General features: G+C 42.1%; 2 protein-coding genes across 2 annotated transcripts; both read left to right on the top strand.

The window, feature by feature from the left end:
- The first annotated feature begins 16,855 nt into the window (after window positions 1–16,855).
- Window positions 16,856–45,557, top strand: CHRNB4 (cholinergic receptor nicotinic beta 4 subunit). Its single transcript, XM_030577874.1, has 6 exons — window positions 16,856–16,910; window positions 25,456–25,601; window positions 38,700–38,744; window positions 38,860–38,969; window positions 41,479–42,451; window positions 45,417–45,557. Exons 1-6 carry the CDS (start codon window positions 16,856–16,858, stop codon window positions 45,555–45,557), a joined length of 1,470 nt encoding a protein of 489 aa, XP_030433734.1.
- An 11,386-nt stretch (window positions 45,558–56,943) lies between these two features.
- On the top strand, window positions 56,944–70,236 carry CHRNA3 (cholinergic receptor nicotinic alpha 3 subunit). Its single transcript, XM_030578897.1, has 6 exons — window positions 56,944–57,028; window positions 58,997–59,136; window positions 59,229–59,273; window positions 62,008–62,117; window positions 63,501–64,512; window positions 67,212–70,236. The coding sequence occupies exons 1-6, from the start codon at window positions 56,977–56,979 to the stop codon at window positions 67,338–67,340; spliced, it is 1,488 nt and encodes a 495-aa protein (XP_030434757.1). The 5' UTR covers window positions 56,944–56,976; the 3' UTR covers window positions 67,341–70,236.
- The last annotated feature ends 1,853 nt before the right edge of the window (window positions 70,237–72,089 follow it).

The following is a 72,089-nucleotide window of genomic DNA, read 5'->3' as shown; positions in this document are numbered from 1 at the left end:
GCAGCCCACCGCCGAGAAATGGAAAAGCACCAAAAAGAAATGGAAAAGCACCAAAAAGAAATGGAAAAGCACCAAAAAGAAATGGAAAAACAACAAAAAGAAATGGAAAAACAACAAAAAGAGAATGAAGAGAAGGAAAAACAGAGAAAACATGAACTGGAGATGGCAAAAGCTGGGCTGCATGTGCCAGCCAACCCTAACAACCCGGCGCCAATTATTGCTCCCCAGCACAGGAAATTTCCCACCTACAAGGCAGGTGATGACACCGAGGCCTTCTTGGAAAATTTTGAAAGAGCCTGTCTTGGGTACAGCATCCCCGAAGACCAGTACATGGTAGAATTAAGGCCATACCTCAGTGGACCTTTAGCAGAGGTGGCAGCTGAAATGCCCAAGCCGCAAATGAATGACTATAAACTTTTTCAAACCAAGGCCAGATACAGGATGGGGATAACCCCAGATCATGCCCGTCGGCGCTTCAGAACCCAAAAATGGAAACCAGAGGTGTCATTTCCCAAACACGCCTACTACATTGCAAAAAACTATGAGGCCTGGTTAACAGGAAACAACATTCAAACCTTGGAAGAAGTGAACCTCCTCATACAAATGGAGCAGTTCTTGGATGGTGTTCCTGAAGACATCACACGGTACATACAAGATAGAAATCCCAAAACTATCGCTGAGGCGGGGGAGATTGGAGCCAAATGGATGGAACTGGCAGAAAGCAAAAAAGCTACTGTCAAGGGGAACGATTACCCCAGGGGGCACACAGACCATAAACCCTACAACCGAGGACAGCCAAAGACCCTCCATACCACCCAAGTAAAGCCACAGATACCCTACTCTTCAACCTCACCAGTCTCCAGTAACTCACCTCGGCCCAGTGAACCATCAGATGGAAGATGCTTTAAGTGTAATGAACCGGGACATATCAAGGCCAACTGTCCCAAGAACACCATGCGAGTGCAATTCATTACACCACCATCACACCAAAGATCCCCAGGCCCGGATGCCTCTCAAATACCCTTGGAGCGAAGGGAAAATTTGAGAGTGGGCGGAAAGAAGGTTACTGCGTGGAGAGACACGGGGGCACAAGTGTCAGCTATCCACCAATCCTTCGTTGACCCCAAATTCATCAACCCAAAGGCCAAAGTTACAATTTACCCCTTCATGTCACAAGCTGTAGACTTGCCTACAGCTCAACTGCCTGTCCAGTACAAAGGCTGGTCAGGAATGTGGACTTTTGCAGTCTATGACAATTATCCTTTCCCCATGCTACTGGGGGAAGACTTGGCCAACCAGGTGAGGCGGGCCAAGAGAGTGGGAATGGTTACCCGTAGCCAAACCAGGCAAGCTTCCAGACCCATTCCTGTTCCTGAGCCGTCCACAGAAGCCCCGTCTGTGTTACCAGAGACCCAGACAGAGGCAGTGGACCCGGATTCCATGCCTACCACTGAAACAGCCACAGCATCTCCAGTCCCAGGCCCGGAACTGGAACAGCAACCAGCACCAGCAAGTGCAACCACATCTTCAAACTCAACGCCAGAGGGCGCCAGCGAGCCAGAACTGGCAGAAGCAAAAAACAGCCATACCCAAAAGGCTCAGCCAGAGCCTGAAATACCCTCAGGTGCACCAGCGGAGAGCGGTTCACCAGCAACGGAAACAACCCCATCACCTACATCGCTTCCAGAGGGACCAAGCCCAAGTCCACAGTCTGAGGAAGAACTGGTGACCCCAGCCTCAAGGGAACAGTTCCAGGCTGAGCAGGAAGCAGATGACAGCCTTCAGAAAGCGTGGGCGGCGGCACGGAGCACCCCACCGCCTCTCAGCTCTTCTAATCGATCCCGGTTTGTTATAGACCAAGGACTTTTATACAAGGAAATTCTTTCTGGTGGACACCGGGAAGAATGGCAGCCGCAAAAACAGTTGGTGGTTCCAACTAAGTACCGGGGGAAGCTCTTAAGCTTAGCCCATGATCATCCCAGTGGCCATGCTGGGGTGAACCGAACCAAGGACCGGTTGGGGAAGTCCTTCCACTGGGAGGGGATGGGCAAGGACGTTGCCAAGTATGTCCGGTCTTGTGAGGTATGCCAAAGAGTGGGAAAGCCTCAAGACCAGGTCAAGGCCCCTCTCCAGCCACTCCCCATAATTGAGGTCCCATTTCAGCGAGTAGCTGTGGATATTCTGGGCCCTTTCCCAAAAAAGACGCCCAGAGGAAAGCAGTACGTACTGACTTTAGTGGACTTTGCTACCCGATGGCCAGAAGCAGTAGCTCTAGGCAACACCAGGGCTAACACTGTGTGCCTGGCCCTAACAGACATCTTTGCCAGGGTAGGTTGGCCCTCTGACATCCTTACAGATTCAGGGTCTAATTTCCTGGCAGGGACCATGGAAAAACTGTGGGAAACTCATGGGGTGAATCACTTGGTTGCCACCCCGTACCACCATCAAACCAATGGCCTGGTGGAAAGGTTCAATGGAACTTTGGGGGCCATGATAAGAAAATTCATCAACGAATTCTCCAATAATTGGGACCTAGTGTTGCAGCAGTTGCTGTTTGCCTACAGGGCTGTACCACATCCCAGTTTAGGGTTTTCACCATTTGAACTTGTGTATGGTCACGAGGTTAAGGGGCCATTACAGTTGGTGAAGCAGCAATGGGAGGGGTTTACGCCTTCTCCAGGAACTAACATTCTGGACTTTGTAAGCAACCTACAAAGCACCCTCCGACACTCTTTAGCCCTTGCTAGAGAGAACCTAAAGGATGCTCAAGAAGAGCAAAAGGCCTGGTATGACAGACATGCCAGAGAACGTTCCTTCAAGGTAGGAGACCAGGTTATGGTCTTGAAGGCGCAACAGGCCCATAAGATGGAAGCATCATGGGAAGGGCCATTCACGGTCCAAGAGCGCCTGGGAGCTGTAAACTACCTCATAGCATTTCCCAATTCCTCACTAAAGCCTGAAGTGTACCATGTTAATTCTCTCAAGCCTTTCTATTCCAGAGACTTACAGGTTTGTCAGTTTACAGTCCAGGGAGATGATGCTGAGTGGCCTGACGGTGTCTACTACGACGGGAAAAAAGACGGTGGCGTGGAAGAGGTGAACCTCTCAACCACCCTGGAACGTCTGCAGCGGCAACAAATCAAGGAGCTGTGCACTAGCTTCGCCCCATTGTTCTCAGCCACCCCAGGACGGACTGAACGGGCATACCACTCCATTGATACAGGTAATGCTCACCCAATCAGAACCCCACCCTACCGGGTGTCTCCTCATGCCCAAGCTGCTATAGAACGGGAGATCCAGAACATGCTACAGATGGGTATAATCCGCTCATCTACCAGTGCATGGGCATCTCCAGTGGTTCTGGTACCCAAACCAGATGGGGAAATACGCTTTTGCGTGGACTACCGTAAGCTAAATGCGGTAACTCGTCCGGACAACTATCCAATGCCACGCACTGATGAGCTATTGGAGAAGTTGGGACGTGCCCAGTTCATCTCTACAATAGACTTAACCAAGGGGTACTGGCAAGTACCGCTAGATGAACCCGCCAAGGAGAGGTCAGCATTCGTCACCCATGCGGGGGTGTATGAATTCAATGTCCTTCCTTTCGGCCTTCGAAATGCGCCCGCCACCTTCCAGAGGCTGGTAGATGGTCTACTAGCTGGACTGGGAGAATTCGCAGTTGCCTACCTCGATGATGTGGCCATTTTTTCAGACTCCTGGCCAGAACACCTACTACACCTGGAAAAGGTCTTTGAGCGCATCAGGCAGGCAGGACTAACTGTTAAGGCCAAAAAGTGTCAAATAGGCCAAAACAGAGTGACTTACCTGGGGCACCAGGTGGGTCGAGGAACCATAAACCCCCTACAGGCCAAGGTGCATGCTATCCAAAAGTGGCCTGTCCCAAGGTCAAAAAAACAGGTCCAATCCTTCTTAGGCTTGGCCGGATACTACAGGCGATTTGTACCACACTACAGCCAAATCGCTGCCCCATTGACCGACCTAACCAAAAAGACCCAGCCAAATGCCGTTAAGTGGACTAATGAGTGTCAAAAAGCCTTTACCCAGCTTAAGGCAACGCTCATGTCTGACCCTGTACTCAGGGCCCCGGACTTTGACAAGCCATTCCTAGTAACCACGGATGCATCTAAGCGTGGTATAGGAGCAGTACTCATGCAGGAAGCAACAGATCACAACTTCCATCCTGTCGTGTTCCTCAGCAAGAAACTGTCTGAGAGGGAAAGTCACTGGTCAGTCAGTGAAAAGGAATGCTATGCCATTGTGTACGCCCTGGAAAAGCTACGCCCATATGTTTGGGGACGGCGGTTCCAACTACAAACTGACCATGCTGCACTAAAGTGGCTTCATACTGCCAAGGGGAACAACAAGAAACTTCTTCGGTGGAGTTTAGCTCTCCAAAATTTTGATTTTGAAATTCAACACATCACAGGAGCTTCTAACAAAGTTGCTGATGCACTCTCCCGTGAGAGTTTCCCAGAATCCAGTAGTTAAAAAGTGTTCTTAAAATGTAAAAGTCTGTTAGTTATATACTTAGTAGTATATGTAAAGGTGCATGTGTTGTATTAATCTGTTTATTTTCAAGTTCTAGAAGGAAATTGCCGCCAGTGAGCTTCCCCACTGTCTGCAATTTGAGGGGCGTGTCATAAACAGATAGCTAAGGGTTAATGTCTCTTTCACCTGAAACACCTGACCAGAGAACCAATCAGGAAACCGGATTTTTTCAACCTTGGGTGGAGGGAAGTGTGTCTCTGAGTCTTTTGTCTGTCTGCCTGTTTCCTCTGAGCTTTGGAGAAGTAGTTCTATTTTCTAGTCTTCTGTTTCTAAGTGTAAGGACAAAGAGATCAGATAGTAAGTTCTATGGTTTCTTTTCTTTGGTATTTGCATGAATATAAGTGCTGGAAATGTTTTGATTTGTATTCTTTTTGAATAAGGCTGTTTATTCAATATTCTTTTAAGCAATTGACCCTGTGTTGTATCATCTTAATACAGAGAGAACATTTGTATTTTTTCTTTCTTTTTTATATAAAGTTTTCTTTTAAGACCTGTTGGAGTTTTTCTTTACTTCAGGGAAATTAAGTCTGTACTCACCAGGGAGTTGGTGGGAGGAAGAAATCAAGGGGAGAGCTGTGTGTTGGATTGCTAGCCTGATTTTGCATTTCCTCTGGGTGAAGAGGAAAGTGCTTTTGTTCCAGGATTGGGAACGGAGAGGGGGACTCACTCTGCGTAGTTTCACAGAGCTTGTGTCTGTGTATCTCTCCAGGAGCACCTGGAGGGGGGAAGGGAATCAGGATTATTTCCCTTTGTTGTGAGACTCAAGGGATTTGGGTCTTGTGGTCCCCAGGGAAGGTTTTTCAGGGGGACCAGAGTGCCCCAAAACACTCTAATTTTTTGGGTGGTGGCAGCAGTACCAGGTCCAAGCTGGTAACTAAGCTTGGAGGTTTTCATGCTAACCCCCAAATTTTGGACGCTAAGGTCCAGAATCTGGGAATAAGGTTATGTCACACCCCCTGTAGTTACTGTCCTTTGTTCTAGTTTCCTTCAAGTATCCTGGGGCATGGAGAGGCTCTCTCTTTAGACAGCGGAACACAAAATGAAGGGGTCTCTCTTGGGTTTAAATAGACTTTCTCTTCTGGGTGGAGACCCCCCCTCTTCACTCCTCTGCAAATTCAGCTCCGAGATGGAGTTCTGGAGTCACCTGGGCAAGGCACATATCCATGCATGACTCACAATCTTTACAGGCGGAAGCCATTGTCCACATGGTATCTTGAATGTCTCCAGGAAGACTTCTTTTGTGGATTGGAGCATTCCAAGATGCATTGTTCCTCAAGTGCTTCCTGATCAGGTACTTAACCTTGCAAATTCCTTCCTAAAGAAGCTGACCAAATGCCTCACAAAGCTTACTTAGAAATCAAGCCAGTATACAGCAAATATTCTTAACTTCAAGTACAAAATGATATATGTGTACAAATAGGATGAATAGCTATAGTAGACCATAACCATTACAGAAATATGTTACATGGCACAGGCAGCACAAAACATATTCCAGTTATGTCATACTCCCATAAAGCCTTATGGGAGGTACCATCACAATCAGGTTTATAACATTCCAAAAATCTAACCAACAAAAGAATTTGTTGTTCCAGAAGAGTGAGCTGCTTTGTATATTCCCAGATTCAAACTATGACTGATTCCTAATAGACAGAATGCTTTCTGATTTAGCACAGTATCAGAGGGGTAGCCATGTTACTCTGGATCTATAAAAGCGGCAAAGAGTTCTGTGGCACCTTATAGACTAACAAATGTATTGGAGCATGAGCTTTCGTGGACATGCAACCGATGAAGTGAGTATTCACCCACGAAAGCTCATGCTCCAATACGTTTGTTAGTCTATAAGGTGCCACAGAACTCTTTGTCTCATTTAGCACACCCTTTCATGTTTCGATAGCTGGGACAAATTCAAACCAGGTGCAACTCTACTTGTCTGTGGTCTTTCACATGGCTGTCATACTCCTGTCTGTGGCAGTTCTTTAGATCATTTTTGTGAGTTTGGAGCATATCCATGATGTGATGTGTCAGGTTTCTACTCACAGGCATTACCATAATTCAGACCCACAAAATAGTGTTTTTTATCTAAACATTTGGCAGCATCAAGAAATCTACTTGCCACTGTCATTTGCAGAAGTGTGATATCATAATACCTTGCCTGAATCATAGAACTGGAAGGGACCTCGGGAGATCATCTAGTCCAGTCCCTTGCACTCAAGGCAGGACAAGTATTATTTAGACAATCCCTGACAGATGTTTGTCCAACCTGCTCTTAAAAATCCCCAATGATGGAGATTCCACAACCTCCCTAGGCAATCTGTTCCAGTGCTTAACCACCCTGACAGTTAGGAAGTTTTTCCTAATGTCCAACCTAGACTGCCCTTGAGGCAATTTAAGCCCATTGCTTCTTGTCCCATCTTCAGAGGTTAAGAAGAACAATTTTTCTCCCTCCTCCTTGTAACAATCTTTTATGTACTTGAAAACTGTTATCATGTCCCCTCTCAGTCTTCTCTAGGCTAAACAAACCCAATTTTTTCAATCTTCCCTCATAGATCATGTTTTCTAGATCTTTAATCATTTTTGTTGCTCTTCTATGGATGTTCTCCAATTTGTCCACATATTTCCTGAAATGTGGCACCCAGAAGTGGACACAATACTCCAGCTGAGGCCTAATCAGGGTGGAGTAGAGCAGAAGAATTACTTCTCGAGTCTTGCTTATAATACTGCTAATACATCCCAGAACGATATTTGCTTTTTTTGGCAACAGTGTTACATGACTAATATTTAGCTTGTGATCCACTTTGACCCCCAGATCTCTTTCTGCAGTACTCCTTCCTAGGCAGTCATTTCCTATTTTGTATATGTGCAACTGATTGTTCCTTCCTAAGTGGAGTACTTTGCATTTGTCCTATTGAATTTCATCCTATTTACTTCAGACCATTTCTCCAGGTTGTCCAGATCATTTTGAATTTTAATCCTATCCTCCAAAGCACTTGCAACCCCTCCCAGCTTGGTATCATCTGCAAACTTTATAAGTATACTCTCTATGCCATTATCTAAATCATTGATGCAGATATCGAACACAGCTGGACCCAGAACCAATCCCTGCGGGATCCCACTCTTTATGCCCTTCCAGCATGACTGTGAACCACTGATAACTACTCTCTGGGAATAATTTTCCAACCAGTTATGCACTCACCTTATAGTAGCTCCATCTAGGTTGTATTTCCCTAGTTTGTTTATGAGAAGGTCAGGCAAGACAGTATCAAAAGCCTTACTAAAGTCAAGATATACCACATCTATCACTTTCCCCCATCCACAAGGCTTGTTACCCTGTCAAAGAAAGCTATCAGGTTGGTTTGACATGATCCATTCTTGACAAATCCATGCTGACTGTTACTTATCACCCCATTATCCTCTAGGTGTTTGCAAATTGGTTTCTTAATTATTTGTTCCATTATCTTTCCACGTACAGAAGTTAAGCTCTTTAATTCCCTGGGTTGTTCTTATTTCCCTTTTTATAGATGAGCACTATATTTGCCTTTTTCCAGTCTTCTGGAGTGTCTGAGGAAAGCTTATTGTAATTACCTAAACATTTTACTCAGACACTATTTGGATTAATAATGTGATCCAAACACACTTAGAGATGTCACAAGAGGTAGAGTCATGGTGTGTGATTTTACACACAGACAAGGTCCAGCATTACAGATGAAAAATGTTGGCATCCAGTTAATGTGTCAATAGAAATTGCTACTGCTAATCAGAAAAAGTGTTTTCAGTTCCACACCATGCCAGATTACTCTGCACCAGATTCCAGAAGATAACACCAATCCTATTATTTCCTGTTAATGACCTGCATTGTATGAGGGCTTCTCTAGACTAGGGAAACTTGCAGTAGTTCAGCTATACCAATGAAGATCCACCAAGGCAAACCCCACATGTAGACACATTGCACCAATGCAAAATGCAGCTTACACCAGAGCAATTTACTCCAGTAATTTACAAAGTGAGTTGCTCAAGTGCAAGGCCCTCCGTATACTAGCACATCTTTAATAGGGATTTGCACCAGAGTAGCTACATTTGTGCAAAAAAACTTCCAGACTCAAAGAGCCTTTGTCTCAATGGTCTTTTTATAATGAGCTCATTTATATAATTTTATTCAGTCATCATCATGCTTATTGCAGGTTTGCAGATGAGTCACTTGTGAATGATTCCATTCTCCATTGGAACACGGAGCTGAGGAAAACATCCCCTGACTTTGATTAGATAAGCCATGACCCAGGTTTAATTAATTCATTAATGTTCACTCAGATGGAAGGTGCTACAGAAATGCAAATATGGATATATTTACTTTCCTATTAGACATTTTTCTGTAGCAATTTTCAGCAGTAAAGTGATAGCCATTTTGCTAGTTCAATATTTACCAAGCTGATCTGAAGTTTCTCTGCAATTCACTTTAACCACACACTAAAACCTAAATTTCAGTTCAACATTATGACTACTTGAGGGAAATGGTGGTTTTTTCACTTGGAAGCAATTTCTTTTTGCAGTGTTCTTCTTGTACCTGTACCCAGGGCTTTGGAGCAGAGCCCGGAGCAGCTACAGAGCAGTAGATTTTTGCCATGAGCTGGAGCGGAGCCAGAGCACAGCTCCAAAGCCATGCCTATACCAGGCCTTGGCTACACTTGAGAGTTACAGCACTGGTGGTGGCTTTATAGCGCTGTAACTCACTCCCCGTCCACACTGGCAAGGCACATACAGCGCTGTATCTCCCTGGCTACAGCGCTGCATGTACTCCACCTCGACGAGAGGAATAAAGAGTATAGCGCTGGTGCTATACACTCTGGTGCTAAACACTCTTTGTTTTGTTATGATGTCTCTGTTTGTTTTGTTGTGAACTCCGGGCTCCCAAAGCTGCTTATCAAAAAAACAAACACAGCTCCTGTTTGCTGTGAATGAGCTCCCTTTGGAACGCCCATAGCTAGTGTTTGCTTGAAGAGAGGGGGCTTGACGAGAGAAGCAGCACGGTGGGCGGGTGGGAGGGAGGGGGGGTCCGTTTCGGGGATGCTGCTTATCTGGTCTGTGAAGAAAAAAACAAAGAGGGCTGTTTGCTTTCAGTGACCGAGAGAGAGGTGGGGGAGGGGGTCGGAACTTGCAGCTGCTGACAGTGTCGGCTCCAAAAATCCACTCTCTCTGTCCCCCACGCTCCCTGTCACCCTCCACCCCACTCCAACTCTTTTGAAAAGCACGTTGCAGCCACTTGAATGCTGAGACAGCTGCCTATAATGCACCGCTCCCAATGCCACTGCAAATGTGGCTACGACAGTGCGCTGGTAGCTGTCAGTGTGGCCAGATTGCAGCGTCTTCCCTATTCAGCTGTACGAAGACAGGTTTAACTCCCAGAGCTGTACAGTCGCAAGTGTAGCCATACTTCCAGTCTCATTAGGGATGCCAGCTGTGCCTCAGGCTGCTTCCTCTGAGCTAGCTTCAGTATCTGTGGCTGATTCTTAAGTAATGCAAGTGGCAGCCTGAAAACACAGTGCTAAATCTGCCAAGATCACCTGCTCATTTCTTGGGAACATTGTGATCTTGAATTCCTTATGTACTCAAACTGCCCATTGAGGGTATGGCTACACTTACATTTGTGCAGCACTGGGAGTTACAGCTGTGTTCGTACAGCTGTGGTGGGCCAGCGCTGCAGTGTGGCCACACTGACAGCTACCAGCGCTGCAGTGTGGCCACATTTGCAGCATTTGCAGTGCTGTTGGGAGTGGTGCATTGTGGGCAGCTATCCCACAGAGCACCTTGTCCCATTTTGGCGCTGTGGCTTGTGGGAAGGGGACGGAAGAGTGTGGGTCTTTCTGCTTCTTGTTCCAACGCCCCGTGGTGCTTTGCTACACATTCCAAGCAGTTTGGCGGCATTGTGAGTCTGCAGCACGATTTCTGTTACAAATGGAGCCCGAGCTGCTGAGGACCTTGCTGATGAATGTTGCCAGCACATCACACATGGCAGTGGAGCTATTCCTTCAGCTCCAAAGTGACAGTGAGGAGTCAGACGATGATATTGAAACGCCTGACGCGCAAGACACTAAATTGCTTGTGGCAGTAACGGACGTGCTCAGCACCGTGGAATGGTGCCTTTGGGCTCAGGAAACGAGCACTGAGTGGTGGGATCACATTGTCCTGCAAGCCTGGGATGACGAGCAGTGGCTGCAGAACTTTCGGATGAGAAAAGCCACTTTCATGGGACTGTGTGCTGAGCTCGCCCCGACCCTGCGGCGCAGGGACACGAGATTGAGAGCTGCCCTGCCAGTGGAGAAGCGGGTGGCTATTGCAGTCTGGAAGCTGGAAACTCCAGACAGCTACCGATCAGTGGCGAACCAGTTTGGAGTGAGAAAGTCGACCGTTGGAATAGTGTTGATGCAAGTTTGCACGGCCATTAATCGCACCCTGCTAAGAAGAACTGTGACTCTGGGGAACGTGAAGGACATTGTGGATGGCTTTGCACAAATGGGTTTCCCTAACTGTGGAGGGGCAATAGATGGGATGCATATTCCTATTCTGGCACCACCCTACCTGGCATCAGAGTACATTAATCGCAAGGGGTATTTCTCTGTGGTTCTCCAAGCACTTGTGGATCACCGTGGGCGTTTCACTTACATTTACTCAGGATGGCCTGGAAATGTGCATGATGCACACATCTTTCGGAACAGTGCCCTGTTCAGGAAGCTGATGGCCGGGACTTTTTTCCCAGACCGCAAGATCACAGTAGGGGACGTCGAAATGCCCATTGTGATCCTTAGAGACCTCGCTTACCCCTTAATGCCATGGCTCATGAAACCGTATACAGGGAACCTTGACAGGAGCAAGGACCGGTTCAACTACAGGCTGAGCCGGTGCAGAATGACTGTGGAGTGTGCTTTTGGCCGTTTAAAGGCACGCTGGAGGTGTCTCTATGGGAAGCTAGATTTGGGGGAAAGCAGCATCTCCACTGTTATATCCACGTGCTGTACCCTCCACAATATTTGTGAAGGGAAGGGTGAAAGATTCAGTGAGGAATGGGCCTCCGAGGTTCGATGCCTAGAGGCTGAATTTGCACAGCCAGAGAGCAGGGCTACTAGAGAGGCCCAGCAAAGGGCTTCAAGGGTTAGGGATGCCTTAAGGGAGCAATTTGAGGCTGAAAACCAACAGTAATGTTTGGTGCCTTTGCTGTGCCCGTTTTTCCCTTGGAGTACAGTATTTATCACTTTCTGCAATAATAAAAAATGTTTTAAAAGCCATGAAATCATTTATTCAAAATACAGTACATAAAAGGGCAGGGGGGTAGGGTGGTAGACTGTACATTCAGAGGTTTGAATATGTCCTGCTTGGATTGCTGTTCAATGCCTGCTGCACTTCAGGATTTATATGCTGCATCGTGATGGGGGTTGAGTGCATAGGGTAAGGGTTGTAGTTATCAAGGCTGGTAGATGATTGTACAGGTGTTGAGGGCAGCTGGGGATGGTAAGAAACAGGCTGCTGGAGAAAGGTGTTTTGTGCACATACTGGGGAACAAGAGAGAGAACTTTGGGAGGGGTGGGGGTTACCACGGTACTGATCTGCCTGCATGGCTACGAAAGACTGCATACAGTCAGTTTGGGGAGGCAGGAGGCTTATCAGCTGCTTTGTGCTTTTTTTGGTAGCCAATTCCTTTCTCCTGCTCTGTGTTTGTCTCCACTCATACATTTTCTCTCTCCAGTCCTGCAGCCTTTTACTGTCTCTGGCGTACTGATTCATAACTGCTTTGATCAAATCTTCTTTTGATTTTCTAGGATTTTTCCTCAAGTTCTGTAACTGTCGGGCAGGCGGTGATAGTGCTGGATTATTCAAGGTCACTTAAAAAAACATAAATAGAAACATTTAATACAGAGGCTACATTGTTTATTATCACAGTGAAGGAATTTGTAGACTTTTTGTAGCATCATACCACATACCTAACATAGCACAGAGAGGTCACGGCAGTGAAGGCATAGGCATGTCTAGCAATGGGATGAGTGTTTCTGCCGTGACTTCACCTGGGAAAGGGAACTGCCAGAGGGCTGGGGTTTCTGTGCATTGGGGAAAGCAGAGGGCAGGCAGTTGGGGAGCAGCAGTGGGGAAAGCAGAGCAGAGGGCAGGCAGGTGGGGAGCAGCAGTGGGAAAAGCAGAGGGCGGCAGGCAGTTGGGGAGCAGCAGTGGGGAAAGCAGATTGCAGATAGTTGGGGACCTGCACTGAACAATCATCACTACATTTTCAACAGGATTTTCTACTGCCAGATATATCACTGCTGCGTGTTACCTGGCAAGAGAGAGAGGGTCTTCTACAGCAATGTGGATTCCGCCCTGGACCCTGTGCAGCTTGCCTGTGTGCAGCAATGGTCCCCTCACCCCTCGCGGCACAGTGGCGCGGACGAGTTAGCCTGACCAGGACAAGGACCACGGTGGCTCTCCCTATAAACTTGCGCAAGCACATTGCCCATGCTCTGGCTGCAACTTTTGAAGAGATTACCGAGGCCGATTACAGAGACGTGATAGACCAAATCAATGGGCTAGTCCACATCTAGGCATGCATGCATGCAGCCATAACCCCCGCCCTCCTCTCACAAAACATTGCCATCCTAAAAATAAAATCTGCTTACCGGGAACACGCTCCTCTGCTTCCTCTTCACCAACAAGTTCCAGCTGCTGTAACTCGCTAGCCTCCTCCTGGCTTGAGAAGAGCTCCTGGCTGCATGCCTCCTGGGACTCCGGGGTGTCTCCCTCCACCCCAGTAGCCTCACTCTCCGCTTCCTCTACACCCTCCCCCACTTCTCCCTGCTCTGAACTCTCCATCGTGCTCCTAGGATTGGCAGTGGGGTCACACCCAAGTATGGCATCCAGCTCCTTGTAAAAACGGTAGGTCGTGGGGGCAGCTCCTGAGCGGCGGTTTCCCTCACGGGCTTTGCAATAGGCACTGCGCAGCTCCTTTACTTTTACCCTGCACTGCAACGCGTCCCGTTCATGGCCCCTTGCAGCAAGGACTTTGATATCTGCCCATAGGTATCATAATTTCTACGGCTGGAGCGCAGCTGTGATTGCATAGCTTCCTCACCCCAAACACTGATGAGGTCCTGCAGCTCGGAAGTGTTCCATGCTGGGGCTCGTTTGGGGCGTAGAGGCATGGTCACTGATTGATTGATTGATTGATTGCACTCCACACCTGGCTGAGCAAACAGGAAGGGGATTTTTAAAATTCCCGGGGCATTTAAAGGGCAGGTCACCTGAGCCCAGGGCAGTGGAGTGTGAAACAATGAGCAGAGTGGCTGAAAAGGTATGCTGGGATACCTCCTAATACCCTGGAGGCCAATAAAAGCGCTGTTGGTGTCCACACTTGATGACCAGCGCTGCATCACCAGCGCTGGAATCACTACACCCGAGGCAGACCAGGTGTACAGTCAGCGCTGCAACCAGGGAGTTGCAGTACTGGCTGTGCTTTGCAAGTGTGGACACAGAGTGAGTTGCAGCGCTGTAACCCCATCACCAGCACTGCAACTCTCCAGTGTAGCCATGGCCTGAAATAAAAAGAAGTTTTGGGGGTGGAAAGAATGCAGGTCCAATCTCTGGAGTTAGGTCAATTAAATGGATAGATTTGTTCCCTCACATCTTCACTGCTTGTGCAGAACATTAGTATGTGACTCCATAATATTGGATACTAAAATGTCTGGTAGAAAGACCTTTAAACTCAGGATTTCAAGGCTTAATACACACTATTAAAGCCCCACAACATCCTGGTGGGGAATCAATGTACATATGGCTCAAATGATGCACAGAGAGTTTAAATAACTTGTCCTCAGGGTCACACAAGATGTTAATGGCAAAGTTAGGAACAAAACATAACAGAAGAAAATCTGTCTGCCTGTTCTCTGCTTTCCTTATCTGATTCCAGCTCCACCAGCTATGGGGCAGTAGCACAGTCAGTGAGAGATTAGGAATCCTTCGGCTACTCTGGACCACTCACATTCACCCTATTCTGGCCCACTCACTCTGAAGTATTCAAGCTAGCATGGCCATATCTACTTTGTTCTGATATATCCTCTGCCTTCTCATGGCTTTAGACTGTAAGCTCTTCACAACATGGGGCTGTTAATTGTTCAGCACAGATTGGTTTATGTGGTACCACAGAATGAAGTAATATAATATTCTGCTTGAACTGTCTGCAGGAAGGATATAGGTGCAAAGATGGTGCAAGATGACTCCAGGCTCCATAAATCCATTACTAATATGACTGCTGCCAAAGCAAAGAGCTATATTCAGTTGGCAGATGGAGGTCTTTCCTTTAGGGAGAAGAGGGCCAGAAGCATAGAGGATAAAAATAAAACAAACATTTGCGTTTTTCTCCAGCAGAGTGACACTTTGCTCCACTAAAACCTCAAAAGCTGAAGAGAATGGCAAGGCTGACAGCTGTCCTGAGCAGTTTCCTAAATATTACTAAAACCATGATTGCCAGATAAGATCAGAGATGTAGGAACCTCTGTGGCCATACGATTCACAGGCCTCTAACACAGCCTTTGACATGCAGAACAATAAAATATACCAGTCTGAATGCATGTTTTGATAGGTAGTGTGAAGTGGAGAGGTACAGTATGAGAAATCCATTTGGGACACATAATATGGGTTACAACTTGCACAAAGGGCTGGTCTTCTGGTGGAAATAACATCTAGAACTGTAAGGAAGAGCTTCACTGGAGGCTGCAGGAAAGGGGCAAGGACAGTGTTATATTTTGATTGCAGTAATTAGGACTAAAATGCAATCACTTGGCTTGCAGTGGCTTTTTTATCCACTCAGACATAGATAAATTCACAGCTACTCCATCCTGTCTCTCTTCTCAGTCTCTGTCTCTAAAATTCCTACAGTGTTTTTGAAGCACAAACTGCATTTACTAACTCGTGCTCAAATCAGTTAAACTTAGATACAACATACAAGGAATAAAAAGGAGGGAGAAAGTAATGAGAGTGATATAACAACTATTACATTGCACACCACATAGCGTAATGTAATCCCTGATTTGGCCTCTTGACATTCCTGTAATATAAATAACAACAGATTACCAAGGCATAGGCGAAGATCTAGATAAGAGGAAATGCATTACAAGTGACTACTTTTGGAGGATATGGACATTAACACAACAGTAATTCTTGGTACATACATAGAGTTTTTTATCCTCAAAACTCCGTATACAAACTTTAAGATATCAATAAAGAAGAGTAAAAATCAGATCATGCACAAAGTTACCTTCTATACATGTAAGAAGTTAAGCAATTAAAATAGATTAAGAGTTGCAATGATTGGGCAATACACTTGGCCTTCTGGGCAGTAATTATCATTCATTCTCTCTGTCCTTAAAGGGTAGGTGAGCTCTCTTTCCCCCGCTTCCTGATTCATGACTCTTCACTGTATATCCCACAATACATAACATTTTCTACCCTTCATATACTGATACCAGATGTGAAGTCTCCAAACAGTAACAATGACAGGCACAGAGTTCTCCAACTTCCCCTACTACCTCTCAATAGTGTCTTTGTTATTGGTACTATTATTTCTCACTGGACTGATTTAACTTCCCTTTTAAAATCCTATTAATGTTAATCACAATGAATTCGCCATGCTCCTCCTGCAACTTCCTTCGGCTTCCAGAGATCTAGCTGAAAACAGACCACATACAGTCTGGGTTTTGGAATGGAAATAGTGGAAAAGTTGATCATTCACCACCACCTTTTCCACTAATGCAAAAAGTGATCCTAATATTTGGGCCATAACTCACGTATGTGAGATTCATTAGCTGGGCTTCTGGAACACAGTTATCTCTAGCTCTTTCCGAGCCAGCTGTCCCTGCCAGCTCCAATGCATCCACTAATGAGAAAGCCATTTAAATGTTAGACAACTGCATAATTCTTGCTATTATATATTACAGACCTTGTTTATTTACTGACCGTTATAGTCCCCTCTTGCTTATTTCATATTAGCACATTCTGTTTCTTCTTTTCACATGCTTTTACCCTTGCTCTGGTTCTTTAAACAATTGCAAAGGGGGAGGGATCCCCATGCTCATGAAAACTCCACTTTGCAGATGAGATCTGCTGGGTCCTACTATCTCTCTCTCTCTCCAGCAATTTAATATCTCCCAGGCTCAGGTTTGCTTTTCTCTCTCATGCCTGTGCAACACGGACAGCTGTGCCTACCCTCAGCAGTTTCCACTGAAGAACAGTAATTCACATCCTCTTTGTTATTGCCATGAGGAATACACACAGGTTCTTTCTCTTTGTAGTGGTTTCTTTTTCTTTTAACGGTGAGTGTCTTTTTGGAGAGTTTGTAGAACAATTGTGGCATTCAGGGAAGAGGAGGGAGCAATGGGGTTATTGATTTCAAAATGTCTCTAACTTCCAGGGGGATAGTTTACCGTCTTTAGAAAGATGCATTAAATCTGTTATTTTAGTAATGTTTTTATCTTGTGTGGTATTAATGAAACCAGAATATAGCAATGGTAACTTGGATTTAACATAACTCAATAAAAGCCAAAGTCTGTAAGAAACTATGATCACGGAAGAATATTGCTGTAGATGCTGTCTGGATCATCTGTGATAGTGATGGGGATGTGTTTAGACTGACTGTGAATAGTAAGGAGAGAAGCGTGGCTTAAAATAATGTATCCCACACCTGATTCTACAATTACAAGGCAAATATTTCCTTATGCTTTCTGATTTGTTTTTTTCCCCAAAGTCCTTGTTACCTAAGTACTTGATTAACAGTATTTAAATACTGTTTCAATTAAGTTTATGTAAATATATGTTAACACATTCAATCTTATACTAAGAACATTTACTATAGCCTACCAGTATTTTTATATACAGCAATTAGCCAACACACAGCCATACACAAAAATCAGACAAGAGCATTAGTTTAGTGGTGATGGAAGATATGAAAGTCTGCTTCCCAAATGACTAACCTTCCCTTATGATCATTATTTCTGCACCCAGCATTTTCTTACTTTATTCATAAAATATAGTTTTTAAAAAAGATCTGTTTTGAAACATAATATTTGAAGAGTGAAGCCTAGTTTAGATTTAACAAAAAAAGAAATTAAGACAAGCTTTGATCCCCGTAAATATTTGCTATTGCTTTGCATTAATTTTTTATTAGAAATTAAAACAAACTTTAAAATGAGGCTGCAGTAGATGCTACTCTGTATTGGAACAACCAGCATTAATACTATACCACACTATAATGCAGCAGATTGCAACGGCAATGGATTTTACATAAATAAATAATTTTACATAGAATATTTTGAGAAGTAATAACAACAGCAGTAAATAATGTACGAGGAGACAATGGAACATTGTTATTTCTCTTCCTTGACAGTAGGAGGGAATCTGGCAAGTTATCATGGTCCGTTTAGTCATTTTGCAGGGGGAAGGTAAGAAAAACAAAAGAAGTTACTCTACACATGGAACAACATGCCATTTCTAAACATGACTCAACATTTGTTAAAAAGGTCTTAAAAGTCAGGAAAACAAAGGAAATGTGCTTTATGTTTAGTTTTGCAGTTTAGAAGGTGTTCACAGGGCACTCAGCTGTAGCTGCAACTTTACTCCTTACTTCATTCTGTTGAAATTGATCCAACACGTTTGTTGTCATGTTCTCAAAGTGACCAGCTGTTGAAGGTGGTGAGTAGCTATTTCAATCTAATTTTGCATTATTAATTACTGGATTGTGTAAAAGAGAAACTTTACACTGATGCTTTAATAAAACATATGATTTTGTTTCTTTTAGTATGAAATGCAAAATATCATGGAAGGAATTTGTCATTGCAAATGAGCTGTGGGAAACAACGTTGTAGCTGAAAGGTATACTGTAAATTACATAGCAGTTTGAGTTTTCTTTCATTGTACCATAGCATGTCCACTGCTGTTATGACAATTTACACCAGCTGCGGATCTGGCCCTAGCCGTTTTTCCCATTTCTGTTTTCAGTATGTGAAAAAAATATGTCCATCTCCTAATTAGAGCTGCTTGATTATTCTTGTTACAATCATTTGTCCAAAAGCATCTGTCTACTCAAATGCAACATTTTTGTTGGTTACTGCCATTTGGAAAACATTTTGTCAAGTAAAGAAGCACTTAAAAAAAACAAGCTTTGAAATACATTGCCACTGACATTGTGAAATATATAGGACCTTGTCCACTTGGCTACTTTGTTTTCCTTAGGTGCCATCTAATTAATATGTAGTTTGGCAAACAGAAAGTAGATTATAAAAACAGCTCCGGAACAAAAATAATTTTTAGACACTATTTGCAGACATAGTTTGATCCTGGAATCTTTAAGTCAATGCACTGGTGACATCTAGTGGCATCCTATCTGTGCATCTGAATGATGATAAATTGTCATTTAAAGCTAGACGTGAATGGATAATTCAGAAGAATCATTTATTCAAAAAGTTCCTTCTTGTTACCTTGCTTGTGACTTGCCCAGGAACAGCTGATAGTTTCTTAAATGTACTCATTATCTGAAAAGATTTGCATTAGAATTTCTCAAAATAATTCTTAGCCTGTAACTTATTTGTGAACAATTCATTGCAAATATTTGATATTCCAAATATGAGCTGTTCTGGTTGGAATCAAGTCCCATGGGATGTTTTGGTTTCCCACTTGGAAGCAGATTAGGTTTAGAATCAGATTTCCAGTGGAGAATATTCATGAACACAAATTCAAAATTCACCTTCTGCAAATATTCTGCAGTATTCATTTACCATTGGCCATTTAAGCAGATATCGCAGGGAGTAAACTCATTTGCTAGAATAATCTCAGATGGGTGTAAACACTAATATCGTGAATTAACAAAGATATAAGCACTGAAATTTGTTAGCAGAGGTCACTCAGCTCCATTTAATTCATACCAAACTGCACTCCATTTCTATCTGGCTTTCTTATGCAAAGAAGCTAGAACACTGGGTTTGTTGCTGAGACTATTTATACATTGAAATTACCTCACTGATTTTAAAATATTATCTTTGTGTTTAAACAGAAATACTCTTTTCAACCACAAGACATCACCTCTAATAAACACACAATTAAAATTAATCACTCTGGGTCTGTAGTATTTCTCACTTTCTTCACTATATAGATATTTTTACTCTACATTAGTGAGAAGATATAATAGAAAAGAAAAGAAAGCCAGCGCAGAGTTCAGCATGGATCATCACAATTCTATCTTGTTTGGCCTTTGATGAGACAGATTTGGATTTAGAAATGCCACAGCTAGTACGAATATGGTATTAAAATCGTATATGGTACTCTGGTTTTTGACTGAAAACAGAACAAAAACAGCCACCCAGAAGCATTGGTCTGAAAAACTTTTCAAATAGTTTGGAACATTTTTGTGGGGTCTGTTCTGATGTGCAGAGCTACAGTTATCTTATTTTTTCTGGTGGTTCATCTCATAAGAACCATTAAGTAGATCCCCCACATGGGAGAAAGAAAACACAGGTTTCAAGATATTCTAACTGAAGATTGTCTAAAATCAATGCTCACAGAAAGGTTTGTGAGAAGGGAGTGATCAGGATTGTTATATCTGAATAGTGATTTCAAATGTGGACATTACAATACAATTTCTGGAGCATATGAGAAAAGAACAAAAGTTGCAACATAAAACATCCACTTTGTACAGTATTCTGGTACAATCCTGCACCACTGATATCAATGGGAGAAGGTCATCTGGCACAAAGAGACATCCTCCACTGTAACATATTAGAGTTGCTTGGATTCATAGGAAAAAGAACAGCCTCATTATAATCTATCCATGCTGCCCTGCTGCTTGACCAAAAGCCCACAGTCTTTATGGCTGATGCCAATATGCATGTTAGCATCGGTAAGTTATTTTAAGAATAGAGCCCTGGGTTCAAGCCATGACTATTCAAAATAAATGTGGCAGTCTTCTCCTACTATGTATCCACCACACAACTGACAGTCTTTGCTCAAGAGAGGCCCTAGACAGAGGCAGCAAGGGTGCTGTAGGTCAGGTGAGATGCTGATTCAGCAAAACACTCAAATGCATGCTTAGTTTAAATATGCACTTGAATCCCACTGATGTATTTGAACTGAATTTCACCAGCTTCATAGAATATGGAAAAAGAAAAGCTAGCTAAGTGCTTTGTGACTCTCAAATGAGTCTCAGGGTGGAAAAAGTTGAATGGTGCCACTGAAAGAGCTTCCCTTTCTGAACTTGTAGTAACCCAGTTGGTTTTCTGTCGCATTACAAAACGCCACTGAGTGACAATTCTAGGCATAAGGTAGCAGAATGCGATATTCTTTGGATTAGATCCTCAGCTGCTCCAGAGCAGAGAATGAGGAGAGGGAGCAAGGTGGCTTAAAGCCACTCATGCTTACCAATTCCTGGGGCAGCTAGGGACCAGTCTGGCCCTGCTGTAGCTTAGAACAGTCTCAGTTACACTGGCTGAGGATCAGCACTCTAGCCACATATTCTGAGCCCATCCCCTACACCATCTGGCAGTCTGAGGGGGCTGATGCAAAGGCTCCTAGTTCAGAGAAATTTCAGCTGCCAGTTTAGTGCAGCTTTACAGCTCTGTTGTAGTGTCAGAGAAGCTCAGGGGCCTTACTGAAGGGCAGAATCTGGCCTTTCATGTCCATAACATATTAGAAAAAACACCAAACACAACATTTGCATAACAGAAAAATTACCCTGAAAGCATCCCAGCAGTGAAATTAATCACAGTACAATAAACTTGGTGGAATTTTTCACTGCAGGGCTTTGTGAATATCAGCAGTTAGGAACAGGCAGCTATTAATAATGAGAAAAGGAGACAAACTGAACAAATTTTTTGACATTCAAAAGAAGAAAATGATACTTTTCTGTACCATTCTCAAGCTGGATCATGAGCTAGGGGTTAGAGTTGACAGGGGAGGAGTAGGTGGAAGGAGTGTCAAGAATCCTGCACCTAATTCCAGATAGAATGTTGGCTTTCGTTCTGTTACTGACTCTCTTTGATCCTGAGTGTGTCATTTCAGAGTAATCTGAAATGAATGGGAGTTTCACTCAACTGAAATGTGCTGTAGAAAGGCTAGGTATGATCATCATCATCTTCTTCATTAACTTTATTATTCTGTGTCTACCCAGAGAGCAGTCAATTGCCACAATATGTAACTCAGCCCTAGGGAAGAGAAACACCAGTGGTACCGGCCTCTCACTTCCAAAGAAGAAAGGAGAGAATTGTGGTTTGTTGCCAAAGAGGTGATGTTATATGTAATAGCTCATTAATAGTAATAAACAAGAAAAAAACAGCTTTACTATTGCATATTATAATGTGAGTTCCTTAAGAACAGCAGTGGAACATCAAGGCTCTTCTGGATGAGAACAAGTCACACTCTTTCCCTACCCATTTGAAGCTGTCCCAGCATGCACTGGAGTAACAGATGAAAGGGCAGCATGCTAACGATTTTGATGTATGTTTTCAATTTTCCATTTTGGTGAAATAGTATAGGGCTTGCATTTGTTACTGTTGCTGCTGTGACTGAGTCTAAAGAAACAGACACAGGAATGAACTGCTAACTCAGCTTTTTACCATCTGCATTAGATAATAAGGTCTTGTGAAACATTTTGAATGACTGTTACTCTTACCCTATAAATTTCTGTAGAAATGGATACCATGACATACAAAGTAATAACTCAACAATAAATAAAAATCTTTTCCCACCTGGCTGCTATTTGTCTGGAAGTTCTTGACCTGAGCAATTCAGTCTGAATTATTTTGATCACATTTGGTAACTGATCACATGGTTGTCTCTTGTTATGACAGTATTTTCAGAGCTGGAGAGCTACAGAACACACACTGAGTGGTCATTGCAACAGACATCATCTCAAAGTGGCACTTCTAGTTCATAAAGTAAGCAAGATGTTAAATGACAAGCAGAGCTTTTTCTAAAGGGTAGGGGAAATCTCCACTTTTTTTCAATGCTCTTGAAGATCCTATGCAGTATATTGCATCTGCCTCGAATTCAGGTCTAAGCTGGTTCTCCTAACCAAATGGACATGTTCAAAAGTGTTCTTATATGGCATTCCTAGTTCAGGCATACTGTGAGCCCAATATAAAGATTAATAAATTGTCCACATTGTTAACACACTGCAGGTGGATATTCAAGTTGGCTCTTGAACGCCCCATCACCCAATTGTAGTGACTACCATGTCAAATCCATGGCCTATATGTGAGCCCTAACTTACGTACCCACATGTCCCATGAGCCAAACTGTCCTCTCACTTACAATGGTACATCTTCAATGTGGTAGCAACAACATAAATGTGAAGATAATTTGGTATCTTGTCTTTTTATTGCTATTACACCTTTAAATCACCAGAGGCTACACAAATCACCAAAGGAGGTATAATTTCTTTTTCTTAGGGCTCTGTGGAAAAAAAATCCTACTTGATGAAGACACCAACTTTTCACTGGATTTTTAGAGAGTGAAAAATGTAGTGCCTGTATGAAACACCTTGTTGCTGTCAACACTACTGACTGTTGGGAATTCCAATGCTTGAGACTGCAATGTCATCTTAGGCAGTCCGCTGGCATCATACACCACTCTACCAACTCCATCGGGTCTCGGTGACCCACCAGACTGGCAAAGTAGGATCTGAGGCATGGAAAGAACACTGCTCTAGAAAACTCATGGCTTATACCAGAGATTTTTCCTCTTTGAGTCAATGCCAATCAGGCTGGATCTGAATAATTTTTTTTTAACTGGCAAAAAGAATGTTGTGAGCATAGGATGTTGACATTTCTGCAGTTTTTGCTTTTGTAAAATTTCACAAATCTCTCTTTTTTCACAGTGGAAAATTTGCAAAGCAAAAACTTGGCATTTTGCTTAGCTTCATCTTTTCAAATACAGGCACTGATCACTGATTGTTCTATATCTCATCTTCTCCCATGGAAACATCAGTAAACTAATTAAAGGTGTGAGGTTAAGCTAGTGAGTGTGCACCATGGACATATTTGCAGAGAGAGAGATAGTGTACATTTCTGTCATGCATTGTGTAAATTTGCTACGCTATCAATGCCTTGCTAGATGATGGTTCTTAAGGGAATGAGCAATGCTAATTCCCTCAACCTCTCCTGAAAGCTTTAATAGATCCTACTCTTAGATGTGAAAGTGTTAGGTTGACTATAGCCTACATTTTCCTCATTTAAATCAGAAGCAGAAATGCTGAAAGGCTCTTCTTGTAGCATTTCTAACCTCGGTATAATCCAAAAGTACCAGGATTCTCAAGAGAAAGCCTGTTCTTAAGAGAGTTTAGCCCAATTCTAGGTCAAATTAAGCAACTCTTCAGATATAACCAACTCAACCACTTAGAAGATTATTGGATACAAGCTTTCTGATGTTTGGTCCTCTTTGAGTCTTACTGATATGCTACAGTGTATTGAACATGCTACCCTAATATATTATAAATGTGAAATATTTGTAATGCTTAATGGTCTTTACTGCATATAACTGCTCTGCAATGACTATGTTTTTAGAAATATTGGGAATGTGGGTGAAGAGGGTGTAAGTGGGAGAAATATTACCCAGGGTCAGATTATCTCCCCCTTTCCCCAGATTTTTTGGGGATAGAGTTACTTGCTTATTTGGAAGGGGAGAAGATATTTACATTACTGATATTTCTATCCCCTGGACCAGAATGTCTCCTCATTCACACCAGTATAAATTCCATTTACGTCAGTCAGTGCAGTCACACCAGTTCAACAGAGTTACTCTACATTTACCACTGTAACTAGGAAAAGAATCTAGCCTTTATATAAATTGCCTGCTTCCTGCAGAGGATGTGTATCCCTATGGGAAGCTGCTGGGGGTCTATAACAGTAACAGTGGTGATCTGTTAGGCCCAAATTCTGCTCAGAGTTATACCACTGAAGTCAATGGAGTTTCTCCAGATTTACACTCAAGTAACTAAAAGCAGAATTTGCCTCTTAATCTATTATGTTGTCAACAGTAGTTTGCAGAGGACAACACTTAGAGAACATAAGCAAGAGCCTAATAACAGATTTCATTATCTCTAGAGTTGTGCCATAGACTACGTCAACTAACAGAAAACGTTCTGGGTTACTGGATAACCTGGAATCCCTCTGATGTTATATTTTACAGTCACTTAAATAATTGGTCACCTAGGATTTTGTTGGTCACCTCAGTTTTTGTTTCCAAGTGTCAGAAGGCCCAAGTCTAGAAGTCCCAAGTCTAGTGCTTTTGGTTCTGCTATACTTCAGCAAAATAGTCTAGAACCAGAAATACACAGTGATCTTTAATCATTTGTAAACCTTTCTACAGTTTATCCCCAGACTCTTCCCTATACATAGCATACTCTTTCCTACCATACATCTGCCTGGGATTCTACCTTCATCTGCTAGGATATTTAAAGGGGAGATTTTAAAGTCACAAATGGGATTGGAGATCTGTCTTCTGTGTCTTCAAAAATCTCTTCCTAAAACATGAAAAAGGACTTCCAATTTCTATTTCACACCATACCACAGAGAGTACCTATTGGTTTGGTGCTGCACTGATGAAGAAACAGTTTCCAGTTTTAACATGAAAAGCAAAGGAGTACATTCTGCCTTGATTTATGCCTTATCCAACAAAGCTGACTTCAGTAGAGCAGAATTTGTCCCAAAGGGCTTTCATAATAAACTCAGATCTTTCTGTTTCACATTCAGTTAGAGTCTTTCAAAAATCTAGAGCTTTTCTTATTTCATTTGAATGAGGATTCTGTGCTGCAATGCTCGCTTCATAATGTAATCTCTTCTTCATTCTGGGATCTTGTTCTGTGCTGTTTTACAGGAAGCAACGCGGCAGATGCTGAGGAGAAGCTAATGAACCACCTACTGAGCCCTGCCAGGTATAATAAGTTAATTCGCCCTGCTGTCAACTCCTCGCAGTTGGTATCCATAGAGCTGCAGGTTTCCCTGGCACAGCTAATCAGTGTGGTAAGTTTGAATAAGATGTGCCTTTTCGTTCATTACTATTTGTACAGAACTTTGAAGGTAGCTCACTCTGTATGTGACAGATTGTATTAGCATGACTGTCTTTCTGTTGTTATATGGTTTATATAATCGTAAGTGACATGGGCAGATACATATGTTTTATTATCTATTTGTCCATCAGGCAATATTCAGAATGTGTAAGTATAACTTTTATTCAAGCAAAAGGAGGTCTATTTATTCCCAAACTATAAAATCCTGAAAAAATACAGAGCCAGATCCTTAGCTGACACAATCTGGCATAGTTTCATCAACTTCAACAGAGCTACACCAACTTACATCAGATGAGGATCCCTCCATAATGTATATAATGATAAATTATCTTTTGCTGAGTACAGTGAAAAAATGTGGTATGATCTGAGAACAGAAGTGAGGGCCAGGAACTCCTGTCCAAGAGCTCTGAAGCTCTGTGGGGTCTAGACCAAATCACTTAGGAAAGGACTTACTCAATCCCTATTTAGGACAGCAGTTAGATATATGCATAACTTTTGCATGAGCTTTAGTCCTATTAACTTAAATAGAGCTCAAGCACATTCTTAAAATTAAATATGTGCCTATGATGGTCCTTACTCAGGGGTTGGTTGGTCAGGTAGTGTCACCTAGTGGTCAGGGCTAAGGTTGTTTGTAGGGGAGCCTGGGCCCTCCCACTCCACTGGGCTCTGACCTAAGGCCCTTTGAGGGATATCATTGATCTGACAGCAGAGGCTGCTTAAGCCTTCCCTCCCTGGGTCACTTCTGTCTGCCCCCATGACTGTCCCAACTCACCGCCTGGGATAAGGTGGCCTGAAGGCTGCCAGTTTGCCACAAAGCACCTTCTGGTGGTGGCATGCAGCATGGTATCTCCCTTTCTCAGGTGGCAACTGCCTTCTCCCATGGCATGGGCCACCCTCCTGGGCCATCTCAGTCCAAAGGGCTTTCCCTGCTGGGGTAGGCCAAACAAAAAACTAAGGGAATTACCAAAGTCCAGAGCTATATGAGGGAGGGCCCTTTGGGCTGTTTTAGGGAGAAATTTCTGCCTTCCTTCTGCTCTCTGCTGGAGAGTCTGCTCTCTTCTTGGTCTGCCCCAAATTAGTTGATCCCCAGCCTTTTAACTGTTCCTCCAGTTGGAGCATACCTTACAGGTGTGGCAGGGTAGAGCTGTCTAGGTCCAAAGTAGGACCTTAACCCCTTGTTGCCCAGGTATTGTACACAATACCTAAGCACTATTCTAGGGCGGGATGCTGTACCAATAAAGGCAATGGAGGTTTTGTTATTGACTGCAGTGGGAAGAGCATCTGGCCCACAAATAGGGATGATGTCTTGAATTCTGCCTCAGTCTCCCGAGCTGTAAAATGGGGATAGGAGTGCCCTGATGAACTAGTGATTAATTATAAAGTACTCTGAAGTTGGAAAGTGACATATTTCTAATTTTGATATAAGAAAGGAAGGGGAAAGACACCGATGGAAGTGACAGGAAGCTGCATGAATGGATATGGTTGAATATATGGAATTCCTTACCTAACAGATATTGTAATATAAACAAAGGGATTATAGGTCCAATGTTCCCCTCTGCTAGGATATTCCATCTGGACATTTTGAGAGATTTCCCTTCCAGAGTGTCCCCACGGTCCTCCCACAAAGAATAAAGGGTGCAGACTCACAGAGTAGGGGGGAGCATGGTCTGCAAGCCCCACAGAACCCAGGAGCAATAGGGTAAACAGTAAGTGCATAGATCCCAGCCCATCATTTGGGTTAGGCGTCTCCTCCAGAGCCTTCCTCCCACATGGCAGCAAGAATTGATTAGGCACAGCATTGCCATTTGATTAACTCCAACCACTTCTTCTATAGGGACAGATGCTTCCTAAGAGAGTAAATGGTGCTTTTTAGGAGCATTAGCTCCATCTTCAGGGATTTCCTAGCAGAAGTCCTCCAGAATCTTTCCCTCCCATCTTTGGAGGCCCAGCCATGCCAGGGAGCCTTCTACACGCTCGAACAGAGGGAAGATATGTGCAGCAAAGCCACTGCCCCCTCCCTGTCATCCAAGCTGTGCCAGAGACACACATGCCCACATCTGCTCACAAGGAGGGGAGCTCCGGACCCATAAAGCTTATACATACTATATTGCTAATGATATAACTCTTAAGTGTGGAAGAAATCCTATCCAAAGGCTCTTCCTTGTCCTTCATGCCGTAGGATATCTGCTTTAAATTTGCCAAAGTGCCTACACTTGGCGATATTTAGCCCAGATGCAGACTTCCACCTTCTTGACACAGCTTGCTGTACTGTTAGAGAGGCTCTCAACAACTGCCTCTGCAGCTTGTATAAGGACATAAGGCTTTTCACAACTTCTGGAACAACTTACCCTCTGCCCCCCGATCACTTTGGTGTCTCTATTGTCTCATGACCAATCTGGTTCTCTCTTCCACCCAGTATATCTGAACAGCCTGGGTGCAAATGAAACAAAGCTATACTATAGTTCTGTGTAGGAGTAAAGCAGTGTGTTTTCCTTTTATCAGACACTGGTGATGAGCATGGTATCAATGCACAGACAGATAAAATTAGCTACCTTGAACACTCCACAGATATTTATTCCTAGAGCTCAGGATAAGGTAAACCACAAGCATTTGTGAAGTATCCAGACCTGATCATACAAACGTTATCTAATGCAAATGAATTGGCAATCATTTACCTAACTTTAAAAAACACTAGTGCGGACAAACTCTTAGGTGATATCTACACTAGAAAAAGAAGTGTTTTTAACACCTTAGATAACATGTTAAGATCTTAGCGAAGAGAAGGCAAGCTGTAGTTTCCATATGTGCTAGCTGGAGGAATCCTAGAGAGTTTGCCTCGACCACTTCACAAGTTAAATTGTATTGTCCACATAAGATCTTAACACATTAGTTAACATATGTTAAAAACACCCTTTCCTAGTGTAGACGCGATCTTAGAATACAGCTACTCAGTAAATTACAGTGCAATTGTACGGTATACCTGCTCTAGCTTTAATTTAACTAGCTCCCATCCCATACCAACAGCAGTGAAGGCACAGTGGCATGGACCCCAGCATATGCTAACAACCTGAGTACATACCCAGGGTCAGCAGCAGGCATATACTGAGGTGGCTAGCCCATGTCATCAAGTCTTCACTGCCATCATTACCCATGCTATCAAGATTAAATCTAGTTTGGGTATGCCTACCTACCCCACAATTATACCTTAATTTGCACTGTAGACATACCCTATGGGGGGCAGAGTGCAGGTAGCCTGAAATGTACAGTAACTCCTCACTTAACATTGTAGTTATATTCCTGAAAAATGCGACTTTAAGTGAAACGATGTTAAGCGAATCCAATTTCCCTCTAAGAATTAATGTAAATAGAGGGGGTTAGGTTCCAGGGCAGCTTCCCCTACTCTGCAAGCACCAGAGTATGCTCCCTAATTGATCAGCAACAACAACAAAACAACGTTAAGCAGGGCGACTTTAAGTGAGGAGTTACTGTACTATTTATTGCTCATGCATAGCCTCCACTCACATTGTCACAGTAACAAAACAACCCTACAACCCTGCTTCCTATCCTGAAAGGACTTCCAGTATCCAGGCCCATACATGGCCTCACATGATTTAATCTATAGCATCTTTATGATAAATCTTCCTGTAAAATGAGAGATCAAGAGTCTCACTGACCAACTAGTATGGCATCAGACGAATAATGAAGGAAGGAACGGATTTATTGAATTCAACCGAGTCCCAAGCAGAATAGACTATAAAATAAACAGAAGACCAAGAACAAAAATAAAAACAAATAATAATCTAACTATTACTTATAAGTATTCTATTTACCTAACATTGTTAATTTGATGACACAGACTCAATTTCTAGAGATAAATATGACATTGAGATTAGTGAGACCAGGCTAACCCAGGACAATGGCTGGGAACTTAAAGGCAGTTAGCAATATTGCTAAGGGACAATACTGAGTCTTAAATGATTTAGTTTATCTTTGTATTTTTGGCCTTTTTCACTGGCGTTTCTTATCTGAAAAGCCACTCCAGCTCCACTTTCTGCTGTTGCCCTGCAGGTCTGCAGCAACATCTAAGGACAGCTTGATTACCTTTTTGTCCTTATCTTCCATCCAAATTGCTTTTATGCTGGCTGCCAAGCTACTTAATTTAAAGGGCCCCTTTGTGTTTACAGCCAACTAACAAGAAAAACAGAGTCAATGAGATTTGGTCAATTTAGTTGCCAGGTAACGACTCACCTATTTCTAGAGAGTATGTACCCATGAATTTAATGCTGGGGAAAGGTGCAGAATTGAGGAGACTTCTGTTTATCCACAGAATGGGTAGAGCATAAGAAGCAGCAGGAGAGGCTTCCACTAATGAGCCTCTTCCCACAGCTAGAGTAACCACCTCTAAGACAAGAAACCAGATAGGTCTCCATACCATTCAGTCTCTGACATCTTGTTGAGACTTCCTACCAGGGTACACATTAGAATCATAGAATATCAAGTTGGAAGGGACCTCAGGAGGTCATCTAGTCCAACCCCCTGCTCAGAGCAGGACCAATCCCCAACTAAATCATCCCAGCCAGGGCTTTGTCAAGCCTGACCTTAAAAACCTCTAAGGGTATGGCTACACTTGCAGCCGTACAGCGCTGCCGTGGGAGCGCTCCGGCGGTAGCGCTTTGAAGTGCAAGTATGGTCGCAGCACCAGTGCTGAGAGAGAGCTCTCCCAGCGCTGCAGGTACTCCACCTCCCTCCAAAGGTACTCCATCTTTGCAGCGCTGTAATTTGATGTTTTTTCACACCCCTGAGTGAGAAAGTTGCAGCTCTGTAAAGCGCCAGTGTAGCCAAGACCTAAGGAAGGAGATTCCACCACCTCCCTAGGTAACCCATTCCAGTGCTTCACCACTTTCCTAGTGAAAAAGCTTTTCCTAATATCCAACCTAAACCTCCCTCACTGCAACTTGAGACCACTACTCCTTGTTCTCTCATCTGGTACCACTGAGAACAGTCTAGATCCATCCTCTTTGGAACCCCCTTTCAGGTAGTTGAAAGCAGCTATCAAATCCCCCATCATTCTTCTCATCTGCAGACTAAATAAGACCAGTTCCCTCAGCCTCTCCTCATAAGTCATGTGCTCCAGCCCCCAATCATTTTTGTAGCCCTCCACTGGACTCTTCCCAGTTTTTCCACCTCCTTCTTGTAGTGTGGGGTCCAAAACTGGACACAGTACTACAGATGAGGCCTCACCAATGTCGAATGGAGGGGAATGATCACGTCCCTCAATCCGCTGGCAATGCTCCTACTTATACAACCCAAAATGCTGTTAGCCTTCTTGGCAACAAGGGCACACTGTTGACTCATATTCAGCTTCTTGTCCACTGTAACCCCTAGGTTCTTTTCTGCTAAGGTTACCAAATATCCTGATTTTATAGGGACAGTCCCAATTTTTGGGTCTTTCTTATATAGGCTGCTATTACCTCCCACCCCCATCACAATTTTTCACATTTGCTGTCTGGTCATCCTATTTTCTGCAGAACTGCTGCCTAGCCACTCAGTCCCTAGTTTGTAGCAGTGCGTGGGATTCTTCCATCCTAAGTGCAGGACTCTGCACTTGTCCTTGTTGAACCTCATCAGATTTCCTTTGGCCCAATCCTCTAATTTGTCTAGGTCCCTTTGTATCCTATCCCTACCCTCCAGCGTATCTACCACTCCTCCCAGTTTAGTGTCATCTGCAAACTTGTTGAGGGTGCAGTCCACACCATCCTCCAGATCCTTAATGAAGATATTGAACAAAACCAGCCCCAGGACTGACACTTGGGCAACTCCGCTTGATACCAGCTGACAACTAGACATGCATTGATCACTACCCGTTGAGCCCAATGATCTAGCCAGCTTTCTATCCACCTTATCTTCCATTCCTCCAGCCCGTACTACTTTAACTTGCCGGCAAGAATACTGTGGGAGACGGTATCAAAAGCTTTGTTAAAGACAAGGAATAACAGGTCCACTGTTTTCCCCTCATCCATAGAGCCAGTTATCTTGTCATAGAAGGCAATTAGGTTAGTCAGCCATGACTTGCCATTGGTGAATCCATGCTGTTTCTGATCACTTTCCTCTCCTCTAAGTGCTTCAGAATTGATTCCTTGAGGACCTGCTTCATGATTTTTCCAGGGACTGAGGTGAGGCTCATTGGCCTGTAGTTCCACGGATCCTTCTTCTTCCCTTTTTTAAAGATAGACACTACATTAGCTTTTTTCCAGTCATCAGGGACCTCTCCCAATCGCCATGAGTTTTCAAAGATGGGTCAGAAATAAGAGGGAGCGTGGGCTATAATGGCAGAGAGAAAGGAGGGTCAGGGCAAGACTGGGAGGCAAGATCAAACCAGTATCTTAGATGCGAGAAGTATGGGTAATAAGCAGGAAGAACTGGAAGTGCTAATAAATAAATACATACAACTATGACATTATTGGCATCACCAAAACTTGGTGGGATAATACACATGATTGGAATGTTGGTATGGATGGGTACAGCTTGCTCAGGAAGGATAGACGGGGAAAAAGGGAGGAGGTATTGCCTTATACATTAAAAATGTACACGTTTGGACTGAGGTGGAGATGGACATAGGAGACAGAGGTGTTGAGAGTCTATGAGTTAGGCTAAAAGGGGTAAAAAACAAGGGTGATGACATGCTAGGAGTCTACTAAAGGCCACCTAATCAAGTGGAAGAGGTGGATGAGGCTTTTTTTAAACAACTAACAAAATCATCCAAAGCCCAAGATTTGGTGGTGATGGGGGACTTCAACTATCCAGATGTATGTTGGGAAAATAACACAACGGGGCACAGACTATCCAATAAGTTATTGGACTGCATTACAGACAACTTTTTATTTCAGAAGGTTGAACAAGCTACTCAGAATGGGGGAGCTGTTCTAGATTTGATTTTAACAAATGGGGAGGAACTTGTTTGAAAGTGGAAAGCAGCTTGGGTGAAAGTGATCATGAAATCATAGAATTCACAATTCTAAGGAAGGGTAGAAGGGAGTACTGCAAAATAGAGACAATGGATTTCAGGAAAGTGGATTTTGGTAAGCTCAGAGAGCTGATAGGTAAGGTCCCATGGGAATCAAGACTGAGGGGAAAAAACTGAGGAGAGTTGGAAGTTTTTCAAAGGGACATTATTAAGGGCTCAAAAGCAAGCTATTCCGCTGGGTAGGAAAGATAGAAAATGTGGCAAAAGACCATCTTGGCTTAACCACGAGATCTTGCATGATCTAAAAAATAAAAAGGAGTCATATAAAAAATGGAAACTAGGACAAATTACCAAGGATGAATATAGGCAAACAACACAGGAATGCAGGAGAAAGATTAGAAAGGCAAAGGCACAAAATGAACTCAAAACTAGCCACAGGAATAAAGGGAAACAAGAAGACTTTTTATCAATACATTAGAAGCAAGAGGAAGACCAAGGACAGGGTAGACGCACTGCTCGGTGACGAGAGAGAAACAGTAACAGGAAACTTGGAAATGGCAGAGATGCTTAATGACTTCTTTGTTTCGGTCTTCACAGAGAAGTCTGAAGAAATGCCTAACATAGTGAATGCTAATGGGAAGAGGGTAGGTTTAGAAGATAAAATAAAAAAGCAACAAGTTAAAAATCACTTAGAAAAGTTAGATGCCTGCAAGTCACCAGGGCCTGATGAAATGCATCCTAGAATACTCAAGAAGCTAATAGAGGAGGTACCTGAGGCTCTAGCTATTATCTTTGGAAAATCATGGGAGACAGGAGAAATTCCAGAAGACTGGAAAAAGGCAAATATAGTGCCCATCTATAAAAAGGGAAATAAAAACAACCCAGGAAACTACAGACCAGTTAGTTTAACTTCTGTGCCAGGGAAGATAATGGAGCAAGCGGTTAAGGAAATCATCTGCAAACACTTGGAAGGTGGAAAGGTGATAGGGAAAAGCCAGCATGGATTTATAAAGAACAAATCATGTCAAACCAATCTGATAGCTTTCTTTGACAGGATAACGAGTCTTATGGATAAGGGAGAGGCAGTGAATGTGGTATACCTAGACTTTAGTAAGACATTTGATACGGTCTCACATGATATTCTTATCAATAAACTAGGCAAATACAAACTTAGATGGGGCTACTATAAGGTGGGTGCATAACTGGCTGGATAACCGTAGTCAGAGAAAAAAGAACAGAAGTACTTGTGGCACCTTAGAGACTAACACAATTATTTGAGCATAAGCTTTCAAGGGCTACAGCCCACTTCATCGGATACTGAGAGAGTAGTTATAAATGGTTCCCAATCCTGCTGGAAAGGTATAACAAGTGGGATTCCGCAGGGGTCTGTTATGGGACCAGCTCTGTTCAATATCTTCATCAATGACTTAGATATTGGCATAGACAAGTTTGCAAACAATACCAAACTGGGAGGGATTGCAACTGCTTTGGAGGATAGGGTCATAATTCAAAATAATCTGGACAAATTGGAGAAATGGTCTCAGGTAAACAGGATGAAGTTTAATAAAGACAAATGCAAAGTGTTCCACTTAGGAAGGAACAATCAGTTTCACACATACAGAATAGGAAGAGACTGTCTAGGAAGGGGTACGGCAGAAAGAGATCCAGGGGTTATAGTGGACCACAAGCTAAATATGAGTCAACAGTGTGATGCTGTTGCAAAAAAGCAAACATGATTCTGGGATGCATTAATAGGTGTGTTGTGAGCAAGACACGAGAAGTCATTCTTCTGCTCTACTCTGCGCTTGGTTAGGCCTCAACTGGAGTATTGTGTCCAGTTCTGGGCACTACACTTCAAGAAAGATGTGGAGAAACTGGGGAGGGTCCAGAGAAGAGCAACAAGAATGATTAAAGGTCTAGAGAACATGACCTGTGAAGGAAGGCTTCCATTTAGTTTGGAAAAGAGAAGACTGAGAAGGGACATGATTGCAGTTTTCAAGTATCTAAAAGGGTGTCATAAGGAGGAGGGAGAAAACTTGTTCATCTTAGCCCCTAAGGATAGAACAAGAAGCAATGGGCTTAAACTGCAGCAAGGGTGGTTTAGGTTGGACATTAGGAAAAATTCCTAACTGACAGGGTGGTTAAACACTGGAATAAATTGCCTAGGGAGGTTGTGGAATCTCCATCTCTGGAGATATTTAAGAGTAGGTTAGATAAATGTTTATCAGGGATGATCTAGACAGTATTTGGACCTGCCATAAGGGCAGGGGACGGGACTCGATGACCTCTCAAGATCCCTTCCAGTCCTAGAATCTATGAATCTATGAATAAGATAACGGCCAAGGGCTCTGCAGCCACATCCACCAATTCCTTTAGCACCCTCGGATGCAGCGCATCCAGCCCCATGGACTTGTGCTCGTCCAGCTTTTCTAAATAGTCATGGACCACTTCTTTCTCCACAGAGGGCTGGTCACCTCCTCTCCATACTGTGCTGTGCAGTAGTCTGGGAGCTGACCTTGTTCATGAAGACAGAGGCAAAAAAGCATTGAGTACATTAGCTTTTTCCACATCCTCAGTCACTAGTTTGCATTCCTCATTCAGTAAGAGGCCCACACTTTCATTGACCTTCTTCTTGTTGCTAAGATACCTGAAGAAATCCTTCTTGTTACTCTTAACATGTGACAGTTATGTTGGCTTTTTGTGATGTGTCCACGAGGAACTGGACTGAGACCATCTACCACTTCACAGCAGAGGATGTGGGGGAGATCCTCACTGCAAGCCATTCTTTTTAGGTGACAAGTCTGAGGAACTGTCCCAGACTGAGGTGTCAATACAAGACATTTTGGAACAAACTCATAAATTACACAGTAATAAGTAGCTAGGACCAGATGGTGTTCACCCAAGAGTTCTGAAGGAACTCACATATGAAGTCACAGAACTACTTACTGTGGTATGTAACCAATCACTTAAATCAGCTTCCATACCAGACGACTGGAAAATAGCTAATATAATGCCTATTTTACAAAAGGCTCCTGAGCTGATCCTGGCAATTACTAGCTGGTAAGCCTAACTGTGGTACCAGGCAAATTGTTTGAAAGTACAGTAAAGAAAAAAATTATTATATGCACAGATAAACATGATATGTTGGGGAAGAGTCAACATGGCTTTACTAAATAGAAATTGTGCCTCACCAATCTATCAGAATTTTTTGGAGAAGTCAACAAGCATGTAGGTAAGAGTGATCCAATCTATATAGAGTACTTTGACTTTCAGAAAGCCTTCAACAAGGTCACTCACCAAAGGTTTTTAAGCAAATTAAGCAGTCATGGGATAAGAGGGAAGATCCTTCCATGGCTCAATAACTGGTTAAAAGAGAGGAAACAAAGGGTAGGAATAAATGGTCAGTTTTCACAAAGGAAAGAGGTAAATAGCAGGGTCCCACAAGGATCTGTACTGGGACCTGTGCTGTTCAACATATTCATAAGTGATCTGGAAAAGGGAATGAACAGTGCATGGCAAAATTTGCAGACGATATAAAATTACTTGACAGTTAAGTCCAAAGCAGACTGCAAAGGGATCTCATTAAATTGACTTGGCGAAAAAAAAGGCAGATGAAATTCTGCGGTGATAAATGGAAAGTAATGCATATGGGAAAAAATCATCCCAACCATACATACAAAATGATGGGGTCTAATTTAGCGGTTACCACTCAAGAAAGAGATCTTGGAGTCATCGTAGATAGTTCTCTGAAAACTTCGACTCAATGGGCGGCAGCAGTCAAAAAAGCTAACAATGTTAGGAACCATTAGGAAAGAAATAGATAATAAAAGAAAATATCACACCTTGAATAATTTGTGCAGTTCTGGTCACCCCATCTTTAAAAAGATATATTAGAATTGGAAAAGGTGCAGAGAAGGCAATAAAAATGATTACAGGTGTGGAACAACTTCCATACAAGAGATTAAAAAGACTAGGGGTCATCTGATTAAATTAATAAACAATGGTTTAAAACAAACAAGAGGAAGTACTTCTTCACACAACACACACTCAACCTGTGGAACTCACTGCCATGGGATGTTGCATAGGCCAAGTATAACTGGGTTAAAAAAAATTACATAAGTTAATGGACGACTGGTCCATCAATGACTATTAGCCAAGATGATCAGGGATGAAACCCCATGCTCTGGGTGTTCCTAAACTTCCAACTGGCAGAAGCTGGGACTGGATGGATTACTCTAAATTTCTCTGTTTTGTTCATTCCCTCTGAAGCACTTGGCACTGGCAATTGTCCGAGATAGGATACTGGGCTAGGTGGATCATTGGTCTGACCCAGTATCGCCATTCTTATGTAATAATTTTAGATAGAACACCGAGTGACCATCAGATGTTAACAGCTTCTTGCAGTCATTATTTACCTGGTCTAGATAGGAATCAGTAACCCAGTAGTGAAAGGGTCTATTACCCATTACCAGTCTCCCAAGACATCAAGCCTCTTGGAACAGTGGAGGGAGGCGTTTACTACTGTTTATTGTTTGGAATACCCCTTCAACAGTTTGAAAATAGAATCTCTTCAGTGACGTGATGGATTTTTAAAATAAATATATTTAGAATCTGAATACTTCTTGCCATTTTCATGCAGAACAATATTTGGGGTCTCAGTTATTTGACAGTGTCCTCTCCCTGCCAGCCTCACTCAGACATTAGTAACTGTCACAGGCCACTCTGCTTTACACTCCTTTGTTCTTCTCTCAGCCTTATTGTTTTTCATCATCCGTGTCATTAAGGCTACTGTTGCTCTTGGATCAGTGGTAGAATTATTTACATTGTTGAATCAACACAAAGCTTTAGTGAGAATAAGTCTTAGTTCTATTGCTGGGATCTTTCTGGTTCTTACGGTAATGTCAAAGCTGGTGTGGCTTCAGGAATCTCAGCTTTATAGAAATATCTCTTTAGAATTTATCTATCCTCATTTTATTTACCACTCCATTAATGTTTATGTCATCTGTAAATTTTATCTGCAATGACTTTATATTTTCTTCCAAATCATCATAGGGCCAAGAACAGATCCCCCTGAAATCCCACTAGAAACATCCTCACAGAATCATAATTCCCTATTTACAATTAGTTTTAGCAATCTATCAGTTAACCAGTTTTTAATCCATTTAATATGGGCCTCATTGATTCTGCATATTGCTAGGATCGCTGTATATTTTTATCAGAATGACATGTGGGACTAAGTCAAATGCCTTGCAGAGTTTTATGTATATTACGTCAACAGTTATTTTTATCAACTAAACATGTAATCTCATCAAAAAAATCTATGTCAAATTTGCTTGACAAGACCTATTACCCATAAAATCATTTTGATTGACATTAATTATGCTACCATCCATTAATTCTATACTGACTGAGTTCTATATCCGCCTTTCTATGATTTTGCCTAGCATCATTTTCAGGCTAATTGACCTGCACTCATCCAGGTCATCCCATTTATCCTTTTCAAATATTGGTATAGCATTAGCTTTTCTCCAGTCCTCTGGAACTCTCTCTGTATTCCAAGATTTGTTAAAAATCAACAATAGTTGTTCAGAGACCTCCTCACCATTTCTTTTAATACTCCTAGGTGCAGGTCATCCAGTTCAGAGTGGATGAGAGCCCTCACCTGTACTAGCCCCAATAGTGGTATAATCCAAAACAACAATTCCATTGGTCTGATTAATAGAAAAAGATTATTAATAGAAAAAGACTATTACTTTACCCATTACTTGTTCTTGGGTTTTTAAAACAGCTTCTTAAATCTGCACATACCCAAGTCCATCTTAGTTAATAGTTATAATGAATAACATAATTGCATGAAATACTGTACCATGTCATATTTTGTGATTATTAATATAGTCAGAATTGTGCATTTTAATGATAGACCAGTAGACGCAGAAAGATTCCTAATGTTATAAAAGATTTTACATTATATGCAATGGTTTTAGGCAGCCAGGAGTTTGAGGTATTCCTGAAAGATTAATGAATAAATCCTAATAATAAGACTAACTTTTTACAGTATAGATTTATAAATGTTTTTTCCTTCTTTAGAATGAACGTGAACAGATCATGACCACAAATGTCTGGCTAAACCAGGTAACCATCCTGTGCAGATGCTATTGCCATGTATCAACACATTGCTTTCTTGTTGTCAGTATGACTTGACTGACACAAAATAACTTACATCACTACTGTACAATTCTTTCTCTAGGAATGGACTGACTATCGTTTGGCTTGGCAGCCCTCTGACTATGACGGCATAAATAAGCTGAGAATCCCCTCTAAGCACATCTGGCTGCCAGACATTGTGCTTTACAATAAGTAAGTCTTGATACAAAAAATGTTGCAAAGATTTTAAACAGAAACAAAAGTCCTATTGATTTAGCAAGGAAAAAAAACACAAATCTTTTTCTATTGCAGGGAAAATAAGCTTACAGTAAGCTTAGAATATTATTTAAATGAATAATATTGTATACTTCACAGTGAAAAATTCTCTCCAAGGAAAAGTGGTAGATCCCTGTTCAAATCCCTTCTCATCAGGAAGAGGGGGAAATAGAACCAGTTGCCTCTCACATCCGGGGTGATTACCCTAACCATTGGGCTAAAGGTTATAAGGGTGGTCTTCCTCCTTATCCTCCCAGCTGTTTTGTGTGGAATTAGGTGGCCTCTGAGCCCACATATCGGATCAGGTCCTGCACTCAATTTAGGTGCCAGAACATGTCTTCCTCCCACTTCATGGATCACTAGCACAGATAGGCAGTTCCCTGCAGCCCAGACTTAAGAACCTCTCTCTGAGAGCAAAGCAGGGCAGAGAACACCCTCCTCTGGTCAGCATCTCCCAGTGCCTAGTATAGGTGGTTTCCCACCTAGCATGCTGGCTTTTGTGAATTGTATTCTAAGGAACCTCTCTCTCTCCATTCATTGAATAGAGTGCCAGGTGCCTAACTCAGGTTTTGTGGGTCACAGTGTTGTTTCTGTGAGTTTCTAGACACCTAAAAGTTCTGCGTTGTGATGCTTATGGTCACACCTTGGGTCCTTTGTAGATCCAGGCTGATAGAACTAGCATGAAAAGATAAAATGAATAAGGTAAAGAGATGCTATGTTACTCAGTACCAGATGACTGGTAATGGATTAAAGAGCCTCACACTTCTATGCTGCCAGTTGTAATTGCCCCAAGCTGTCAGTGATTCAAACATGCTTGCCTCTGGTGGCTGTTAACTACCTACATAAAATGGCTTTGATGGTCTCAGTTGACTTCTATTCTCTGGAGTTGTCAGATTGGCACCTCTAAACTGTAACAGACTAGGAGAATTCTATATATTCATATAATTATATATATACTCTGCACATCAGTACTCTGTGTCACACATGCTGTATTGATGTGCAGAATTTATTTGGCTGTTTATTTGTTTCACATTTTACTTAGAAGAAAAATGTTAATACTTACATGGCTCTTTTCCTCTTCAAAGAGCTTTATTAACAGTAAATAATTACTTATGCCTATATCTAAAAATTATGGCATATAATTTCTGCTTCAGTAAGTAGGTGCAACTCAGTTGAAGTCAATGGAGCTGTTTACATCAGTGGTGAATCTGATCTGAGTTTTTTGCTCAAGATAGATTGCCTCTAAATTATACATTTCCCCCCTTATTTTCTTTAATAAAAATGAAAAGGAAAAATATAAAAAGTACTGTAGTTCAGACAATTTCTCTCTTACTATATTTTCTCTCATCTAACTTTAAAAACTGACTAACCCAGTTTTATTAAAAATGACTGTCCTACTCAAGGTTTTATTCATGTGTTTGTTAATTTACAGAGAAATAAAGTGATGAATAGTTACTCTTTTCTAGTCTCACCGTGTCCTTCAATAACAGGATCAGTTAAGTTTAACAACAGATACTTATTTGGGAAATAGCGTTGCTTGAGTGAATGACATATTTAAGCAAAATAATCTTGGGATCATTTTAACAGCCTTTTCCATTAAATCTCAGACTGATTATACTTTCAGGAATATTTATTTGTAGTCATGCCATTTTGCATTGCTGCCCTAACAAATATCATAAGCTAAGCGGCATCAAGCTGTTAGTCCAAGAAGCACTAAAGTGTGTCAGGAAGTGATGTTCACCATTACTTAGGGAACACTCTTCCCACTGAACCAGTGACTCACTTCAGTGATGGAGGACACTCTTCTGGTACAGTTTTAGTCTTTTGGATGAGACACAAAACCAAGAGAATTTGTGGGCACTAAAAATCTCACAGGAGTAAGAGCAGCAGCTGTAATCAAAATTATCCTGCCTAAATTACAGCTCATGTAATTGCATTCATTCTGCCTCTGTTCCCCCTGTATTCCCAAATGAATATAGCATTCTTCTTCACTTCCTGCTCAAAACTGTTTAAAAGTGTTGCCATGTGGTGTTAATGGCTCTGTTCCAAAGCAAAGGTGGCTGCATTTTGGTGATGGGTGAAATTAGTTTTACATCTCTGTATACATCCCAATGGGGTGTAATAATGCATAATTAATTGTTTATAAAATACTTCGTGATTATTGGATGAAACAGGCCCTAGACATACACGTTATAATTAATAAATTATATTGTCTAAATATTGGCAAAAGGTTGAAAAATGTGTACGTAGTTTTCATTGTCAAGTTATAAATACCTGAGGATTGAGTTTTATCACTGAAAGGGGACAGAAGTTTAATTCCAGCAGAGATAGTGGGACCTCTTTTGGATTCAGCAGAGGGGGCTGAGAATGTACTAGTTTGTCCTTTTCTGTATTTTGAACCCATGTTCTGTCTCTTCACCGTTTATTTTTTCTCCCATTTCCTCAGCGCGGATGGTACATATGAAGTTTCCCTGTATACAAATGCGATTGTAAATAACAATGGAAGCATTTTCTGGTTGCCTCCAGCCATCTACAAGAGTGCCTGCAAGATTGAGGTGAAGCATTTCCCATTTGATCAACAAAACTGCACACTGAAGTTCCGCTCTTGGACATATGATCACACGGAAATTGATATGGTACTTAAAACTTCCATGGCAAGGATGGATGACTTTACACCAAGTGGAGAATGGGATATTGTAGCACTTCCAGGAAGAAGGACTGTAAACCCCTTAGACCCAAAGTATGTTGATGTGACATATGACTTTATTATTAAAAGGAAACCTCTTTTTTATACCATCAATCTTATAATTCCCTGTGTGCTTATTACATCATTGGCTATCCTGGTGTTCTACTTGCCTTCAGACTGTGGGGAAAAGATGACCTTATGCATATCTGTACTGCTTGCCTTGACTGTGTTCTTATTGCTGATCTCCAAAATTGTCCCTCCAACATCACTGGATGTCCCATTGATTGGGAAGTATCTGATGTTTACAATGGTATTAGTAACATTCTCAATAGTTACCAGTGTCTGTGTACTGAATGTCCATCACAGATCTCCCAGCACCCACACTATGCCCCCATGGGTAAAGGTGGTTTTCCTTCAGAAACTTCCAACTTTTCTGTTCATGAAACGCCCAGAGAATAACTCTGCAAGGCAAAGGTTAAGCAAGCGCAGAAAAAATAAATCTGATCATCTATGCACTGATCCAGCCGACCTGTACAAAAACTCCACCTACTTTGTGAACACAGCCTCTGCCAGAAAATACGATTTGAAAGTTACTGAGAATCTGGATAACATCAGTGGCCATCAAGATTTTAGGTTAAGATCTTCAACGAAGTTTTCTCCAGAAATCCAAGAAACAATTGATGGAGTCAGTTTTATAGCAGACCACATGAAAAATGAGGACAACGACCAGAGTGTAAGTAACAGGAGAAATCATTCCCATCTTTCCAAACCCCAGTTTTCTTTCCTTTGATGTCTCAAATAAGTGTATTCTTCTTCAGAAGAGAAATAAGTACCCAACCCTCTTCCTTAGTGTTAATTTTTATAGAGATCCTAGCTATAATTTTCATAGTCAATCACTGTGTAGTAATACATTTCTTTTCCTATAAATTTCCTATGAATAACAATTTGATAAAGCTGATATTGTTCTAAAAAGCAGTGTGCCAGGCAAGAATCTGAAGCCCACAAACATTTATTGCTTTGGGGTGAAGGGAGATGGAGATGAGTTAATGTTAAACAAACTGTGTTTTCACACAGCAAGGTAACGGGGTGTAGACCCCAGCTAGTGTGTGGCAGGGAGAAGGTTAACATTCAATACCTATTCAGAGGAAATACCATATAATTGGGCCCATAATGAACGGACTGCAGGTAAGCCAGCTATGAGCGCGGCTGGGTTCTACTAGAGCAGAGGTGGGCACACTACGGCTGGCGGGACCCTCCTGCCCAGCCCTTGAGCTCCCGGCTGGGAAGATAGATGCTGGCCCTTTCCCTGCTGTTCCCCCTTCCCTACAGCCGCCAGCGCAATGCTCTGGGCGGCCGGCTGCATGTTCCGACCGGAAAGCGCAACTGCAAAGCCACGGCCCGACCCAGTGCTCTGTGCTGCGTGGTGGTGTGGCTGGCTCCAGCCAGGAGGTGAGGCTGCCTGTCCTGGTGCTCTGGGAGGTGTGGCTGTAGCACCACTAGCCACCAGTGCTCCGGGCAGTGTGGTAAGGGGGCAGGGTGCGGGGTTGGATAGAGGGCAGGGGAGTTTGGGTGGGTGGTCAGGGATGGGGGTATGGATAGGGGTTGGGTTCGTCAGAGGGCGGGGAACAGGGGGGTTGAATGGGGGCAGGTGTTCTGGGGGGCAGGAGGAAGAGGGGGGTTGGATGGGGTGGTGGTGGAGCAGTCAGGGGCTTCGGGGGTGGTCAGGGGACAGGGAACGGGGGGGTTGGATGGGGCAGGAGTTGGGGGGGCTGTCAGGGGGCAAGAAGCAGGGGGAGTCAGATAGGAGGCGGGGGCCGGGGGTCAGGACATGCCTGGCTGTTTGGGGAGGCACAGCCTCCCCTAACCAGGCCTCCATATAATTCTGGAAACCTGATGTGGCCCTTAGGCCAAAAAGTTTCCCGCCCCTTTGCTAGAGTAAGTTACTTAGGGCTGGGCTTCACAAAGTAGTTTAACTAAATGGGTTTAGAAATGCATTTAGTTAGATTGGCACAAACCCCTTCTAGGAACACTATTATTTTGGACTAAAAGTGCCCTCTATCAATTAGCTTTCCATACCCTGTTTGGGTGGTTGACACATGGTGGTCATTATGCTGCCTCCCAACACCATTCAGAACTTTCTGGCAAGAGTGTGGCTAGAATCATGATATTCATACTGCAAAAGCTGAGGCTTCTTTCACTTGAGCAAAAGGAGACTCTCCATCAGCCATAAGCAGTATAGGACCTATGACACACATTTGAGCAGTTCCGCTGCCATCCTGTAGTGGTACGTAGAGACACATTCCATTAGCTACTCATTAAAGTTCAGAGAAGTATCCATTGAATAATGTTCAGCAAAACTCAGAAGGCTCAGATGAACACCCATGAATTTCCCCAAAACCTACCCCGCAACCATGAAAAATTTCCTACCCTCCTCTTCCCCAACTCCCAATCTAGCCTTAGGTTCTCCATTACTGCTCTGTCTTCCTCTTCTCTTTTTAATATACAGGTTAAGTAGTCTTAAAGTCTGCCTCCTTTTTAACTTCAGATCTTGCAGGAGCCACACTGGTGACTTTCTTGCATTTTCAAGGAACTAATTACTGGTCAACAGAAAAAAGAAAGATTAGATGCTAAATCTGTAAACATAGCCTTAAGTTTAAACAAACTGAAATGGACGTGATGTGCAAAAATGCTGAAAAATGCTGAAAAGGTGTTTCAATACTATCTGTGCTTTTGTAAAGAACTTGTACTGGATATTAAAAAAAGAGTGCAGGGTACTGGACTAGATGACCTCCCAAGGTCCCTTCCAGTCCTATGATTCACAAACTCTCTGTCCTCACCCTAGACTAAAGAGCAATTATGCAAGGTATTGTAAGTTAGACATTAATTAAATGCTTTCTGCAAACAGGTCCGTTGACATTAACTTAAAGTGCCTAGTTACAAACCATTGTTTTCTAGATTCAGAATTCTAATCTCTGCTTTTTCCATTAATTTCATGGTCTGATAATGATTGTTCATGTACTTACAGTATATTCTCTTCTCAGAAGCATGTAACACCCATTAGCGGCAATGGGAGGTACACGTGTGCATTGAGGGGGAAAATATGTAATAGTCTAGTACAAGGCACGAGTCAATTGGGAAGTACTGTAAAGTCGTTAAGAGGAAGAGTTCCCATGTAAAATCCTGGCCTCATTAAAGTCAATGGCACACCTCCCATTGTGACTTTGGTGGGTCCAGGATCTCATCCACACTGGACAGGGATTTGAGTACAACCAGCAGTGCTAACATGTATTAAAACACTTGCATACTGAGAATCAAGATCAACTACGGAGTTCTTTTCTTAAAAGCAGTAAGTATTGTTCATTCCTGTTAATTGGGATGAACAGTATCAGCAAATTAAAATTCACACACAGGAGCTTACTGGATTATGCTGACGGTCTATCCAGTCTGGCACCAAGCATTCAGTAGTGATCAATACTTGATGCTTCAGAGCAAGGTGTAAATTATATCTAGTGTTATTCACCAACTGTCCAGGACTGTATATGACGGAAAATTCCTTCCTGACTCCTGTGGTGATCCTGAACCTTAAGATTTATTTTCTCTTATTTTCACACACAAACTACATATATTGAGCACCAACAAAAGAGATGGAGATGAACATGGTAAACTGCTATGAATCTTTAACTGGCTTTTTCTTCCAGGTCATTGAAGATTGGAAGTATGTTGCCATGGTAGTGGACAGACTGTTTCTCTGGATATTCATCTTTGTTTGTGTCCTTGGGACTGTTGGGCTATTTCTCCAGCCACTTTTTCAAAACCACTCTGCTGCTGCGAGCCCTTAACTCTCATTTAAAACTATAAAATGCTTACACGGATGCTGAACCTGATTCTGCTCCCAGTTCCACTGGTGTAAATCCAAAGCGATACCAATGAAGTCAGTTGCATTACTCTGGATATACACTGGTGAACTGAGTGCAGAATTTGGCCTGCTGTGTTATCATGATGTTAGGAATTTTCTAGAAGATATTCTTTTCTTTTTTAATTTCATTACTTTTGATGAAATATTGGCTCTTATTTCAATATGTTTAAACATTTTATAGAGAAATTTATTTATTTCTACAACTTGCCAGTTTTCCTCAGAGTGCACCAGGATCATTATTAAAATTATTAAAATTATGCCACCTTGGGAAAGACGTGTTTCCATAAGATCCTGCAGTTCACACTTCACAATTTTGCTGTTTCAAGAGAAACAATTGCTATGGATTTATTTCCTTAAAATGCATCAAAACTCTGTGTTTGGTTTATGGAGCCCAAATCAATATATTATAAACATATTTATACACTCTATTCATTGGTGAAATCTAAATAAAATGTGAAAAACTCTCCTTTAAATAGCCTTACTTCCAAAACATTCCAGTAGCCTTTATAACTCAGAAAAGGGAAATTGATTTACAGCACCACGAATCTGAAGCTCAACAGGGAACTGTATAAGGAGCAGAGGCAAATGGTGACTCGAGAGGTTGGACTGCAAGTTCCATCTATGGAAAGGAGAGCAGTGCTAAAATGGGGAAGAAACAGCAAAGAAGAATCAATCCAGATTGACCATCCTGTTTTACTGGAGTAAATTATTTTGGGGCATGAGTGTGGATTAAGGTATTTTACAATGCAATCCTCAGAAAATAGCTGAGAAAGTACATAAACATGTCGTTGGGACTGGAGATTTGGGGGCCTGATTCTCCTACTACAGGATAGGACTTACCACCTACTGTCTTTATTAGCTGTTACTCTCCCTGCTGCAGGAGAACTGCATTTTTTTGTGCTGGAGCAGTCTCAGCTTCATCTGTCAATATCATATGTAGTCACTTGAGCACCAGTAAGCAACACCACTGAAACAAATCACTAAGGTGCATCAGTGTTTCCATAGGAGAAGCTCTAAACTGTTGTTTCTATTTGAGCTTAACAGAGTACAGTAGAACTTCAGAGTTATGAACTGACCATTCAACCACGCACCTCATTTGGAACCAGAAGTACACAATCAGGCAGCAGCAGAGACCAAAAGAAAAAAACAGAGCAAATACAGTACAGTACAGTGTTAAACGTAAACTACTAAAAAATAAAGGGAAAGCAGCATTTTCCTTTCGCATGGAAGAGTTTCAAAGCTGTATTAAGGCAATGTTCAGCTGTAAACTTTTGAAAGAACCACCATAATGTTTTGTTCAAGTTACAAACATTTCAGAGATAGAGTTACAAACAACCTCCATTCCTGAGGTGTTCATTGTTCTATGTATCCACTGTAAAAGTTTAAACCTAGTAGATAATTCACAGATAAAGACACCATTAGCTTTACCAGACTTGGTTTCTGTATCAAAAACCAATTACCCCATTGCATGCAACCTACTAAATAATATACTTTCAGGAAACCACTGTGAGCGGTGTAGAGAAGCAGCATGAAGGCAGCTATATTCAATAAGAATTGCAATGTTCTCCTTTTTCTGATTGTGGTGGTACCTCAGGTTTCCCAACAGGAGATGTTGTGGCCATGTCCTTGTGACAATTTGTGGTCAGGACAATTTGTGAAAGGGTCAGGCCTGCTTACACCACCTGGAGAGAATGCATACCTACAGTAAGACAGGCAGGTCTCCCTGTACTCCAGGATTCTGCAGCTGCAGGGTTTTCACAGAACTGTGCTCTACAATCCAAGCTTTCATATAAAAAATGTTATTCTAGCCCTTATGGTTGTGGAAAACCTTATGAGTGTAACCAGATGCCATGATGTTTGCCTAGTTCCGCTGGCAACCCAAACCAAAAGCTGTGAATTGTCAACTGTCCCCAACCATCTCAATAGGGGCTAATGCTGAAACCTAACAATGACAGTATAAATGCCAATATTAACTATCAAATTCTTTCAACCATTTTAGCAAAACATTCAGCTAATCTTCTTATCCCACAATCCCAAACCACTTTCCGTGCTTTTTTGGGTCCCAAAAGCCCGAACTGTCCCCTACCCAGCAGCCAAAACCTCCAGTTTCTCCCCTTACATTCTCTCTAATGCAGTGAAATGTTTTCAGTAAAAATTCTGCAGTGCAATGGAGATCTAGGGACAGACTCAGGGCTTAAGTTATGACAGGGCTTGGCAGTTCATAGCTCCAGCACCTCTAGGCTTGCTGCACCAGTTATGAATGTAAAAAAAATTGCTTGAGTCCCAGCACCTCTTTCATTACAAATTAAGAACTGGACAGACTCCATCTGTTTTGCACCACTCTGGCAGTGTAAAGGGGAGAGAGAGCTATACCCTAATAGGGCAGCAGAGAAGAAGACCCCCCAACAAAGCCTGACTAGACCCAGGGATCTGGCCTTGACAGCTTAAGAGCAGAATAAAATCAAATTAGTTTAGTATAAAAAACAAACAACACAAGGGATGTCACACTAGAGCTGGCTCAGACTCTCCAGTCTGCCCTCTAGAAGGGCACGGAAACTAGGGTGCCTTTCCTGCAGAATCCAGCTCCAGCCTCCCCCAGCATACACCAGGACACACAGCATGAAACCTCAGAACAGCAACAGGCACCATAGCAAATATGTTCCCCATCTGATCCCATCACCCCTGCACAGCCTGTCTATACCATTGCCCTGCCCCTGCAGTCTACAGCCAGTCTCTATGTGCGCTATCCCACTGCCCCTAAAGCTAGTGCCAGTGCTAGCCCACCGGGTGCCCTAAGTAGGAATATTTTTGCCTTCTCCCCCACCAACACATAAGTAACGGGTTGGGGCTCAGGGCCCTAAGCAATTGCTTAGTCTGTTTACGCCTACCACCAGCTCTGCCTACGCTTGTCTCTGCTCACACGCAACACACACCGGTCCTCACCTCTCTGCCTCCACATCAGACTGCTTCCTCCTTTCCCGCCGTGCTGCTGGGTGCCAACATAGGGGTGGGTCACTGAGAGGGCAGGAGAGTCTCTTTGCTCTCAATTCTGGCGCTTGGAACCACCACAGCCCTCACTCCCAGCTAGCAGTTGCCGGAAAAGGCCTGGTCAGTCCCCCTAAGGCCTGAGCTGGAGCATGCTCAGGGCAGGTAAAATCTTCAGCAAATTTAAAAGTCAACTAACAGTCACTACTGAGCATGTGCAAACTGCAAATTCACAGAGGTTTGTAATTTGGCTAGATTTTGGTGGATTTTCACAGGGATGGCACAAAATATATCTTTGGCACCAGATGACTTCCCTGCTCCAAAAAATGAAGGCACTAGAGATTCTCAATTTAACAGCCATAAGAATTTTTTATCATGGACAAAACAATGTACTTTCCCCTAATCTTATTCTCAGTAATGGCTGACCCATTTTTGCTGAAACTTTCAGAAGTAATTCAGCTTGTGATAAGACCTAGCACAGAAAATTTCAGCCCAAACAGTTAAGGTCTGGCCAAGTTTTAAGCAGGCTGTTATAAAAGAATGTTAGGCAATGCTCCTAGCTATTCCCATTAGAGCTGGTCAGAAAATATTTCCTCCCTCGCTCCCCCATGGAAAGTGTCAATAAAAAATTTAATTTTAATTTTTAATGGAAAATGTTGACTTTTCATCAAAAATCAAAATATTTCCACTGACAATTGAAATAATCTGATTTAAACTGGCACCACAGTGCCTCATGCTCCCATTCTTCTCTATGGGTTGGACTCGGTTTTTCTGGGGGTTATTTTTTCAATTAAATACAGACATTTTACATGGAAAGCAGACACCTCTCACAAAAATGTGTTCAGTCAAAAATTCTGTTAAAAAACAGTTTCAATAGAAAATTTTCAACCAGTCCATGCTCCCATCCTAGTGGGGAAAGTCCCTGCCCAAGAGACTTGGAGACTGTTCCCTTTTCTTTTCAGAGCTACTTCAGCCTGGATTGACCAGGACTGGTCCAAGGGCCCCTGTTAGGAAATCACATGTAACATTTTTATGAGATGCTGCACACATGACACAGCTCCTGATCAATTTGTCTGGGACTGTGGTGGCAAAAGGCAAACAAGCAGGACAAGCAAGAGCAGTGGACAACAGCTGAATGTTGGCTTGTTGCAGGGGTAGCACCAATATCATGGTGCGGAGAATCCCTTTCCCCCTGCCTCGTAATCGGAGCTGGATAGGACTTCATTTCGAGAAGCATTTTTATAAAACACTATGTTATGAAGAGCAAATGCCGTGCAGTTCTGTATAACTGCAGCTTCTGTTACTGCAGATATTCCTGGTTGGAGGAGCTTTTCCCCTGTCTGCACAAAACCTTCTTCTACATAGTCCTGCAGTTGTCATAATCACATGTTTATATCACATCACCATCTGATGCCATGAAAATAACCTTATCACTGATCCAGCTGATTTCATCATGAGCTCCAGCAGGTGGATCAGGAAGAAGATCTTGCCTTGGAATACAAATATCACTGAGAATTTGCAACAACAACAAGCCAAATTAAGGCAAAACATCTGAAGTTTAGAATGGTTTGTAGTTGCTATTAGACAAAAACCTCTTGAGCTTTGGAGGAATCTGGATTCAGATCTGAGCTTTGAAGCTTTAGCTCGTCTAGCTGCTATAATTTATTTGTTCATAGTGCAGAAGCTGCTCATTAATGAAAACGAAGAGGAAGGAGGGTGGGGAGAAAAGCCTAGTCAGAAAATCCTAGAAAGGCTGAGAAATAAACACATCCACAAAGAGTTAAGCTGCAGGACTAAAAAGGCTGAGATCCTACTGAAAAATCAAAGGGACATATGGCCCATTTCCTCCAGCCTAATAGAATTATACAAATTATCAGAAGAGCGTGTGTCTAGGATGGATTGAATGATGCTCCGAGACAGATAAGCAGAGTAAATAAACTCCATTCTGAGAGCATAGAGAAAGGATTCCTTGACATTTGGCAGCAGTAAACCAGCAAGATAGCAATTTGGGTGTATATCAGTGGTTCCCAAACTTTAACAACCTGTGAACCCCTTTCATTGAAATGTCAAGTCTCGCGAACCCCCTCCTAAAAATGAATGTTTCCAGGGATTTTCTCCTTCACCTGAGTATAAATTATAAAAGCAGTGACCTTGGAAAGATAAAATTTGTTTTTATGACATGCTTATTATACACTATTTATTATTATTTATTATTTATTGCAGTATTTTTATTCCATTATGAAAACAGCAACATTTCCAAAATCTCACTTTCGTACTTTGTATCACTTTGAATAAGCCTGTTATAAGACAAGACTGCTAAGTTTCATTAAGGAGCATCAGATGTGAAACAGCATGAAGGTATTTAAAAAGCCAGCTCAAAGAGTTCCTCCTACACAAGCATTCAGGTCTTGAGCAGTCCAGGCAAACAACGCATGGTACAACAAAGCTTAAACTTGTTCTTTATAATAATTTTAAAAACAATGCTAGCTGCCTATTTAATTTTAAAAATAGAATAAAATATCCACCTCCCTTTCCATTTCTTATAAGGGGTCTTGCAGTTTAAATCTCCTCAGTGTGATAGATATGCTTGCTTTGATCTGTGTAGCTCTTGGCAGTCCAGGGGCTCTGGGCTGCTGGCTTCCTGCTGTCCGGGGTTCCTAGGGACTGCTCTGTCCACCATAAGGGAAGTTTTTCCTGAGAACCCCCTGTAACATTTCGTGAACCCCCAGGGGTTCATGAACCCCAGTTTGAAAACCACTGGTGTATATCTACACTGCAATAAAAGACCCGCAGCATAGCTGATGCTGGCCCGGTGAGCTGATTTGAGCTCACAAGGCTTGGGCTGCAGGCCTAAAAATGGCAGTGCAGATGTTTGGGCTTGGGCTGGACTCTAGAACCAGGGGAGGGGAGGAGGATCTCAGAGCCTGGGCCCGAGTATCTGCACTGCTAGTTTTAGTCCCACAGCTTAAGCCCCATGAGCCTAAGTAAACTGACCTGGGCTCTGAGACATGGTGCTGTGGGGTTTGTTTTTTTTGCAATATAGACACACACCTTCAAATAAAATCTTGGTGGCTTTCATCAGCATACATCACCATTGCAGTGTTTTCAGTCCCCACTTCTTTAGGCAGCCTAATTGTCTTACTGCATAGGGTGACTTAGCCAGAGTCATACAGGAAGTCAGTGGTACAGCAAGGAAATTGAATCACAATCTCCTGAGTCCCAGGCTAGGCCCTACCCTACCCTACCCACTGATCCATCTTGCCTCTACAAATAGCCTTTTCTAAAATCCACATAGAATGAAAAGCCAGTTTCAATAATCCCTCAAAATACTTAACTCATTATGAGCATTTCCATTCCAATTTACTTTTCTGCAAATCAGTATGGTACTTTGCAGGGCAGTTAGGATTCTCAATACCTTAAAAGTGACCTGGAAAGAGAGTTCTTAAATGGGCCATCTACCCTTTTTTTTGTTTCATTATAATGTATGTAAGATGATGATTTAGAAGGATTTTTTTTCCTCTGCTTGGCTTTTACTTTAGGGACAAATCAGGCATGTAAAGAGACCTTCCCTGTCTTTGTTGGAGAATCTTTGGGAGGTCTCAGAGATGTTTATTCGTAAACTTCATTGGTAGGAATTGAGATTCATTCCAGGGTGAATTGTCACAACCCACTAAAGAGAAAGTCACAGTGCTCCGGGGAGGTGTGGTATCTCTTTGAGAAAAGTCTCCTCTGCCCCACAAATCTACAATTCTTAACATGTTTTAGGCTTTTCTTTAGGTGCATAAGGCATCTCAGACACTGGCCTTATATTTCTGGATTATTTTAAGAATTCCTTCTACACAGCTTTATCTCCAATCAATTTTTCAATTTATCCTGGAAATATGATCTAACACAGGCTCATTGGGTCAAATACATGCCTGGTATAATTCTAGTGGGCCAAATTCTGTTCTCAGATACGTGTGTAAATATGGAATAAAGACACTGACTTCAATGTAACTGAGGTCAGAATATGGACTTCTCAAAATTGCAAAACTCAAGAGATGAAAAATCCTGAGTATCCCACCCCCCAAAAAAATTTCATGAGATTGGCCCCCCAAAATCATGACTTTTTAAAAAAGGATTATATTGTATTTTTTGGTCACTCTTGATTTTTGAACTCTCCCTTCGCAACCCCTGCATCTCTGAGTGATAGTTCATGCCCCCTACTCTACCATATGTATCGAGTAAGAGGATTTTGGCCCCTGCTACAGGAGCTCTCACTGCCACATCTCCTGTCCCCTGCCCAGCAATTAATGCTGCCCCAAACTTCCAAATCAATACTGTCCTGTCCTCACAACAATTCACTGCCCACCAAGTCTAACCTCTGCTTCTCCTGATGTTCTTCACCCCCCTCCCAGTGTAAGGGGCTGCAACAGAGCCCCATCTCTCACTTCCAGGCTAAGTGGGGCAGCTCCAGGGGCTCTTCACCACCACCCCTTTACCCCTTCTGTGTCTTTCCAAGCCAGGTGTTGCAGAGGGGAGGGGGAGCAGAATGACTCATTGCTCACAGCAGAGCAGGAAGCAGGGAACAAACGGAGCCATTTCTCACAGGAGGGGAAGAGGGAGGATGGAACAGAGCTGTCCTGAGCTGTTGGGCTCCTTCGCCCTCCTCCCTTCCTATGTGAATGACTTTCGGTTGCTATGGGGAGGGAGCTATGCCTGAAGCAGCTCTGATTGGTTACTCATCCCTGTGACACAGGCAAATGGGACAACTAACCAACTAGTTTTCCCTCAGGCAAGGCTCAAATTTGGTAGACAGCTGGAACTTCTCCCTTTATGGTCCAACTGGCTTCAGCGCTAGGCAAACTGTCACCACAATATCATGAGAGTTGGCAACGAGTCTACTATCTGTGGGCCCCACTGGGGAACATCTGTCACTATTAATGCCCGTCTCAGCAGGAAATCATGGAATTGCCATCTCATTTCCGGTTCCATTTGGGGTTACACTCTGTGGCTCAATACACTCTTGTCAGTCTAGGTCAGGGGTAGGCAACCTACGGCACGCATGCCAAAGGCAGCACATGAGCTGATTTTCAGTGGCACTCACACTGCCCGGGTCCTGGCCACCGATCCAGGGGGCTCTGCATTTTACTTTAATTTTAAATGAAGCTTCTTAAACATTTTTAAAACCTTATTTACTTTACATACAACAATAGTTTAGTTATATATTATAGACTTATCGAAAGAGACCTTCTAAAAACATTAAAATGAATTACTGGCATGCAAAATCTTAAATCAGAGTGAATAAATGAAGACTCGGCACACCACTTCGGAAAGGTTGCCTACCCCTGGTCTAGGTACTAACATGGCCACCACCCCTGCATCCAAGCACTTCAAACACAAAGAAGGTCTCCCCACCACCCTTGTGAGGGAAGCATTGTTTGTCCCAGTTACAGATGGGAAATTGAAACTGTCAGGGTTCCTTCCCCACTCTGAACTCTGCAGTACCGATGTGGGGACCTACATGAAAGACCCCCTAAGCTTATTTCTACCAGCTTAGGTTAAAAACTTCCCCAAGGCACAAATCCTTTCCTTGTCCTTGGACAGTATTGCTGCCACCACCAAGTGATTTAGCCAAAAATTCAGGAACAAAGGTCACTGGGAGTCCCTGTTTCACCAAAATATTCCCTCAAGCCCCTTCACCCGCTTTCCTGGGAAAGCTTGAGAATAATATACTAACCAATTGATTACAACGCAAGCATAGACCAAACTCCTGTTTTTTTAGGACACTGAAAATCAATCAGATTCTTAAAAGAATTTTATTTTTTTTTAAAGTAAAAGAATCACACCTGCAAAATCAGGATGGAAGGTAACTTTACAGGGTAAATAAAAAGATTTAAACCACAGAGGATTCCCCTCTGACTCTGCTCTGGTCCCCACACCAGTACCCCAGAGTTCAGAGTGAGGAGGGAACCCTAACAGGTACTTTTCCCAGGTCACACAGGGAGTCTGTGACAGAGCTGGGAATTGACCCAGGTCTCTCGTGTCATTCCACTGGACTGCGACACAAGACCATCCTGCTCTTCCCTACCATTCTCCAGATGCTCACTGTTAATATGGTTTTGTGGTTCCCTAAATAGGAAGGAGGTTAACACCAGCTGGGCTGGGCCTCACTTACTTCCCTTTGGACTGCCCTCCTGCCATTGCCTAACAGGCAGTGGGGGACTGAATTTTGATTCTTTCCTTACCCTCTCTCTGTCTCTGCTGCCCTCTCTTATGTGTCCAGCACACAGTTACTCCACAAATTCTTCTCAGTATCACTCAGCATTACTTTTACCTTTGCAAAGCAAGATCTTCATTGAAAAATTGCTTTGGCCCCTATAGATTAGCTTCTTTGACCATCACTGGCCTATGATTAAAGAAAAAAGCACTGATGTCCATGGAAATTAGGGATGTCAGAAAAGAAGAAACAGAACAGGTATTTACCAGCTGGAAGAGAGGGCGATACAGCCAACTACTAACTACAGTCATTAGAGTGGCAGCTGCGTGGCTCAGTCAAATTTAAAGAACCAGCTGAGAAAGTCATGCAGGGGAAAAAGCTATGGTAAGAACCTCCACCCCCACCCCCACCCCCATCCCCATCTCCACCCCCTCCCCCACCCCGCAGTGAGGAGAGCTGACAGTCACGAGGAAGGCAATCCATTGGTGTGCTCCCCTCTCTGCCTGGAGAGAGAGTTCTTTGCTGGAGCAAGATCCTAGGCCTGAGAATTATTCCTGAAATTAAAAAGTAAAGCTCTCCACAAACAAGCCCTTAAACATCATCCGCCCCAGCTGCTTTCCACCTCCCTTCATTTCCTCCCTATGACTGGAGGGGTGTTAACGGACCACTTCACCTTGAATTGTCCCTTGAAATATTTGGTAACTACTTACGCCAAACAATCTGTTCCACCTTCTATTTAGCTGTCATGTTCTTCGTTAGTTTCCCAGACCTGAAGAAGAGCTCGATGTAAGCTTGAAAGCTTGTCTTTCTCATGAACAGAAGCTGATCCAATAAAAGACATTACCTCACCCACCTTGTCTCTCTAATATCCTGGGACCAACACAGCTGTTACAACACTGCATACAAAGAAAAACCCTGGCAATTTTTAATAAATCAGAACATTTGATGCCCATAGGAATTTGCAACAGTCTCTTTTTAAATTCCAAGGAGAGGCGCCAGTGAGCTTTCAAGCCACTATCTTTGCTAGAGCTGGGCCTCAGCCAGAACCTCAAACCCAATCCCTCTCCCTCAATGTCTGGTTTCAGAGGAATCAGTCTGGAATTGCTGCATCCTTCCCTTCTCTTTTGAATTTGGTACCAACATTTGATTTTCCTGACCCAAGATGGCAGGATTCTTGCAAGCACAGCTGTTCTCAGGAGATTTCAGTGCTGTTAAACCCAAACTAGTTTAACCTTAAACTTGAGCTATTGGCCTAACTGTGGTTACTGTACCTTATGTCAGTCTCTGGGCCCCAATCTTGCAAACACTTATGCATTTGCTTAATCTTCCTACTGTGAGTAGTCCCATTGATTTCAAAGTAGGGGAGCAAGTCTACTACTGCCTTCACAGAGCACCCCCATCAGTAAGCTGAAAGTGAAGCTAAAGTAGATGAAATGCAAAGTCAGGATGAAGAAGTAAATACTTCCAAACATGCCTGCAGGATTGGGACTCTCCTCACTACAAAGCCTCAAACAGGTACAAATTTTTACCTGTGTCCATTAATTAACTGTGCAGCTGAACAAGAGTTTTGTGTAAGCTTGAAAGCTTGTCTCTTGCACCCACAGAAGCTGGTTCAATAAAAAATCTTACCTCACCCACCTTTTGCAGTTTCGGTCTCTTGGGCTCAGTTTACTGCTAATTTGAGTGTCTCTAATGTCAATATCTATTTCAGCACAGTTCAGTTATAAGATTTTTATTAATTAAACCTGTTCTATTGGCTTGGCATAAAGATTCATCTCCTGTACAGGAGACGATTGGAAAAACTCTTAGCATTATCCAATTACTGGGCTCATTTATGCATCCACTAATGGCTTCTTGCCTACCCTTGTTGCCCTATGAATCGACGATTACTTGCCTACAGTAACTACATCTATTTTGTCTACGATTTATTTTGTCTTTCCAGCGCTCTCTGTTCATCACAATATGAACAGCTGAAAAAAGGGCAGCACAGCGTTGCTAATGGGATGCAGAACTGTTCTCCAGGGTCCTTCCGTCTGCCTTATACAAGGATTTTATACATTGGAAGATTGGAGCTGTCTGTATTTCCCATGCTTGTGCAATCCTAGCAGCTGAGCTTGTCGCCAGCAGTCTCTGTTGATGAGCAGTAATTCGTAACGCCATGGGGAGCACATTCACGCTATTTCTAGCTGCTGCTTTCTTTTTCTTTAAAGGTGAGTGGCCCTTGACTTTTTTTTAAAAGGAGGGGGTAGGAGAAGGATGGGATGTGGCTTTGTACAATTGCTTCTAATTGGTCTGGACTTAGGTTCAGCGCTAATAAGTGGCATGCTGCAGGATTCGTATGAATCCCAGCTTCTTTGGTTCAACAATTTTTAAATCTTGCCGTATGAACTCGTGACAAGTAGCAGCCCTGATTTGGCATGCCAAACGGGTTCCATGCTCCCACAAAGCCATTTAAATGTTAATCAAAGAGCTGAAAAACTTCAATACGGTTTTAAGGTTTAGCTCACAGTGGATATGTGCTCTCAAGTGCTGGGGCATCAGCAGAAAGGTGATGCCAAACAGCTGCTTGAGATAGCCTTAAAGGTGGCTCTGAACAGTGCACCTTATCTCTGCAGAGCAAAGATCTCCTTCTTGCTGTTACTGGTGTTCTGGGATGACAGCAACTTTAACCAGAATTTTGAAACACTGATTTATATATATGTAGTTATTGTCTACAATGTGATGGATGCTGGATGTGTGGTAAACACAGAGATTTAATTCACTTGTTGTGGAAATGTAAATTAGTCAACGGCATTTGGGAAGGAGCTGGCAAAAGGCTGAATATGAATCTTAAAACACACCTACATAAAGGACTCAGGCATATTTAATCCAGAGGAATCTTGACTTGCTAATAATTATAGGTCAGATATCACTAAATGATTAGAGCAAATCTACTGGCTAAAAAGTTAATTTTCCAGAAATAGGAAAATATAAAGCTATCTATTTTAATCTGTTGATTTGAATGACTTTACTACCCTTGAAAAAAATAGCCTTCCAAATGAATAGAGAGTGGGGATGTTTAACTGTATGTGGTTTGACATTGTGCCATTCTCAGGCTAGATGTCAGCAGAACTTCTAGGATAGGTCAGAAGGTAGATATTTTGTTTGGGAAACTTTATAGATCAGTTATTGTGCATATGGTATTTCTGCTTCCCTTCTGTTTGCTGGATAATACTAATTTAGTATGACTGGGGGAAAAAAACCTTAAACATATCCTAGCAACTGCCTGTAAATCTATATTCAGTCATACTGTCATATTTTAAAAGATCGACAGACTGTGTAGCGATTCCAGATTTACACAAGTGTTGCTGAAAGCAGAATTTAGTCCTAACTGTTAGTTTGTCTCACCAGCCATGTTGAAATATAAAATTATCCATAAATGGAGAAGAGATCTAATTTTTTAAATGAAAGGATTTGGGCATATCACATCCAAGTACCAGTAGAGAGTCTCTTTAAGACAAGGCCACTAAATTCCAGGCAGGGTCTGCCTCCCACTGTGTTTATCTGTTGCCTATGAGAATGGACGCATAGTTTAGGGGACAGAAGATTCCCAGTTGTGCTTTGAGACCTTAGTTTATAGCCATAAGGAACCACAGATAGCAAAACCAGCATCAAAAAGAGACAATTGCAAAGAGAATGAGCTCCCTTTGAAATGGTGAATCAATTTTTAATCCTTGTTTCCTTATTTATAATGAACAAGCTGTAGCATCATTGCAACCATCCTATAATGAGCCTCAGTCTCCTGGGACAGTAAAATTTCCCAGGAACTGGTCATATTAGAAAATGTAGTTTTAGCTCCTCATGGGCCTAAGTTTGTACGAATTTTTTTTCCTCTGACCCCACTCAACCCCAACTCCTTTTTGTAATGTTGAGGGACAAGGTGAACCAGGGAAAAGGGCTTTTTCAGCTCCAGTTTCTATGATGTTATTAAATTATCCTTTAAACTCCACTTGCGGAGACATATGAAAATCTCCATCTCCCATTATATTTTATTCTTCTATTTTAACCTTAAATGAATGCCAAATTAACATCAGGCAGATTTAATGGCTGGTTATTTAATTTTCAAAGGAAACAGCGTTTGGCTGCATGAAGGTTCGTGGGTTGTTTCAAAATCCAAAGCCAACATGATCTCTTTTCAGGTTGCAGTTGTTCAGAAGCAGAGCACAGGCTGTTTGCAGCCTTGTTTGCCAACTACAATCAGTTTATCAGACCAGTGGAGAACGTGTCAGACCCTGCCATCATTCAGTTTGAGGTGTCCATGTCCCAGCTAGTGAAGGTGGTGAGTACTGGCTTCTTTCTTAACCTAGTAAGTGTTACAGGATTAGCCCAAAAAAAGGCCCACTCCTTTTTCAACATGGCTGTGTTTTTCAGGATGAAGTGAACCAGATAATGGAGACCAACTTGTGGCTGAAACATGTAAGTAAATATAATCCCAGCACTGATAATAGCAGCTTGGTTAATTTTTCTTTTAATGTCAATATGTGAGGTTTCTTGTTGCGTCCTTCACCCACAATTTGAGAAGCAATATGTTCTACTGAGCAGGGTTTGCGTAATGTTCATTAGCATCAGCATCTAGCTAACTAGTATAAAAGTGACATTGCACATTATATTTATATAGCACTTTTCATCCAGACATCTCACAGCACTGTAGATAGGTGGGAAAGCATTATTATTGCAAAATTATAATTGGGTGAACTGAACAAAAAAGGTAAATGATTTTGAGAAGGTCCCATAGCAAGTCAAAAAACAGAATCCAGAGCTGCTGATTCCATGCTCTAGCCATTCAACTACACTGGGTTCTTCCCTGTAACCATTAGGCCCCATGCTAGGACTCTAACTATTAGGTCATCCTGAATCCCCATATTTCCATTCAATCTCATTAATTAAAAATGTAAATTGCCAACATTAAAGATTTGTAAACAGGAATATTTAGGTCAAAAGCAAGGAACACCAGCTACATAAACTGGCCTAGGAATATTTTGGGAGGAACAGAGGAAGAAAATGGTAAACATTTTGCTAAATACAAACTGTTTCTACTATGTAAGTGTAACTATTATGAAAAGTAAATAAATGTCCCTCCAGTCATGAAAACAGCACAACACCAAAATGCCTCAGTATTAGTAAACAAAAACTTAAATAAGCCAATGCTCAACGATACTGGAACATTCTTTCTAGCCAGCATTTGTATTGATTTGACTTGCATTTAAGAAAAGGAAAGATCACAGCATCAGAGATGCTGGCCCGGTAGGGTACTATGAAGCTTTGGTGTAGAGATCTGGGTTGGCCACACTTACCTTAATCCATTGCTGACACCTAGTGGTAGGCTATTTATTTGCATTGAATAATTATGGAGCCTCCCGTGGTTAAAACCCACTGGATCAGCACAGGAGGCCAAGGAAACTCTGTGAAGCTCATCTTGTGGAGAGTAATTACACCGGCTACAGGGAACTTCATGTAGATACAATGTAATTACCTATACAACAGCTGGTCCCAGACAACGGCATTAACACCCTGACTCTGAAAAAGAACCATGGCATTTTAATGACCAAATTGGCAAAGATTTTAGTTTTTGAGTCTCACCAAAACAATGGTACCTGCCATTCTCCTTAAAATATGCTGGATTATTTGTTCAGTACTGACTCAGTATGCAGTATGCAGTGTTGCAATAGCCATGTTGGTCCCAGGATATTGGAGACAAAAGGTGGGTGAGGTAATATCTTTTATTGGACCACTTCCTTTGGTGAGAAAGACAAGCTTTTCAGCTTACACAGAGCTCTTCTTCAGCTCTGAGAAACTTACTCAGACTATATCTACACTAGCACTTTTGTTGGTAAAACTTATGTCACTCAGGGATGTGAATAAAAAACGCCCCTGACTGACATAAGTTTCACCGACAGAAGTTCTGGCGTGGACAGTGCTATGTTGGCAGGAAAGCATCCCCCATTGACAGAACTATCGCTGCTTGTTGGCGGTGGTTTAATTATGCCAGCAGGAGAGCTCTCTCCTGCTGGCATAGAGTGGCTACACAGGAGACCTTATGGTGGCACACCGCTGCAAGGTACATAACTTGACTGTGTCTACACTGCGCACTGCTGTGCTGCTATAAGGTACACAGGGTAGCCGCTCTTTGTTGGCAGAAGAGAGCTCTCCTGACAACAAAATAAAACCACACCCAATGAGGAACAGTAACTTTGTCCATGGGAGACACTCTCCCGCCAACAAAGCAGTGTCCACACCGTCACTTTTCACTGGTAAAACTTTTGTCGGTCATGGGTATGTTTTTTTTCACAGCGCCGACTGCCAAAAGTTTTACCAACGAAAGTGCAGTGTAGACATAGCCTTAGCTTCCCAGAGATGAAGAAGAGCTCTGTGTAAACTTAAAAGTTTCTCTCTCACCAACAGAAGTTGGTCCAATAGAAGATATTACTTCATCCATATTGTGACTCAGAGGGAACTGTGTCACCTATTGAATTATCATCACTGTTTCTTATAGTACTTAGGCATTCCTTTGATTTCTCCTATTCAAGCATTAACCAAGCCCTACCCTCCTGTGCTGCCTTAGCTGGAGGGATCTCGCAGGGAAGTAGTTTACAATCTCAGAAATCTCTCTGGTTGCTCTAGAGATATTGTAAGATTGCTTTACCTTATGAGTTGGGATCATAGCATGAAAATATCAGGGGCGATCACATTCTAATATAATTGGGGGCTGAGAGGAAGAGGAGACAGCCTGGTCTAGTGTAAAGGGAACTGGGACTGGGTATCAGGAGACCTGAGATGTATTCCTAGCTCTGCAACTGACCTGCTGTGTGACTTTGGTCAAGTCACTTCACCTAATTGTGTCTGTTTCCCATGTCACCCTTGGTCTGTTTCGTCTATTTAAAATGTATTCTCTTTGGGACAGGAGATTCTCTCGTGTGTATACAGCACTTGGCACGTGTGCTAATAGTATTCATGTGCTAATGAGTACAAATAAATAGCATGTTCTTAAAAGGGGATACATCTAGTCATTAGAGCTTCTGAAAAAACAAACACCAACTTTATAAAAGTGACATTACAGCAATTTGTTTTAATGGAAAGAATAGGCAGTAGTCCATAATTTCAGGTGGGTCTTTTTGTAATTCTAATGCACTTTGGTTTCTTCCATGTTTAGATCTGGAATGATTACAAACTTAAGTGGAATCCAGAGGAATATGGAGGTGCTGAGTTTATTCGAGTCCCATCTGACAGGATCTGGAAGCCAGACATTGTCTTATATAACAAGTAAGAATCTGCCATATCAAGTGCCTTTACTCTTAATTTGTTTTGGTTTTGTATCATTAATTTAAAAAAAATTGAATATTCACATGAATATTACAAAAGACCTAAGATTTTGATCAAACCCAGGTACTAACACACACCGACTATGGTATGTATTGCAAACTGTTACTTCTCTAGTGGTAGAACTCTCCCCAATCACTGCTTCTTTTGAACATCAATACTTTTGGAGTCTGTTGAGCAAATAAGTATTAAAAATTCAAAACACACACATTTTAATATGAGAAAGACAGGAAACTTCAGACTCTGCATCCCTGTGCTCCTTCTGCTTCCCACTCTTTCTATAAATGTTTTCTGCGCAATATGCAAGGCTGGCAGTAAGAAGGAGTACACAGTTCTGCTACACAACTTTTCTCTCATTTACAAATGAAAAAGTCTCCAGTAATTCTGACCTTTCATTGAAAGGGACTACTAGATCCAGACATTTTTGCAGTTAAAATTGCTACCCATCTGACATCAACACAGCATTAAGTATAACTATATAAAAGCCCCTCCTAGGTACACTCCTTGGACTTTTGCTTCCAACGAGTCAACAGGAGACCAAGTGTATTACTGAGGTGATACGTTGACTATACACTATATAAGGAAGCTGGCCTCAGTGAAACATACTTGAAGTACTCTCCAATACAGGAGTTCCCAAACTGTGGTCTGTAGAGCACGTGCTGGTAGGTCCATGAAGAGCTGGCTGGTCATGTGATGCTGGCTCCTTCTCTTCTGCAGTTTGCTAATCACATAAATAGCTAAAAATGCTTCCCCAGTCTTACTTTTCCATGTAGACAACAGCTGAAATTGTGACTGTGAACAGGGTGGGGAGATGGCCCTGCTCTGATCCATGCATTCACAGTGACAAGCTGCAGCAGGAGCCCTGAATTCCTTCTTTCATAGAGGAGCGATACTGCAAGCTACTATGGGGATGGAGAGAAGAGAGAGTGGACCAGGTACAGTAAGAAAGATCAGCTTGTCCATCACTTTGTTCTGACACAAATGAACTCATGTTTGGTGCCTTGGGTATGGATCACATTTAGCCAGGTTACAGGAGCAGAAAATACTATTATTTCAATCTTCAGCAGTTGTAAGTCCATGTAGCTCCACTGATGTCAGTGGAACCACTCTTATTTACGCCAGCCATGGAGCTAGTACTACACATGCAATTCAGCACAGCTAACATTACTGCTGGAATGCTGAAGTGTGCATTTGCTGACTTCCAGTGCCTGAATCCAGAGTCACTGTATATAAGTATACCTATGTTCTTAACCTCTTATTATATGAAAGTAATTTAATTAGTTGAACTGCCTATCTTTTTTTTTCCATCCTGGTTTATTTCTGCAGTGCAGTTGGGGACTTCCAAGTTGATGACAAGACAAAGGCCTTATTGAAATACACAGGAGAAGTGACCTGGATACCTCCAGCTATTTTTAAAAGTTCATGTAAAATAGATGTAACCTACTTTCCATTTGACTACCAAAACTGCACCATGAAGTTTGGTTCCTGGTCTTACGATAAAGCTAAAATTGACTTAGTTTTAATTGGCTCTACAATGAACCTCAAAGACTACTGGGAGAGTGGAGAATGGGCAATTATTAAAGCTCCTGGATATAAACATGACATTAAGTACAACTGTTGTGAAGAGATATATCCAGATATCACCTATTCTCTTTATATTAGGCGCCTGCCTTTATTTTATACCATCAACATGATTATCCCATGTCTGTTGATTTCTTTCTTAACTGTCTTGGTGTTCTACTTGCCTTCAGACTGTGGTGAGAAGGTGACACTATGCATATCAGTCCTTTTATCCTTAACTGTATTTCTCCTAGTGATCACAGAGACCATCCCTTCTACCTCTTTGGTGATCCCACTTATTGGAGAATACCTCCTCTTCACCATGATATTTGTAACTCTTTCCATTGTCATTACTGTGTTTGTACTTAATGTACACTATAGAACACCCAAGACACACACGATGCCTGAGTGGGTGAAGACCATTTTCTTGAACTTACTTCCCAAGATCATGTTTATGACCAGGCCTGCCAGTGATGAAGAGAATAATCAGAAGCCAAAGCCACTTTACAGTGCTGAGCTCTCAGACTTAAATTGCTTCAGCAGCTCTGAAACCAAATGCTGCAAAGATGGCTTCATATGTCAAGATATAACATGCAGCTGTTGTCAGTATCAACGAATAAAGTTTTCTGACTTCAGTGGCAATCTTACAAGGAGTACAAGCTATGACTCGGTAGATGCTCTGCTTTCATTTTCAGTTTTGTCACCAGAAATGAGAGATGCCATTGAAAGTGTCAAATACATTGCAGAGAATATGAAAATGCAGAATGAAGCTAAAGAGGTAAGAACAATTTTCAGCATTAATTACTGAGGCTACAGGCACTATTTACCATGAGTGTTGGAGTGTGTTTTTTGTTTGTTTGTAGGAGTAAACATCCCAGATGCCTTTCATAAAAACATTGCTGAACAATTCACAATTTCTTGATACAAAAAACCCACATTGTTTACACTGTAGGTGTATGGGGCCATGAATGAACCAGTGGATTGAAATTCATATTGGGGAAACATGGTGTTGCACTGAACTCCTTTTACTGCCAATGCTAACCCATCTTCTAAAGTGGAATCTAGTACATTAACTCTTTTGTGGGGGGTAGGAACAAGCAAAAGATTTGCAGTCAGAATGAGAGCTTGGGAAATCCTAGCACCACAGTTAGCTCAGTGTGTGCCCTTAGGCAAGTCACCGCTGCCATAAAATGCATATTTACTTCCCTGGCTCACAGAAGTAGTGAGGCTTTCCCAGGGGTGAAAGTAACTTAAAGGATTTACCCGTACGCTGGAGTCCTCTGTGGGGGCGTGGCCTCAACTGGAAGAGGCGTGGCCTCAATCAGAAGAGGTGGGGCTTTCAATATTTAAAGGCCCTGGGGCTCTGGCTGTGGCTGGAAGCCCCAGGGCCTTTAAATCACCCCGAGCTACCAGCTGCAGAGGTAGTTGGGCGCCCTGGGGCTCAGAGGTGAATTAAAGAGCCTAGGGATCCAGCCACCGCAGAGCTCTGGGCCCTTTAAACCACTGCGGGACCCCTGCAGCTGCCACTCTGGGGTGGCAGGGCTCCATCGGTGATTTAAAGGGCCCGGGGCTCTGGCCACTGAAAGGAACCCCAGGCCCTTTAAATCACTGCTGGAGCCCAGCCGCTGCTGTCCCGGGGCTCCAGCAGCTGGGCTCGGGTGGAGATTTAAAGAGCCTGGTGCTCCTGCCACTGCAGGGATCCTCAGGCCCTTTAAAGTACCGCTGAAGCCTTGCCACTCCTGGGGTAGCTGGAGTTCTGGCAGCAGGGCTCGGGCAGCACTTTAATAGGGCCCGGGGCTCTCTGCAGTAGCTGGAGCCCCTGACCCTTTAAATCCCCACCTGAGCCCGGCTGCTGGAGCAAGGATCCAGTGCTCTGGACACTGCAGGGAGCCCTGCTGCTGCTGTGGTAGCAGTGGCAGGGCTCAGGCAAGGATTTTAAGGGGCTGGAGCTCGGGCGGCTGCGGGAAGCCCTAGACCCTTTAAAGTGCTGCTGGAGTTCCGGCAGTAGGGCTCAAGTGGCGCTTTAAAGGGCCCGGGGCTCCCAGCAGTGGCTGGAATTCTGGCCCCTTTAAATCCCCGCCCGAGCCTGGCTGCCAGAGCTCCGGTGGGGATTTAAAGTGCATGGGGCTCCCAGACTGTACTGGCTTACTTTCACCTCTGGGCTTTCCCTGATAATAATACTCATGCTGAACTCCTTCTGTGGATAAATACAGAATAGTGAAGTTCAGGGCTCTCAATTTGGCATTTTTCTCAAGTGTTAAATTCACACAGTTTTTCTCTTTCAATAAGCCAGGGGAGCTTCTGATAGTTATTACTACTTCTCAGTCATACAGTGAGCAGATACAAGTAACTCATATGCAGCCACTCTAACATTATCTTTACCACTTGCAGGTCATGTTCAGCAAAGCACTCGAGCATCTGCTTAAATGAAGTTTGGGCCTATGTATTTTGTTGAATCTGGGCCTTATTCAGGACCGGTGTGTTCTGTATGCTCTTTTGGTCTCCCTCAGCTTTAAGAATTATGGTTCTTTTCTAGAAAAATATATTTTCTACATCAAAAGTAAAATGCATTGTTCTCATTTTCATAATAGCATTCAAGAATGAAGTATGCACGTATGCTGTGTTCATCTAGGAAAGTTGAAGTAAAGATTGAAATTTATTAAGCTTAGCTTTACTTAGGATACTTATTTAATATTTATTTCCAACATTAACTTAAAGTTATGCACTATTTAAAAGCCATTTATCATTTTATTTCTTGTTATAATCAATGTAAAACCACTCCTGCTGGAAAGTATTTTTTCCAGTCTTGGTATATGAAGGAGAAAAGTTTTTACATTATACATAAGCATCTCGCTTTCTAATACAGTATTAAAAACTGTAAGAAGTGTCAGGATAAGTTTTTAAAGTCATCAATATATGAATTAAGTTGCATCTGCCCATGCACTTACCTCTTAACAGGAATGGTGCGTTTCAATGGGACTTAGGTTCCTAGGTGCCCAAGTGACTTTTGAAAATGCTCCCTCTATAGAGTCTCTTTCACCTTCAAATTTCTGTGCCCACAGAAGAGGGGCCATATGTCCCCCTGTGTGTTTAGTGAAAGGGACAGTTCTATTATCTTAGAATAGTGTTACAAAGTTGGGGATTAATTTAGAAAGATAGCTTCTGCAACTCATGCAAAGCAAGTTTCAGCCATAATGAATCAAACCAATGGGGGAGGACGAAGAGATAGTAGTTAATTCTGCACTGTTTTTTGGCCTTACTACAGATGGATGAATTTCTGCTACCTCAAAAGCCAGGTTGGAAGTTGTGTTCATATGAAAGAAGAAACATTCTGTACATGGAAGAGCTCCCATGTACATTTTTGCTGAACACAGAAAAGAGTTCTGATATTACCAACCCATTTACTGATCAGTAAACTTTACCTTTATCAGAACATGCCTGCTTCATGTTTTATTTGCCTGTGTTTATATTTTTCAGATTCAGGATGATTGGAAGTATGTTGCCATGGTAATTGATCGCATTTTTCTTTGGGTTTTTATTCTGGTATGTATTCTAGGAACAGCAGGATTGTTCTTACAACCATTGATGGCTGGAGATGAAATGTAGAAATTCAAAATACTCTGTTGTAAAAGAAATTTGTTTGCTGACCAAACATGTTATGCTTTTTTTGTTACTTCAGCTGCTTTTGTATATACTATTTTATTAGTAGAATAAAAGATGTCTCTAGGCTTATTAAGCTTCACCCAGCAAAGCTTCATTATAAATGTGAAAAGCTTTAACTGATATTAAAATGTCATGACAGCCAATCTGAAGGTAATATTCTCAGGACTATTGCCAGATGTCCCTTACAAGAGCTGGAGAAAATGCAAGTAGCAAATAAAAATTCACAGAAGTGTTTGTGAAACAGCATTTATGACATAGACATGTCCAGCAGAAATTGGAAATCACAGCATTTCCACAGGAATGTTTAGAAGACTGATGGAAGGCTGAAGAATTTGGGTTACCTGACCAACTTCCAACACTCATGTCCAGTGCTACATCCTCCACGATGGGACATGCTTCAGTACAATTCTTCTGGGAGCAAGATCACAGCTAGTGCCATAAAGCCACTCCAGTACACAGCCATTTAGAAACTGTAGCTCTTGAATTGCTGTACTAATATGTAACTTGTTGGTATATGATGTACCCATTATTATGCCAGGTTTTGAGGGGAGCAATTAGTGAGTAAGTTACTTTAGAACAAGGCCAACTCATTTATAGCTGGATAATAATGTTAAGGTAGCAAAGTGGCCATCACATGATTCTGCTCACCTCCCATTTTGGAAATGGAACAAAATTGCTAGCAAAATGTCAAGTTATTCAGACCTAATAATATCATTACACACACACACACACACACACACACACACACACACACACACACACACACACACACACACTTCAGAGGAGACAAACAGCTCACATGAAGGAATTAAGATACTACAGGATAGTTTTGTTTCACATGCTATAGACAAGTACTTTAATAAAAGATACATAGATATTAAATTTTCCTGTAAAGTATAATAGAACTTCTTCTCATACATACATCCCGTATGTTTTTATCAATAACTGTAGATACACTTAAACAGGAGCATGAAGATAAATATAGTACACTAAAAGGGTTGGGGAAGGCGCTTGGTAAAAATGTGAATTGTTCTCTCTGTGCAAAATTGGAAATTTTATGGAAATGTGGAAGTAGTTATGTAAAATTTTTGAAAAATAAAGAGACATGTAGTTGCAGAACATATTTGTTATTCTGGTTGCATGACACTCTGTATAGGGTAATATTAGCTACTGTTTGGTGCACTCAGACCCCAATAATTCACAGAAGCACAGACCCAGGAATAGGGGATCTATTAGAAAATATTTGGTTTTTAAAACACTTAGACCAGCAATTTGAGGATGAACTGTAGAGCCCAATAAACTGTGGTGTGAGCAATTTTGTCTTTATGTAATACATAAACATTATGGAAGTGACTGAAAGCTTTTCCCCATTTTGAAAAAAATGTTACTTAAATCAGGACTGGGTTTGGGGCCCTGTTGTATTAGAACCTGACAATCAGCTCAAATGTAAATACAGCATAATTTTCATTTTTGTATTGAAGCAAGAGGGGGGATAAACATTAGCAGCAAGGTTAGAACCAGATATCCAGCCCATACTGTTGCTCTGATTTTCATATAACATGACTGCAGTAACTAAACAATGTGCCCACGGCAACTGTAAGCAGAAGCAATGAAGAAAATAAGAATGTGAGAGGAGATCCAAAACAAGTTCTGTGTCACCACTCACAGGCAATTGACCAGGGTGCTGATGCATCTAAATACTAAGAAAGATAAAAGTTGAGTCATAGCACAGGTCAAATCAGATACCTTATTAGACGTCAACTTTTCAAATGAACTATAACAACAAAGTAAGACAAGTTAATGTCTGATTACCTGCAACACACAAAGGAGATAAGTTAGACTCTTTTCAATCACATGTACCTGTAAATTGAAGGCCAGAAAATGTCAATGTGCATTTTTTTCTCCTGATCGTGAGCGGAATTTATTCACTCTGTAAAGCCTAGAAAGTTACTCCACAGATGAAATAGGATGTGAAATAAGGAGCAACTATATTGAAAATATTCACAAAATAACAACTTTTATAAATACTAAATATGAAGTAATTCCAGCCAGTATGAAAATCAGCATGACACCAGATCCAAATAGAAAAAAAAATGAGAAAAATCTAATTCCCCAATGCTGCAGCCACTACCATGTACCATTAACATCAAAGGACAGAAGGTTGTAATTTTCACAAAAGAAACACCTTCACAGTAGCTAAATAGCAAAATCAGTATTTTTTCTAGCTATTTAAGCAAGTATTAAAAAAAGTTATTCTCTAAAATGTGCTTGTTTGGCTTACTGAATTAAACCTGCATGTGGGAGAGCTGCTATAATGTGACACACTCATGTTAAAAACAGCAGTGTAGAATACACAGGGAGATTTATCTTTCTTAGATTCCAGGGCACAGTATGAGCATAAATTCAATCTAGTTGGTGTTACTGAAACCTGATGGAAGGGGTTGTAAGATTGGAATGTGACAATCAATGGTTATAACCTCTTAGAAAGAACTGAGTGGGCAAAAGAGGAAAGGTAGTGGCACTCTTTCTCAAAAATGGCATTACCTTGTTTCCAAGTCATTGATCATTCAGAAGAAAATGATTTCAAATGTGTAAGGGTCAATGTCCTAACAGATAAAGCACAAGATGGGGTATTAGTTGGTGTCTTCTATAGACTACCCAATCACATGAGGGAATAGGATTACTGTCTCCTTTTGCACCTATTTTTAATATGCAGAGGGAAAAGCTGCATGATCATAGTGGACTTCAGTTTGAGTGACACACGCTGGAAATCTCATGCTGCCAGTACTCAAACATCCTTGGAATATCTAAATATTATAGATAATAATTTCCTAACTCAGTAAGTGTTGCATCCACCACCGGGGAATTCTATATTAGACTGCATCTTGACTGATAAAGAGGAAGTGATCACAGAACATGATCACACTCGTAATGTGTAAACAGAATAAAGTCCAGACTAGTAATATTTATACTCGGTACTTTAAAGGGGCAATTTCACAAAGCTGAAAACAATTATGAGCCAAATCAGCTGGACAAATTTAATCAGAAAAACACAAATGATCATTGGGAATCATTTAAGGACACTGTACTAGATGCCCCAAGAGCCACAATTCCACAATTGCAGAAGAACAACATACTGGCAAAAACTGACCTGAAATTGAGAGGGGAAGTGAAGGGAGCTATACAAAAATAATATATAACCAATGAAAGAAAGAGGAAGCTGAGAGTAATGAATATAAATCAAGAGCTAGGAATTGTAGAAGGATTGATAAGGGAAGCAAACGGACAAAAGGCCTAATCCATGAACAGCGGACAACAGTTAAGGACAACAGTTTTGTTTACACAAAGAATCCGGACAATGATATTGGTCCATTACTAGATGGAAATGGTAGAATCATTAATACCACCACCAGAAAAGGCAGAAGAGTTCAATAAACTTTTCTGGTTTATATTTAGGGGAAAAAACAGATAATGGAGTCATATCATATGATAACACTCTTTCCATTCCACTAGTATTTCAGAAGGATGTTAGACAGCAGCTACTAGAGTTAGTCATTTTTAAATCAGCAGGTCTAGATAACTTGCATCTAAGAGTTTCTAAAGAAATAGCTTGACCATTAATACTGACTTTTAGTAAGTACTGAAACTTCAGGAAAGCTCCAGGAGACTGGAAGAAAGCTAATGTTGTGTCAGTATAGCAGACTGGATGACCCCAGAAATTATATACTTTTCAGTCTGACAATGATCCCAGGCAGAATAATGGAGCAGCTGATTCAGGAGTCTATTAATATAGAATTAAAAGAGGATAATATAATTAATATCAATCATCCTGGGTTTATGGAAAATAGATCCTGTCAAACTAACTTGATATTTTTAGATGAAATTACAAGTTCAGTTGTTAAAGGTAATAGCATTGAAGTAATAGACTTAGATTTTTGTAAGATGTTTGTCTTGGAATCACACATTATGATTACAAAACTCGATCTATATAAAACTAACATGGCACATATTAAAAGGATTTAAAACTGGCTAACTAATGGGTCTCCAGATGTAGTTATAAACAGGGAATCATTAAGGTGGTGTGTTTCTACTGTTCTTCTCCCTAAGCTATTTAACATTTTTATCAATGATCTGGAATAAAACATAAAATCATCACTGAAAGTTTGTGAAAGACAAAAATTGGAGGAGTGATAAATAATGTAAAAAGGACAAGTCACTGATGCAGTTATCTGGATCGCTTGATAAAAGCTGGGTATGTGGGAACAATATACATTTTAATATGGCTAAATGTGAATGTATACATCTAGGAACAAAGAATGTAGGCCATACTTACATGATGGCGCACTCTATCCTGGGAAACAGGATCTCTGAAGATTTGGAGGAAGGGGGATGGATAATCTGGTGAACATGAGCTCCCAGTGAGATGCTGTGGCCAAAAAGGCTAATCCAATCAGTGGAGGCATAAACAGGGGAAGCTAAAGTAGATGACAGGTGCCCTCTATACTGGAAGATACCTGCTAAAGGGGAGGACACATGACCTCCCCCTCTCCCGGTTGTTTGGCTGCTCTCCCTGGCAGCCAGACACAGGCAGGGAGCGGGACCAAGCTGCTACCAGATGCTGCCCAGGGCAGCGCAGCAGCTGTCTGGGAGAGCGCCTGCCGGTGGCAGTGGTGGTGGTGGGCTGCCTCCGGG

Source organism: Gopherus evgoodei, chromosome 10 (genome assembly GCF_007399415.2).
Source record: "Gopherus evgoodei ecotype Sinaloan lineage chromosome 10, rGopEvg1_v1.p, whole genome shotgun sequence".
NCBI classification, from domain to species: domain Eukaryota; kingdom Metazoa; phylum Chordata; order Testudines; family Testudinidae; genus Gopherus; species Gopherus evgoodei.
The sequence above is the reverse complement of the archived record's forward strand: the minus strand, read 5'-3'. Positions and strand labels throughout refer to the sequence as shown.

What these genes read in the sequence shown, in the direction of transcription:
- CHRNA3 (XM_030578897.1), top strand. Translation starts at nt 56,977, where the DNA reads ATGGGGAGCACATTCACGCTATTTCTAGCTGCTGCTTTCTTTTTCTTT. An exon ending in TGCTTTCTTTTTCTTTAAAG is followed by an intron (nt 57,029 to 58,996) that starts GTGAGTGGCCCT and finishes ATCTCTTTTCAG; the next exon opens with GTTGCAGTTGTTCAGAAGCA. An exon ending in GACATTGTCTTATATAACAA is followed by an intron (nt 62,118 to 63,500) that starts GTAAGAATCTGC and finishes TTATTTCTGCAG; the next exon opens with TGCAGTTGGGGACTTCCAAG.
- CHRNB4 (XM_030577874.1), top strand. Translation starts at nt 16,856, where the DNA reads ATGAGGAATACACACAGGTTCTTTCTCTTTGTAGTGGTTTCTTTTTCT. An exon ending in GGTTTCTTTTTCTTTTAACG is followed by an intron (nt 16,911 to 25,455) that starts GTGAGTGTCTTT and finishes GCTGTTTTACAG; the next exon opens with GAAGCAACGCGGCAGATGCT. An exon ending in ATGAGGACAACGACCAGAGT is followed by an intron (nt 42,452 to 45,416) that starts GTAAGTAACAGG and finishes TTTTTCTTCCAG; the next exon opens with GTCATTGAAGATTGGAAGTA.